The sequence below is a fragment of the Haemaphysalis longicornis genome, unplaced genomic scaffold (assembly GCF_048455015.1).
Source record: "Haemaphysalis longicornis isolate Haplotype H1 unplaced genomic scaffold, Haemaphysalis longicornis Haplotype H1 scaffold_11, whole genome shotgun sequence".
Taxonomy (NCBI): domain Eukaryota; kingdom Metazoa; phylum Arthropoda; class Arachnida; order Ixodida; family Ixodidae; genus Haemaphysalis; species Haemaphysalis longicornis.
The window spans coordinates 36,098,659-36,170,747 of record NW_027526214.1 but is presented as its reverse complement, the minus strand read 5'-3'; the positions used below and the strand labels follow the sequence as shown (position 1 = coordinate 36,170,747).

Genomic DNA, 72,089 nt, shown 5'->3' with positions numbered 1-72,089 from the left:
CCTCTGATGACGTTCTCGAATGAGTGAATAAGTTCAATGGCTACTTCGGTGGTTTCTAACTTCCCGATCTTGCAAAAACTAAGATGGTCGATTTGGGTGAGCTCAGTTGCGTGAGCGTCATCGTATACAGCAACGTGCGCGCTGTTATCGACGTCATCGGAGATAACGGCGGCCATTCAGGCAAGTTCTGCACTTGCCGCTGTTCAGCCAATTACAGTGGCTATGCCATGTCGTGGAATATTTCCGTTTTAAGTTTGGTTAATGGTCTAAAATAAAGAGAGTGGTGTGACCCCCTTATCCTGTCTGTGCGCGTAGGTCTCCGCTTATTGAAAAGGCGAGATCGATGCCAGCTTTCAGTCTCCTCGGTGGTGGCGTCCTCCTCGGCATCTCCCATACCATTCTCTTCGAGCTCTTCTGCTTCATAGGCGTTCATATGTGATGACTGTAACAAAAGTCTGGGGAAGCTAACTTCGTTGGAGATCGCCTTCACGTTCATGGTAGGAATAGGTCCATCTTAAGTGTGCATAGGAATGAGATGAAAGTGAGTGGGAGCCTTTCCATCCGCGGCTGCTGCAACAGCCGCACACGCAGGTGCTACGCCGACAGCAGCAGCCGGCGGTAGGCGAGCATGTCGTTGTAGCCGTTTGATTATGTGTAACCGACGGTTCGGTGAAACAGACATGGCTATGGGATGCGTGGTGGTTCCGAAGGGGCACATTGTGGATTCGGTGGGGTCACTATATGTCCATAAAAATGGGTAAACACAGAACCAAGGGCCAACATCGCTTCAAATGCCAAAACGTGCGAAAAAAATTAGCACGAAAAAAATTAGCCTCACCCCTGGGTTTTCTTTCCCCACTAAAGACCCTTCCCAGTACAAGAGAGGTTTTCGCCAACAACATTTATGTCCAATTGAACTATACCCCTATTGTGATATCGAAGTGGACGAACTCAAGGCGTCCCTCCTTACACAGGTGTCCCACTGTGGCAGCAAAGAGACAGCCAACTTGTTTCACCTCATTTGGTCGTATGAAGCCTTCACAGATGGCCGTGCGCAGTTGCTCGCAAGCGCCACGGTTTCGAAGTGGGAGTTCGAGGATATCGAGCATGTTAGGAACAACCCCGAACTTTTAGAAAATAGCATAGTCTTTGCCCTAAAAATGGTTTCTATGAGATGGCCTTATGGCTGACGGACTGCCTTTTTAATTTAACCAGTCGCAAATGAACACCGGTGAGCATCTATTTTGCCACACCAACAGTAATGTACCATCATGATCTATGCCGGACACCGCCTTCCCTCAGGGGAAGGCCAGTGTGTGTATGTTCCTCCAACGCAACTTCGGGAGAGAGCTACAGTGATAGCTACAGTGAAGCTTCAGCATTACTCACAAGTACTACAACTACTTAGTAGCACCTTTCCCAATCCTTTTTTCTATTCCCTACCCACTGAGCTTTATACCCTCCTCTGTGATATTCAGTCACTCATCTAATCCTTTGGATACAGCAGGCAGCACGAAAATTGGTCGGTAATTTTAGATCTCGTTTTTTTTTTCAGACTTTAAAAAACTAGTACTTTTTCGTGCTATATTTTTGCAGGAAAGACACCTGCGGAAAAACTAAGGTTAAAGATGTGGGCAAGAACCAGTAACAATCTATTTGTTACCGGTTGACCTTATTTGAATCCCACTTATATCGCGTGGCTCATTGTTCGTAACTACGAAAGCGCAGTAAAAACCCCTCCAGGATTGGTTGGCTGAAAAAAGGCTGTGTGCACGTTGGGTGTTTCCAAAAACGTAATTGTTGCCCAATTGTCATGGCTTGTTACTAAGGATGTAAGGTACATACTGAATATTTTTCTTTGTTTAGATAATTAACGAGCGATAACTCAAGCTTAACGTTATTGTAAGCGTTAGGTAATATTACCTTTTTAATTCACACACAAAATCACAGCGACCCGCACTTCAAAACAGAGGTTTGGACATCTGTGCGCGTCCGTTCGGGTGTTCCTGTTGTATGTGTGTGTGTGTCTGCGTGTGTGCGCATGTGCGTGCGTGCTTGTGCGTGTACGGGTGCACGTGCTTGCGTGCTTGGGCGTGCGTACGTTCGCGTGTGCGTGTGTGTATGTGGGCGTGCATGCGTGAGTGCCTGCACGCGTGTGTGTGTGTGTGTGCGCACGGGTGCGTGCGTGCGTGTGTGCGCGCGTGAGAGCCTGTGTGCCTGCGCTTGTGCGCGCGTGTGCGTGCCTGTGTGTGCGTGCATGCGTGCAGGCTTTTGTGTGTGTGTGTGTGTGCGTGCGCATGCATACGTGCGCGTGTGTGTGCGTGCATGCATACGTGCGCATGTGTGTGCGCAGGCGTGCGTGCGTGCGTGCGTGCGTGTGTGTGCTGCAGCACAAGATGTTCGAGCCGTTTGAAACATGTGGCATACTTGGTTTCCTATCAGTACGGCATGTGCTTGCCAAGTAGCCCATAGAGATCTTCGGGAATGGCGGCGCGAAGCTACAGGAACCGGTCATGAAAGAAAATCATGCCAAGAAACGACGGGCGCGTAGCCTTTTAAGTAGGTTCCCGAGACTTAGCGCACTAATGTCTCCTGCGTCGCTGAAATTTTCTCGGTATCAATATTCTGCCCGAGGTTGACAACCTCGGAGAGCCAGAAATGCACTTAAATATTTTGCCTCGTAGTCCCTGAGCCTGTAGCCTTGCAAGGGCTAAACCCCGACGATTGCTTTGCTCCTCTTGCATCAAACCCGAAACTATGAAGTCATTCAGGTATGCGCAGACTTCTTTAATTGCTGACAGGGTAGTCTCCATAAATCACCGGAAAATGGCAGGAGTGGCCGAGTGGCCAAACGGCAACCTCGACACTGTACAGGCCCTCTGCCGGAATAATGTTCAAGATGATGGCTGTTTCATCACTTACCTTGAGCTGGTGGTAGGTCTGCGTGATTTTCAATGTCGAGAACAACTTCCCGCCTTGCTTTGCCAGCCCCTCACTTACGGTGGGTAGCGAATACAAAGCTTTTGTCGGCGCCTCGTTGTAAGTGCTCTTATAGTAGCCACAACGATGAAGGCTCCCGTCCTTCTTCAGAATAATTACAAAGGGAGTAGCCAATTGGGAATGTTGTAAGGGTTTCATGATACCTTGCCTGGTTAATCCATCAATATCTTCCTCGACACGCTGCTTAAGTGCAACCGACAGAGGACGAGAACGGAGAAACTTCAGTGATACCGAGTTCTTGAGATTCATCCTAACCAATCGAATTTTGTACTTGTTAAAGTTGTCATCGAACAGAGAATCCAACCTCTCCAGAATAGTCTTCATGCTGCTGTCACAGGCTAAGAGGTGATAGGCATGGAAGCTGATGCCTAGTGGCTCGAACCAGTTGCGGCCTAACAGGTTGCATCCAGGTGTCTTCAAAAACCCCGACGGTAATCTCTGAGTTGTAACCTTGTACTGCACCTTGGTGATCTTAGTTCCCAATGCTTGGAGGCCTTCTCCAGACCACGTGCGAAGAGGCGCAGGCGTGTCCAGAAGGAAGGGTGGCGTCTTCGGGAAAGCACAACGGAATGTGTCTTCGCTGATAATGGCTTGCGATGCGCCAGATTCCACTTCGAAAACGAGGTTCATACCGCGAACGTTAAGTTCAACCAGATGATATTGTGTCAATTGCGCCGCCAAGAAATGATTGACGTCGTACCATTGGTCTTGGTGGACATGGCTCGGTATTGCTCGGAATGGGCGGAAGGACAGCGTGGAGCTTACCAATGTCGGATCTAGTCCAGTGGTGTCTTGCCTTTTTGTTCAAGCACGCTTTAAGAATATGACCTGCCGTCATGCAAAAATGTCAACGTGATGATCGGTGTGCGCAGTAATCGGCTGTGCTGCTCGTCACAGCGGTAGCAGGGCCTGTCCAATGTCAGGGGCACTGAAATCTTCCCAGCGCTTTCGCACCGCCTTTGCTCACCTCCACGACGCTGCATTTGATGCTTTGCTGTTCCAGTTTAGCACTTTTGGAGCGTACAGATATTGGTGACGCCTTATGGAACGACAAATCTTTTCCGGCCAAGAGGCGTTATTCCAGATAGGCATCTTGCAAATCGCAAACGAATATGCCACGTAACACGACATTGAAGGAAAGCATTGTGGCAGGTGGCCACGATTCATCTCGTTGCGATGCGGGCACCAACAGCGGTGTGCTGAAGCTGCACTGCGCCGCTAAAGTCTTAAGGGCAGTGACGTTAGCCATAACCGACTCACCTTGTAACTGGTCGCGTTGTTGGAAACGACAGCGACTGTAGAATTCCGAAGGCCTCGGGTCGAAGTGGTCTTGCAGGCGAGAGGCGATCTCTTGAAAAAGAACTTCACTCTGACTTTGAGGTGCACCACTCCTTTTACCGTCTCGGACGTAGTCGGGCCACAAAGCGTCAGCAAAAAGGCACGTTCCCTAGTGTCCTCCTAGACGCCATTGGCTTCCAAATAAAACTGAAGCCGCTCCAACAACGAAGCCCAGCCAGTACCAGAAAGCTGTTCGATGGAGCCCTGCGTCGTCATACTGCTGTAAGTCGATGCGTCAGTTCTTAAAACTGTTTATCCTCGTCACCAGAGCCAAGTCTTGATGCCGTTTATTGAGGAAGCGAGTCGGAGTCCAGCCGCTGGCTGCACCTGAAACATGGCATCGGAAGACGCAGCCCGCTCTCACGCCAGTAAAGTGAGCGCGTGAACCCCGGGCTACATGACTGCGTGAACGCCGAGCCCGGCACATACCAATATGTAGCAGGTGCCTTTTCGGTACTTATATGTTGTGACCAGGTTAGGCCTGAAATATGTGTGCCCCACGCGTGCATATCGCTGTGCATTGTGAGAGACCAGTTAACACGGGGAGACTGAACTGTGCGCCAAGCCATTAAACCCAGCACATGCGCAAGTGAACCTGATGTCGCAGAAACGTGGTTCTCCCGCGATTATACGAAGATAGCGCACGTGGTAACACTAGAGAGCTGGTGCAGACTCGGGCGGTCTAAGTGTGTCACGGTTGGGGGGTGAATCAAACTAGAATGCCGGGGACCGAGAAGTAACCTTCCACGTCGAATGCACATCACTCATTGTGTGCCCTCTTACATGTAGACACCGCCTTCAGTAAACAGCACAATGCCGTGTCTTGTTGCACAAGCAGTGCTTCGTTGGGTAAATGTTTACTGTAACGCCTAATACATTTTCCCGACTTGCCTTACCTGCGTCTGTCATGCTCCCTTTGACCTGAATAAATGGCGTTATGTTTTCATTCCATTCGCTTTACTTCGTCGGGTGGGAGCGGGCTTACGAACCATTCACGCTTGAAGGTGGGGCATTCAATGTGTAAGAGAAGCGCGCCGTGTTCCCGGATGAGCAAGTTAACATTGAGCAGAGGAAGGCCTAAGCATTGTTTCGAGAGCACTTAAGGGCTGGTGGGGCCATGGTGGGCACATACTTTAGGACCGGTGGTGGGGACATACTGCCAAAGGAGTGTGGCTCCTCCTGCTTGCGTAGGGCAAGCTATCGTTTGACTACTTCGAAAGAATGGGCGATTTTTGGCCCTCTTGCGGCAACCTCCTGCTGGTGTGCTTGTCGCCCCTCAACGCCCCTCAACGTAAATACTCTAAGCTCACCGGCGGAGGTCTGGTAATTAATCGGTGCAGACAAACAAGGGTGATAGTGTATCGCGTGCCCTGTGTGCAGGCTCAAATCGCGTACTGGGTGGTCTTTGAGGTGGTATCACCATTTTCCAGCCCAGCCAGATGCCTCCGCTTGGTGGAAGGGCATTAGGAACAGATATTTGTGGACCACCAAACCACTCCACTGATTTTACACTATTTCTAAAGGGAAAAAATTCATAAATATTGAGAATAATAAGAGCAGTACTCCTAACATTATAATTTCCAAACTTGTGGATAAAAGACACTCACAAAATACATAATTACTCACGTCCGTAGTAAATATCCTGGTATATTTCTGAAGCCTAAAAAGCCATCCACCCTACAATCAGTTGAAAAAAGGCACCTCGTGTTGATACATCATTCTGAGCGAATTGTCTATAAAACAATGAAGATATTGCTTACGGTTTGTAACTGAAGAGAAATAAAGATCCCGGATATCTTTAAACGTAAACATTACTGAATACAAATAATAAAGTACATTTTAAAATTTACAGAGGTAAGGGTTCCTAAATGTGTGACTGTCATTAGAACCAAAATAAAGGTAACGTTTGTATTGGTTTTTACTTATTTTGAATAGCTGCAGTTTAAACAAAGCTTCAAATGTAGCAGATATACTTTTGTCCAAAGCTTCACGTGGTATGCGGCTGTGGTTAGCACGTGTGAAGGGGTTGTGATTCCGCAAATGACTACTTCTTCCTATAGTATACGCAAACAATCCTTGTAGTGTCAACATATTGCTCCTAAAACAATTTTCCCTGCTAATCGGTGCAGAATTGTTTGCAAAGAAATGACTGTCAGTCGCAGAAGTTTCTAGCACAGAATGCTTAAAATAAACGTTTTGATACGCCCAATTTATGAGTGGAGATAAATTGGCTCGCGAGAGCAGAGCACTCTTTTAACAGCAAGCAACAAAACCGCATAGCCAAGAAACGCCACAAACGCAAGAAGTCCACGCAAACTAAGCATAACATCAATATACCACAACGAACAACAGAGCGCAATTATAAAGCTGAACTACAAGATATAAGAGTGCCCAATGGTCCTAAGAGAGCCCAAGAGAGTGCCCAAGACAGCAATGTTCAATAGAACATCTACACCCTCCCGGGTCAAGCATCGCCTCCTATGAGGCGGCCGCACCCAAATCTGACGGTTTAGTTGTAGACTTTCGCAAGTACTATGAGAATACAGAAGACAATGTACATTCTCACGCCATTTACCACATTCCTCTTTATTTACCACATCTTTAGTCACCCCTTAAGGCAGGCGTATTATTTTGCCGCCTCCGGAAGTACCCATAATATCGAATATCTATGCATGATAACTATTAAGGTAAAACCACAAAAGAAAGGCTGTTTGGTGCCTAAACAGCACTCTCTCACCAGGGAAGGATCCGGTTACCTTAGAGCGCTAGTTGTTGCTATTCATGACCGACCAAAACAACTCTTGCCCATCAGTCACTAAAATTTGGTAAGCACCCGCACTAGACAGTGATCAGGGCAGTGGTACAACCGTATTTCCTTAAAATATCGGCGTACGGAATGTCGCCTTTGCAAATTGACTTTACCCAACGTTCTATCTAACGGAACATATAAGAACAAGAGAGGGTTTCATGCAACGGACTAGCTGGCATATTACATGCCCCTGAGTACGTTAAGAGACAAAGGATGGCATTTGATTTTGTAGCGTAAGCTACACTGACGGAGAATGAGTAGTTTTCTCGTGGACGTTGAAGGGCCGTGCTGCGGCAGCCTGAGGCGCATCGAAGTGGATTGGATTGGATTGGATAGGATTGGCTTGGGTTCGATTGGATTGAATTGGATTAGACTTCGGTTGGATTATATTGAAATAAAATTGATTGTATTGGATTGTATTTTCATTTCCGCACGGGTGTGTAAAATTAGGTCTGCACATTGGCTGGCCTGTGCATTCGAAAGGAGTGGCGTCATAGCCTTTGCACACTCATTGGCTCCGGCGCCTGCCCAGCTGATCTCCTTCGTGGTGCAGTACCATGTCTGACGCTGCACCAGAGGAACTTGATGGCCATTTCGCGTGGCTGCTGGAGAGTCGTGTTGAGCATGCCCGAGGAGCAGTGACTGGACATAACTGGACCAGATTTGAATGGATTGGATTGAATTAGACTGGACTGGATAAGCTGAACTGGATTGGATTGGTTTTCTGAAACTTTGCTCAAGCTACGTATATCCTGGATGAGCCGAGCTAAGCCACTGCTAATTTTTAGATGCGTAGTTTTTTTGCTCAGGGGAATGTCACTTGTCCGTGCCCCGTCCGCAGCGCCTGTGATGATGATTGTCGCAGGATACCACTAGGGGTTGGCCAACCAAACAATTCATCACGAGATAGCTTCGCCTTCAACCACCGTCGTAATCTTCCCATAGGGGAACCGCTAAAGAAGAAGAAGGGGAAGAATACAAACCAGCGAAGAGGAGGGCGTGTACGTTGCTCTATGACGGTGCACACACACCAATAACCTTGCCTCACCAACGCATAGATGCCAAGCATCTCTTGCTGGGGTTGAGCCACTTGTCCAGGCACCATCTGTAGCGCCTCTAGTGATGACTGTGGCAGTATGTTCCTAGGGATTGGCCAACCAGACTCCATCACAATATAGCTTCGCGTTCAACCACCGTCGTCATCTTCCCGTAGGGGGAAGGAAAGCTGAAGAAGAAGGAGAACAAGGCAAAGATGCGAAGAGGAGGACGTGTACATTGCTATCAGCTGGTGCACCAACGCCAACAATCTTTACCTCACCTACGCTGATGGAGACTACCGATTCTACCACAGAGACGACAACATCGACAAGAGCATGATTCTTGGCGAGGCGGTGCTTCTCGGCGCATCGAGAACCACCGCCTACTTGCCGTCACGTGCGTGCCTTTGTCACTGGTGTGGACCCGGACGCGGAATTCCCTCTAGCGCTACTAAACACCACATCAGTAAACATAACGCCAACATAATGTAACCACAAGGAACCCCCATGATCCTTCCAATCTACGTCAGGATTCCCCATGGGAAGATGGTGTAAGTCATTTTTAGTGAACTGAGAAATTGCAGGGGAAGTAGAGGAATTCTTCATCCTTTAAGAGCAATTCGAACGACTGCAAGCAAAACAGGGTAAACAGATTCGATGTGTATATACCAACCGCTCATACGATGCTGAAGCCATAAATATTTTCTACAATTCATTCAGCAATGAGGAAAGAAACATCTCAATTCATAGTTTTGATGGCCGATTTTTACACAAATTTAGTTGAGTCGAAATTGAAGAATGGTCAGTGGCAAGCTTTAAATTGGCCATCACAACAGTCGATGACATATAGCGCTGGGATATGCAAAAAACCTAAGTGAGCGTAATGAACACATTTTACTGCAAATGCACGTAATTTACTGTACATTAAAATGACCAACTATGATACATATCAAATTAACTTCATTTGAACTCACAATCTATGTACTGTTGAGGATATCGACTAGCTTGGAGAAATTTCGAAAAGTAATAACAAAATGTAACGAACGAAATTATGAATACTTCACGGAAGAGAACAAACTTGTAAGGAATAATAAGCACAGCATGAACCCAGAGCGAGGACTCAGAAATTAGAATTACCGGACCGAAAAAATTGGCCTCAACAAAGGAGGAGAACAAAGGTTAGGTGTAACGAGTTGTATGGCAACCCATATTATCCCTCATTAAATGAGCAGCAGCTTTGGGAGGTGCCGCATCCGAATGTTATCTCAAATTATAACTAACAATACAGGAAAGTGTTTGCTAAATGCAAAAAATGGGAAGCACCGAGTTCCGTGGATCAAATAGTCAGCAGATCTGTCGACATTTAAAACCACAACTAAAACGAACGACATTCGTGCCCAGAACAAGGAAGTTGCAGATGTCACGATGGAAATAGGAGGAAGCTCGAAAGCAACATAGAAGACGATAGCTGTAGACTGATTGAGAATGCGTTCACTAAATACCAGAAGGGTAACATTGCGCACAATACGGACTAGTTGAAAAAGCGGCAAAATGATTTCACATCCGGCAATGAGCAAGCGATAGTAGATCACGACCATCTAGTGAGCGTAAAAGCTTAGCTTGTCCCGTTCTATTTGTAACAAAAGAAGAAGTAGGATTTCCTCTTATGAGCATGAGAAGGGGCACAGCTACAGGTGATGACGACAATACCCTAGATTTTACTCTGACCCAGTACTGTGCTGGAAAAACTTGCTGAACTATTCTCTGACTTCTCAAGGACAATAAAGGAACCAGGACAAGAAAAACTTTAATTAAGGTCTGATTCACCTGAAGGCACATTTCAAAGGCATTATAATTACCCACCTTGCAGACCGTCCACCCTAACTATGGTTGAAAACAAGCTGTACACCAAAGTAATTTCAACCGCGTATTTGACAGCTTAGATTCTGACTACCCGGAGAGCAACGTGAATATTGCCACGAAACCTGTACGGGTTTGTTTATTTACTGTTTGTTTTTAGTGCCCAGCCGCGCCCGGTTTTTATCTGTGTCCAATGCGGAGCGCGTGTTCCAATCAATATTTTATGCCTCATGGGCTATCTCATTCAGATAAGGAGACTGTTTCGCCCTACAGTAACTAGCGGAGAATATACTTCCTTGAACTGCAATGTTACGCCATTTACCGCGACGTTTTTGTGGACGACTGCGGCAGTGTACCACCCCCCATGGTGAGGGCCGGAGGCGCCGACGTAAAAGATTCCGTGCTTGTTCACATAGTGGCGGGCCAGTGCCTCCGCCCGCGCCAGGTGCCTGCCACTGTGGTCGTCACGTGTCACGTTGGCCGGAAGAGGGCGCACGTGCAGGGCGTCTCTCCAGACTTCGGGGATGCGTACGCGCTCTTCCGTTAGTGTTGTGTGGTGGATGTGTAGTCGGGCTAATAGGCGGCGTCCCGACGGCGTCTTTGAAAGTCTTGTATATTAATTAGTCAAGTGTGCCTCCCGGAGCTCCGCGAAAGTGTTTACCATCCCCAGGCTCATGAGGCGCTGGTTTGACGTGTTTATTGGGAGGTCGAGGGCACGCTTGTACATCTTTCTGAGAATCACTTCGAGGGCGTTCTCGTCAAACTTGCGCAGGTGAAGGTAAGTAGTCGAGTAGAGGACTCGACTGATCACGAATGCATGCGCCAGCCGAGGCATCTTTGCACCGTAATCCCCCTCGTTGGTTGGAAACCCGACGGACCATCCGGCCCACCTTGCCCCCCACCTTACGCAGTTTGGGTATTGTTGTATCTACCCGTCGATGTTTGTGGATAAAGATGCCGAGTACTCTAATCTCATCGTTTTCGGGTATCGGGCCGCTGGCCAGGGAGAGTTCCATTGTAGTGGTGCACTTAGGCGACGGGTGAATGTACACAAATGCGGATTTGGATGGGGAGCATTGAAGGCCGCAGCGGCGGGCGTAGGCGTCCACAATTTCCGCCACTTGCTGCAGGTTGGCCTCAATGTCTCCAACCAATCTGTGTTTGGCCCAGATGGTAATGTCGTCGGCGTACAGCGCATGCTGGACGCCTTCGACCTTCGCCAGCTGACCCGGAAGTTTCCTCATAGTCAGTTTGAAAGGTAACGGCGAGAGGACCGCACACTGTTAGGTTGCTCTCGTTCCCAGTTGATAGGGGCCGTGTTCTTCGTCTTGTATTCGGATGAAAGATTGACGATTCGAGAGAAATTGCTTGATATACCGAAAGGTGTTATGTCCAAAGTCGGTCTGGGAGAGATGTTGCAGGATATTTTCGTGTGTGACGTTGTTGAAAGCCCCCTTCAAGTCTAGGGCGAGTATTGCATTATCATTGAGAATTTCTCGGTCGAGTTAAAGCAGAACATCCTGCGTGGACCGGTGCGGGCGGAAACCGAACTTGGTGTCTGCGAATGCATTTCGGTTTTCCAGAAACAGAGACAGCCTGTCCCGCAGCATAGTCTCCATCAGCTTTCCCGCACAATACCTGAGGGAGATGGGGTGGAGGTTGTCTGTGTTTGTGGCTTTGCCGGCTTTCGGAATGAAAGTTACCAGGGCGGTCTTCCATTCGATTGGGAGAGGTGCCTCACCAAGCCAGATCGAGTTGACGAAAGCGAGGAGGGTCTTATAGGCGGGGTCGGGAAGATTGGCAAGTAGTTTCAAAGTTATCTTGTCCCGGCCAGGTACAGTTCATCATTTTGTTTTAGCTGGGGCCGCCTTCAGGTCATGCAGCTGGAACAGCTGATCCAGCTCCGCGTTCTCGGAACCTGCGTACGAGTACGCGGGTTTTAGGGGGACCTGCTGAGTGCAAAGATACTGATCGCGTAGCTTGCACGCTAATGTTGAGGTATCTCCATCGAAGCTATGAATAGCTCGTAGGAGATGTTTTTGTGTCTCGGCGCGGGTTTGACTCGGGTCAATTAGGGCGCGGAAGAGGCGCCACGTGCTCCGGCTAGGCATTTGTCTGCCCGCCGTGTTGCAGCGGTCCACCCAGTTCGAGTCGGCGAGTTGCACCGCGTACTCTGCCGCTCGCTAGTTGAGCTCTGCGATACGAATTTTAAGCTTTCTGTTATGTTGAGAGAGCTGAATTTTAGTTTCCACCAAACGAAGGTGTGCAACCAATCCTTGTGCCCATGCCTGGTATCCTTGTTCGTGAATAGAGGCCGAATTGATGTAACTTTGCCGGAACCAATTGAAGTCGGTGAGCCGCGCTTGTGCGTTGGGCCGTGCCAATGGTTTAGTCCTTACGGTGGTATTGATAAGGCAGTGGTAACTACCGAGGGTTTCCTCTGTGTTGGCCCCTTCAGCATGCGTAATATTTTTGGTAAAGGTAAGATCCCGAAACATATCACGGGTCACGGAGTTACCCACCCGCGTTGGATATGCAGGGTTGGTGTGGAGAGTCAGGCCCAGCGTGGACGCAAGTTCCGCTAGCTTGCGTCCCCGGTTCTCCTCACGCACGTACCCCCAGAGAGTGCTGTGGCCGTTGAAATCGCCCACAATCACCAGGGGCTTCCGCCCCGCAGTCTTTAAAGCGCGGCTAAAAAGTGCTGCGAACGTTACATTTTTTAGTCGGGGGGGACAGTACACGTCGAGTATGGGGAGTGGTACATATTGTTTCTTGAACGGAAGAAGTGTCACCATCACATACTAATATTCAGTTTGAAGTTCCAAGTCGACTAAATTAGCTGTATAATTTTTACGCACACATACGCAGGAATAGGGGTCCTGTTGAAAGGTGATGCAGTTTGTAAGGGTGGCGCCGCTCCCTGGCTCCTGGAGGGCAACCACCGCCGGAAGTGAGTCGAGAGTTGAAAGGAAAAGTCGTAGATTGCACAGGAGTGTAAGCCTCGACAGTTCCACTGGACAATTTGAACAGGGGTGGTCGAATTGGTTCTTCGGGAGTGCCTGATCTTAGGGGTGCTCGCCATGGTCAGTTAGGTTGAGGCAGGATTGTAGCGACGCTGCTCCGGAGACGGCACTCGCGGTGATGGGGTGTCCTCTATACCGGAGAGCAAGCAGGTGTCGTCATCATCTGCCTCTGTGAGGCGTCTAGAACCTTTGACGGGCGGCCGGATAAGTCCTTATAGGAACCGCCGGTCCTGCGCGAGGAGCGCAAGGAATGCGTAATTTGTTGGGCAATCATCGCGGCGATTGTCTCTTGCAATTTGGAGATGGTGTTGACCATCAGTGAGATTTGGTTTGCCATGGCGGCGAATCGAGCGTCTATGTCTCGGAATTGGGCGTCAAAACAGGTCTCGAATGCACCCTCCGCGCTTGTTGCTGCTTTGGCCCGGAGCTCACTTTCCATTGCCTCAGCCGTGGTAGGGGAGGTGGGAGAAGGGGACTGGTTTATTTTGGATTACAATTCGTTAATTTTCTTTAGCGGCATCTCGTTTTGGGCCCTGAGTGGTGCTATTTGATCTTGCTCGGAGCTCTGCGCCCTTGGGAGGGGATTGAGTTGGGAGGAGGAGGAAGCAGCCCCACCCGAAGCGCTCACCTGGCGTCCGTTTTTGACGGCGTTGACCCAGTGCCTGGTCTCGCCACGCGTCTCTGCCATTCGTTTCTCCAGTCTGCCGTGTGGTGGCGACGCCGTTGACAGTGGCTTTCCATCACCCCCAGTAGGTGGTTTTTCGATGTTTGAGGTTGGTCGTGGGGTGGCCCAAGATGGCGGCTTTTTTTCTTGGGCGTTATTTTCTTTTTCCCGCTCGTTTGGGCGACTATCTTTCGTTTGCGGAATTTTGCCACACAGTCGCGAGAGTTGGTGACATGGGCGCCACCGCACACAGAACACCGGGGAACACGGTTGTGAGGGGCCCGCACCCCCTCCACTACCGGAGCTTAAAGTCCGCACAGTCCACACGTGTAAGGCTGCAGGTTTGGACATGCATCCGCTCGATGCCCGACGACCCCACACTGAATGCAGGCCGGGATAGTTTTGTAATAGGTTTGCACAGAGACGACCATGTTGTCATACTGCACGTAACGGGGCTTCTCCTTACCAGCGCAGGTGATGCGTACCTTGTTTGATGTTCCGAATTTTCGGATTTTCACGATGATGCCGGCACGCCAGCACACTCCATGTTGAAGAGTTTCTGTAGTATCCGGGTTACGGACCACGATCACTCCGCAGCACGTGTTGCCGCCGTCTTGCCTAAGGTAACCATGGAGCGGGACCGATCCCTCCTCGGTATTTACAGCAAAGTCCCCGATGAGCCGTCGGCCGCCTCGATGTCCGGGGTATGCACGATTATGATGTTTTGGTCTCGTGATGGCAGAACGAAGATGGCGCGGGCTCGTTCCGGCCCGAGGTACGCCAAGATGGTGGTGCCGTAGCCGGTTTCCGTGAACGCCTCTTGAAGAGAAACACGCTGCCTGGGCTTGATGACTATACAGTAGTCTTCGGGAGCGGGTTTGGGCATTGGGCGCGGCTTCCACTTCGTGGACAGCTCTCTCTTGCTTCCCGTGGCGCGCGTCGCGGGAGCGTTCACTTTTCCGACCGACGAGCCGATGGCCGGGGTGACGTCGGACGCCGTCATCTTGCCTTTGCCTTGGGAGCGGCGTTCAGCCGCTTGCAGTAAAGCTTGACTCCGAATTTTCGGAAAACCCATCGAATTGTGGTCACCGGTGGTGGGGACCGAGGTCCACGCCATCGTATCAGGGTCGTAACCACGTCATTGGAGCGCGGAAGTTGCCTTTTTGTCCTAGGAAGGCCGATTTTGCCCGGCCGGGTGTCGGCATCGCCGCGGCGGCTCCCACGTGGTCGGTCGAAAAACGGCTGTAAATTCGTAGACAATGGGCCCACCTGGACGACTTTGGTATCCAGTTGTTCCGCTTGATGTTCCGGGTCATTCGATGCACGTTTTGCCTGGGTAGAATGATTTGGGCTGCGGCCCCAGCTGAAAATCGGCGGAGCTGTGACACCACACGTTTGCTCACGTCGCGCGCTCGCAGCGCCCCCTTTGTATAGCGATGTGAGTCAATTTAAGTGACGTCGGATGGGTAATCGTTGTGGGTGCCGTTTACAGCTTTGCTTTCCAACCAAATTGATGGGTGAATTGGCGCGATTTTTTGAGGCGCTGAAAGGAGACGTCACTCTTGGTGTTAGCCTGGAGATGTAGGCCCAGGATTTTGATGCTGCGGATGGGAATGATCGGTCGCCATGAAGGAGTATTTGAAGGTATTCCTTGATTTCAACAATGGAGGCCACAGGCTTTAGCACACTGGCGTACTAGAAGTGAGATGCCATGCGTTCGTGTGAGATTCCTTATTTTTGTAACTCCTAGCCCATGAGCGAGGTGCGCACAGCGACGCTATTTGGGCGTGAGTGGTCGCCTGACGCTTTCATGTGGCATTCAGCGGGAACACAGGGGGAAAACCCGTAGACGTGCTGGGTGAGTACACCACCTGTGTTCCCCCTCTTTGCGTGGGCCCCTAGCTAAAGCGAAAGACAACGGGCTCTCGCTTAGTTAGTCTATAAGGTCCAGGTTCGATTCCCGGTGGTGCCAGTAAATTCTTTGATTTGTTCGCTGGTGTTTTCTGGTGACACCAATGGCCGAAAACAACCCTTGGGGGGTAGAGGTAAAAAGCTTTGCTTAAAAAGCCACAGTGACTGGGAAGCGACTGGAAGGCAATGATGTGACCCGCTTGAGCAGCACGGTCATACAGTAGCCTTATCTCGGCCAGCAGCTGTTCATTTTGTCGACCGCATAAAGTTGACTGGCGCGATTGGAGCGCAGGCTTGGAGTCACAGAAGATCACCCATCTTCGGCCTAAGGCATGCTCAGTGGTGTGATGGGCGCAGCGGATGGCGGTAATTTCGTTATCCGTTGAAGTGGTTGGTTAAGCTATCCTGAATTGCGTGATCATCGACAATCGTGGTATGACCACGGCGCTGGCAGTACCAAACGTTGTTACGCAGCCATCGGTGTAAATCTGGTTGCGGTCATGGTTTCGCTCGCGTAGATAGATGTGAGTTACCTGATGTATTGCTAGCGTCGGACAATCTCGCTTCTTCGTTAACCATGGCTTAGTTAAGGCAAACTCGTGGCTGCAGCGTACATCAAAGTGGGAGCAGCGGCCTCGTTGCCGGCGTATAGTTGGATGTGAGGCGAGGAATTATGGCTGCTACAACATTGGCCAATTATAGACGGGGGCGTTCCGATGGCATATTCGCAAGGTGATCAATAGCAAGACTGTTTACCTGTCTCAAACGCGCCCTGATGGTATCATATTTTAGGTAGGTGGACAAAGGGTGGTCACCGGCCACCGCAATTGTTGCCGCTGTTGCCGCCCTAGAATAGTGCTAGAATTGTTGCCGCCCTAGAATAGTGCATTATATAGCTGTAACATTGATTTATTGGGCGTTCTCCAAGTCTTGCCGCGAATGAGCTGAAGAATATTGGTTACTGCTGACAGCCGCTTCATCATACAGCGTACGTGGGGGCTCTAAGAAAGGTCGATATCGTCAGTCATGCTAAGAAATGTGTCACATTTTACATAGGAGACATTTTCGCCAATAATTGACAAGGGGTGTGCATACGTGGCCTTCCGTGAAAACGCAAGCAGTGTGGGTTTGCTGGTAGACACTTCCAACCCCTTCGTGTGCAGATAGGAAGTGGTCAAGACTGCAGCCTTTTACAGGAGCGCGTGCACATGCTGTCGTTCACTCCATCTGCCCATATGCCAATGTCACCCGCGTAGATCGACAGATGAACCGTTCTTTGAAGCGAAGTTCCCAGGCCGATAAGTGTTAGGTTAAACAACTTGGGGCCCAAGATGCCTCCTTATGGTATACCTGGCTAGGTATAGTGTACTGACGTAGGGCCATTTTGAGTCATTACACAGAACAACCTCCCCGAAAGGTAACTCCCCATCCACTGGTAGACACGGCCACCAAGCCCCACGTCCTCTAGTGCTTTAAGAATGCCATCGCGCTTCATTGTCATATGCTTCTTTAACGTCTAGGAACAGCGCAGCGCTTATGCGCTTGGCGCGTCTCTGCTGCTGCAAAAAAGTTACCAGGGCGATGACGCAATTGATTGACGAACGGTGACGACCGATAGCAGCCTTGACTGCAGGGTAGACGTTGTAGTACTCGGGAACAACTCCAGACGAACCAGGATGACTTGTTCCATCAGCTTTCCAACGTAGCTGGCAAGTGCTATGGGTCCGTATGCCACTGGGTCCAGCAAAGATTTTTCCGGTTTCAGGATAGGAACACGGCGGCTAGACCTCCATTTTTCAGAATATATGCCATCGGCCACAGCTCATCGAAATATTTCAAAAGGGCCTGGCGAGCTTCATTTCCAAGTTGGCAGAGAGCGGTATCGGTGATTCCAAAGTGTCGAGATAATGGCGACCGCTTGCACACAGTCAATACCGCTTCAAGCACCTCTATCTAAACCGGGACGTCCATCCCATGATCCCACGATGCGGGAATTTCAGTGGCATGTGGTGAGCCGGAAGGGCCTGTATCCCTAATGATCCGATCATAGAAGTCCTCTCCTACTTCAAGCTCTCAGCGCTTGTGGTAAAGAACCAAAGATTTGAATTGAGAGCGTTGTTGCAGGGGGTCATTGACCCGCGCATAGTCCTTTATATTCCAGACAAGGCCTTTTGAGAGTCGAGTGATTCACAAACGGACTTCCAACGTGTGTTTGCCCTTCGATAAAGGGTCGTTGAAACTTCATTTGTGTCCTTCTGGCATCTCTCAACTCTTCAAGGGACTTCGTGCGTCTGTACCTTCATACGTCTGTACCTACGGATAGCTCTGAGAAGTTCCAGGTCAACGGACTACTCAGTGATTTTTAGAGACAAGGGTACAGAACGTTTGCAAGCAACCAGAATGCGTCCAAAGCAGACTCTACATTTCCAGACTCATTGCTTGCAAAGAAATCGTCCATTTGCGAATTAAATTGGGACCAATCTGTCACCCAAATGACATTAAAGTTGATGCGACTTTGTAGTTCAATATTATTTATATAGGTAGGAATGTGGTGACTTCAGCCAGTTAGTACGTCTGCAAACCATCATGTATGTCTGGACAGGCATCGCAAAACAAACGTTAGGTCCAAGCAACTGCCGTAGTTTGAGCCCCGTAGGAAATTCCGAGTTCCATCGTTGAATAAGCATACGCCATGGTCTGACGCAAACGAATCCAGGTTCCGGCCTTTGCTGTTAGCGCTTGAGCTTCAACGCAGCAATGGTGTGCATTAAAATCACCCGTAATAATACACAGACCAGCCATTTCACTTAAAATGCCATGCAGTCTCTTGCGATCAGAGCTAGATGCCGGGTGCACATATTCACCCACAAGTGTGATTGTGAGGTCGCCTTTCCTGATGCTCATGTAGGCGTACACATTACCTCTCAAGCTTTCGCGGGGTGGTGTATAGAGCTCACGTTTGATGAAAACGACGAACTTGCTTGGCTCCCCATATGTGGTGATTGAAACTTCATAGCCAGATAGTTTAATGGGTTGGCGAAGGATAGGCTCGCAAATGACATGGGTGGGAATCGACATCATGAACACAAATTGGCGAAGATCACCGATGCGTGGCAGCACACCTCTGGCGTTCCACTAAAAAATGAAAGCGTCCTTGACATCCGCACTCACCAAAGGGCGCACGTTGGCCATTGCACTTGCTCACTCGACGCTTGCGAGCACTGACTCCAGCGCCTCCGGTATTTTAGGGCACTGAAAGCGGATGGAATGGTAATGTTAGTGAGGAACGTGTGAATGACATTCATCGAGGACCTCAAGACAGCTACAACTTGCAGATCTGGGACTCCTGATGGACGGGAGGTAGCATGGCTTTCTTCAGCCACCAAATTTTCTAATAAGACGTTTGCGGCAGCGCAGAAATAATACAGCATTGGGCACAGGAAAAAAAAACATTCAGATTATACAAATAAACAACAACGAAAGAAATTGACGCCAGGCGTCTTGTTTAATGCTGGCGATGCCCATGTACAAGTTCACTGCCTGGTGCGTAGCATTTGAAGATAAAGTCTTCACAAAAACATTTAAAAACATGCAAGAAAATTTAATGGAATCTGACTATTTACGAGGGGCTCTGAGCACTGAACCTCGCGAATGAGCCTGTGAGCACGAGTTCCGCACGCTCATATGGCAGATGCTCTGAAGAACGTCGTCGCTATCCTCGTGTGTTGTAAACACGTGCAGGCTACAGCTCGAAATTATTCAGGGGTGACAGAGCCAGGCAAATCTCTGAATTACGGTTGATGCGCTATTTATTGCAGTAAAGCATCAAGCGGGCGAATTCTCGCATAGCAAATACTCCATCTCACACGCGGAGTGTAGCAGACGATGGCAGTGGGAGCTCCTCAGCCGACGTCAGCTGACAGGGGGGCCACTAGACCATCTCGCCACCAATATTACCCAGACTGAGGCAGGATTTCTTCCGTTGCGAGGATAAAAACTGTAGTCGGGAAACAAATTTCTTTGGCATAGCATTCTAGGCTAGAGAGCCGAAACGCGCCATTTCGCTGCGCGTTGGAAGTAGTTCAACAAAAATAATTTCCTGGCAGTAACCTAAGCACCTTGAAAATATATAGTCGTCATTTCTTAGCCTTGCATTGAGAATGCTCTTAAACTAGTACTCGGAGTTTATGAAACATAGAGTATTAGGTTTAGAATTTCGAATATAATTTGGTGAGCTGGTCGACACTGGTTTAGCATAAATTGTCGTCCGAAAAAAACAACTAATATCCTCGTTAACAACCTTCGCAGCTCGCCTCTTCATTCGCTGCGCAGGCTTTTCAAGAGGGAAAAGAAAAACAAGCTGTTCAAGCAAATGAAGCAAGTGTTTTGTAGAGTGTACGTCCAAGTGATGCTGATACAAACGGGGGTCCGTCGCTGCCGCTATTCGTTTGGAAGCCAGCTCGCTGGCATAAGCGATCGTGTGCATAGTCGTGTGCGTGTGCTACTCATCCAGTGTACTGATAAGAAAGGTATATGAGCACACTAAACATGTAGGTGCTGCTGTTCAGTTTCAACATCATAAACGTCTACAAATTTGCGCATTCTCTCTAAACTGCAGCCTCAACAAAATTCACTTGACTTCTGAATCATACAGAGGGAGACGCTATAGTCTATGTTTGGTATGGGGTTTCGAAAAAAAGCTTTGGCGTGTGTTTACGAACAAATAAAGCGTAGAGAGAAGGGAAAAGTATGCGTGCATGTTCCGCGCTTCTGGTTCAGCACAGTCAACCCCAAAGCTAATCCGAAGAAGTCAACTGTAGAAAATTCGTATCTGCATATGTGATATCCAAACCAGTTTATTAGGAACTAGTTGTGCCCAGTAACAAGAAAGAGTTAGCTCAGCTTCCGTTGCACCTACCCCATTGATTTTTTTTCTCTTTGGTCACTAAGTTTTATCCCAAGTATATATCTAGTCCATCGTTGGCGTAGAGGTGGTTTGAATCGCGTTCGAATCGCGTTCGAATTCGTGGTTCGAATCGTGGTGTCAGACAATTCCCATCGGATTAAAAAAAAACTCGCGTGTTGACGGAATTGCAGGATGAGGTTTGAGGTGCGCTCTGACCCCGGCGACCATTGCTGGTAACGCACTCCGTCATCAGATCAGGATGCCCACCCTGGTAATATAAAGGCCACAACCTCCAATGAATTCGACAGTTAACCCACGACCCTCAGTCTCCAGTGGCTGCAGAGCAACTCACTACACCAGTGGTCAGACCTGTGATGCAGCAACGGGTGCTGAGAAAACCTGGACCCGGGCAGGCCGCCACTGGAATCTTAACCTGGCAACATTGAACACGAGAATCTTATCTAGTGAAGCGCGTCTAGAGGCGCTGTTCTAGGAATCAAATCACAATAAGTTGGATGTCATACGGCTTACCGAGGTTAGGAGGACAGCTGGTGCCTTTACGGTGACGAAAATGGCCCCGCCCTATGTTACTGTGGTTTATTGGACAGAATAGAAGCGCGAGTGGGATTTTTAGTCAATATTACCATAGCTGGCAACATTGAGGAATACTAAAGCATTAAAGAAAGGCATCCAGCCTTCTAATTGGGCTTAATAGGAGTTACAAACTATAGGTGGTATATGCCTACGCGCCGACATCCAGCCACGACGACCACCTAGTTTAACGCTTCTGTGAAGATGTTGAATCCGTATGGCTAAAGTAAAACCACAGTATACCGTTGTTATGGGAGGCCTAAATGCTAAAAAGGCAAGAATCAGGCTGGTGACAAGGCAGTTGGGAACTATGATCTGGGGTTTAGAAATAGCAGGGGCGACCTACTAGTCGAGTTTGCAGAATGGAATAACCATTTATCATAAATACCTTCTTCTGCAAACAAGAGATCCTGAAGTGGACGCTCAGGACTCTTAGCGGGGTGCATAAAAATAAAATACAATTCATATCATTCGATAACCGTAGCGTCGTGCGGGATGTATAAGTGCAAAAGGGTAAGCTGTAGTGACCCCTGCATGGGGATATCTTTAATTAGGCTAGATTTGCGGAGGCATCATAACAAGCTCGTACGAAAGAAGCCGATCAGTGAGCTTACAGTAAGACGCGAAGTTGGAGAATTCAGGGTCTCGCTGCAGAACCGATATTGAGCTCTTGCTGAAAAAGCATATTTTATAATAAAGGAAGCCAGCGACAATCTCATTTGCATTATCATGGAGTGTGCACTAAAAGTCAGGGGCACGATGGCTATACAGGATATTGGTAAAGTTTCCCAGCAGTCAAAATATTTATTTAGGAAATGGCAAACCATGTGCATATCTACCCCAGCTGACCGAATAGAACTAGCGGAGCTTTCGAAATAATTATGCGTAAGACAGGTGACATGCGGAAGTAAAATAAGGAGAGGATCGAATACGCTGTAAAGAAGGGAGCCAACGTGAAAGCAGTGAAGAGGTGTCTAGGCGTTGGCAGAAATCAGATGTACACATAAAAACTAGCGAGGCAATGTCGTAAGAAAAAGGGATGGTATAGTAATATAAACCCGGGAGTTCTGTAGAGATCTTCACAGTAGCTTGGGCATCCACGATAAAGAAGAAAGAGAAACTAGGTCAGAAGAGGTGAGGGCAAATCCCTAGTTGGAAATTAGATAACTGCAGACTTCTTGAAGGATGGCGGGAAAATTGTACTAGTAAAACTGCAAACCTATATATGCAATGCCTAATGACAACGAGTGTACCAAAAACTTGGACCTGAAAAATTGGACGCCGGTCAGCTTACTCTTGTACTTACCAAGGTAATCGCTAACAGAATTTCTGCCACCTCAGGTTTCTGTCAACCTAAAGAACAAGAGGGGTACCGGAATGGCTATTCAACAATGAACCATATTTACACGATCAATCAGGTGATGGAGATTTGCTCGGAGTGTACGGAACCCATTAATACAGCACTCAAAGATTATGAGAAAGGATTTGACCCGGTTGAAACCTCAGCGGTCAAATCAGGCATTATGAAACAAGGGTGTAGATGAGCTTTGTGTAAGGATACTAGAAGATATTTACAGTGGTCAACAGCTACCATCACCCTCCATTAGGAGAGCAAAAAATTACCTATAAGAAAAGGCGTCAGACACAATCTCGCCGATGTTATTCACCACATGTTTAGAAGAAGTATTTAGAACATCCGATTGAGAACAGGTGGGAGTAAGGAATAATGGAGAACGTCTTAGTAACCTCAGGTTTTTCTGGTGACGTTGCCTTGTTATACAAGTCGAGGGACAAATCGCAAATCATAGTTACCGCACTAGACAAACAGAGTAGAACCCTGGGCTTGAAAAGAATATGGGGAAACTAAAGTAATCGTTAACCTCGGACAGCACAGCGGTTTGTGATAGGTGGCGAGTCAATGGAACTGGTAAGCGAATATACCTACTTAGCCAAGGTGCGACCCCGGATCCGAACCATAAACAGAGATATTTCGGAGGATATGAATGGGCGGAGTGCATTCGGCAGGCATTCGCAGATAATGATTGGCCGCGTACTATTGTCCATGCAGAAAAAGTGTAAGGGAGCTGCATTTTACCGGTAATAACCTACAGGGCAGAAACTTCAAGGCTCACTAAAAGGCTACAACTTGAATTGAGGACGGCACAGCGAGCAATGGAACGGAGGATGATAGCTGCGTATTAGGTACAAAAATAGAGCTTAGTGGATCAGGGAACAAATGCGTGTTAAGGACATATTAGCAGAATTTAAAAAAAGGAAAAGGACGCGGGCAGGAAATGTAATGGGAAGAAAACATAACCGTTGGTCATAAGGGTAACAGAGTGGATCCCTAGACCAGGCAAGCGTGGCAGGGGGCGGCAGAAAGATAGATGAGCAAATGTGATCAAGAAGTCTGTGGGGATGAATTTGTTGCAGTTTGCACAGGAGCAGGGTAATTATGCTATAAATGGGAAGACCTTTGCCTTGCAGTCGGCGTAGATTGGCTGGTGATGATGATGATGATATTTTATGCACAGAAAAGGTGTACTAATGCTGTCTTTTTAACACTTGTAAAGCTCATGTTTATTATGTTGTGTTGAGACCACGAAATAACGACAATCCAAAATATTAGGCCATTCGAGTTAACCTAATCTACTTTTTATGAACTCGGAACTCTTTTCTCACGTGCGTTCTACGCAGTGTTCTACGCAGTTATTTTTAAACGTGGAAGTGGAGAAGAATGTTTAATTTTATTCAAATGTCTTCGGTTACAAATGTGAATGAATGAGGACTGTGTGCAGCAGTTTGAATTGTGTTGTGAGGTCAATTTGCCTGAAAGAGTTCAGCGAGTTGACAGCGCTCCTATAGTGGTCACCTTTGTCCTCCCCTTTCCATCGTGAGTATTCTGCATCTGGACCACATTGCGATTGAAATATCAGGCTTAATTAGTTTTGCCCGTATATGTCTGAAAAGGCGTGTACGTTGTACTTTGTTGCTTGCGTATTGTGAAACGTGCCTTCGAAAGAAACCGGGACTTGAAGCTGCACCGATTAGATAAGCATTTTCGCTTTGTTTCTTTATTTTCGGCACCTTCCGCTCCGTTGGCTTCCACCGTTTTTCAATGTACTAACCCGCGCATGTTGAAGCCCTTGTGAAGCTTGCGTCAACGAAAACGGTTGTTGGCGTTGCGATATTCAAAGCAATAAAAGCTCACGTAGACGAGGAAATAACAGTAAGAGAAGATTAGACAAAGCGTTGAACTATACCTGAGTTTTAGTCAGAGAAAAAAGAGATAAACCGGGAAACATGGAATAGGAATGACAACAGCGCCGAACTTGAACACGCATCATCTCGAGCTCTGCCAGCTACCCCCGTTGCTTGTACTGGCGACATGATTCAGATTTGCTGTAATGGTCTAGCTGTGTGGACATTTTGTCTATATTATTTACCGCAGCCTCGTTGCTCGCTCGAGCGTAATGCCACGACGCCTTAGTGCGTAATGCCACGACGCCTCGGGGGATTGTTGCGTTCGCAGCATAAAATGCTAGTTTTGTATAGTCAGAAAAAAAGATTAGAAAGAGCGAGTGTTCGCCACAACACTGAAACCCTGATGCACGGCGGTGGTAAACAGAACGGTAGTTCCAAGCTTTTCCCTTTGAATGTCCTGTGTGTATATATTTCCGTGTTTTTGGTAACGAAATCATACAATGACAAAATGTGTGCGGTGGTGCTTACGTTCAGTACAGTAGAATTTTAGAATAAGCAGCTTGAAACCACACCAATCCAAGATTTAAATTTTAGCACACCATTCTGCCCTATAGAGCATCCTTGTTTTCACACAAGTTGGTGTCTCTTCTATGTGTGTCGCTAAAGTACATACGTAACGCAAACTGGTACCGCGACTGACCACCTACTTTTAACAGGGGATGACCTATCCCAAGTAGCAAGTAATCAAATGGTGTCAACCCACGTAGGCAAGAAGCAAAGTCAGGTGCATGCAGTGAAATTGAGCCCGTATAAAATTCGGAGTGCATGCAATTATTTTTGATATGCTAGCATCTTGTTTGCGTCCTCATTCTTCTGTCTTACGGTCATGTTCGTTGCTTATGTGCCACCCACGCACTGTCCTGGCCAGCCAAGCACTGTCTCCTTGTCCTTATATTTTGCATATGCTTTAATGCTAAAATAAAAATTAGTAAACCTGTTTGCACCATATACCACCAAGAGTAAAAGAAAGACCTCATTTCTTGTCGCTTACTACAAAACTGGTAGTCGAAGATCAAACTTCCTGCACCAGGACGAGGTGAGCGTGCATCCATTACGTCTTTTTTCCTTTGGCTGACCTCAACAATAAGGTTGGAGAAAAGCATTAAGTGGCTTGCCCCTATGAGGCCAGAGCATCACCCCTTCCTCCAAATACATATTGCAACAGCAGCCAATTTTATAAAAAATGCGGCTGCATTTGAACATGAATCTTGACTTTTGAATATATTAGCAGTTTACTTTATTTTTGGCCTAATGTTTATTCGCATTTATTAGCAACGCATTAAAAATGAGGTCGACGCTCGTATTCTGAGTATTGGCTGTTTGGCCGTTTGGGCTTTGTTTATACTTGCTAGCAAGTGGCACCGTCTCCTCACCGCCTTGACTGAACTGCACCTTCCTTCTTCTCCTCTTCTCCCTTGGTCTAGCCCCGCGTGACCAGGTGCTGCGCTATCCTTTCGAATGATTGGCCGTGCCTTTCACCTATACCTCATTACATGTACACTCTGTCGATTGCTGACACCTACGATTATATGGAAGTTGGTCAAAGTTGTGTAGGGGCTGTGTTCACCAAAAGGGGAAGGAACAGGACTGGGTAAACTAAGTCTTGCTGTCCAAACAGCTTCACCCCCCACAGCCCAGTGGTGCCAGCATGTAGGAGGCGGTAGCCATTGTTGGACAATTGTTTTATTGTCGGCTGTTTGTTATTTTTACATTCTTTACGCACATCACACAGGAACGGGACATATAAGAGACGTTGACCCAGCGCTGTGTCAGTGCTGTTTCTATGTCCCTTTTTTGTGTCTCGTTCGTGTGTTTTGTGCATGGAAATTTCCGCAAAAGAGCATGCGTGGATACAAGTGGAGTGCCGACAAGACGGGTGAGCAGTAAAAACCGACAGAATCCAGTTTATATTACTTAACGTCGACAGAACGAAGGGAGAAAATGAGCTGGCTAGAGTGACAAAGGCGACAGCAGAAAATTTTTAATGCTAAAATAGCCTCAAAGAGAAACCCCTCTGAGAGCCCCCACTTGTTACATGGAGGAGCCACTAAACTATCACAATCATATCTATCTGGTGTGCGCCCCCCTTGGTGGCTTCGATGCTTTGCTCGCTTTCGTTTACCTTGAAGCTCGAAGCCATTGCTGCATATTGACTGGTTTTTGCAGGTGAATTGGCGAAAAGTCCGAAACGAAAGCCAGTGCTACATTTTTTGTGAAGACCGACAATTAGGGAAATACGGCAAAATATAAGGTAGAAGGACTCTACAGCGTTAGGACTTGAGTATACAGACAGACAGACCGACAGGCAGACACAGAACTTTATTTCGGGTAATGCCATTCAGGGCGCGCTTGCAGGCGGTGGCATCCATTGAACAGCGAACTCCTCAGCCCTGTCGATTATCTGGACCTGAAGGTCCGATCGCAGCTGCGCAGCGCGGGCTCCCATTGATGCTCAGTGGTGATCAGTGGAAATGGATCCTGGGGGCATGCCCATATGCTAGATAGGGTGGCTTGTTCACCGCACAGGTGGAAGGCGGTGGCTGGATAGATACTTGGGTGCACGTGGGTAAGACGGGCTGAGTTGGAGAAAGTGTTCGTTTGTAGCACATACCAAATGTGAGCTTTGCTGTTATGTAATTGCTGGTCCACCGGTGCGTAGATCAGGTGGGAGACGCGGTAGTGTGTGTTGATATCATAAATGTGACCGGACGATCCCTCGCACACCTCGCACAGTGATAGGGTTAAATATTAGGCCCACACATTCCGGCCGTCTCGTTCCCCTCAAGGCAGGATCGGGTGGGTGCTCAGGGCAAATGAATTGTCTGGCCCGGGGATATGGGCGGACAACTTTCCCGAATGTTGTGTGCCACTCGCTATAATCAGCCAGTGGAGAAATTTTGAATTGCCGTCTTTTAATCAGCAATGATTGCCTGAGGGGTGGATTCTTTATTGTGGCTAAGGATGTGGTGGCCTCTTCCGCCGTTTCTGGGCGGGTGGCTCGTATAGCTTCCGAGTTTAGAAGTCTTTAGGGATGTACGTTGTAGCGACTGCGAATGCATCTGGTGCCTGTATTCCGCTGCGTCCACATAGATGTTTTTTGGGTTATTGCTCTGTATTTTGTAGAGCGCTTCAGCCCGTCTTTTTCTCCTGGCTATGTGATCTTCGGGGTGCATGTTGCGGGGTAGTGCTTGTATTATTAGCCTTGCGTGAAAGCGTGGTGGTATAGAATAGAGGTGTGTATAGTTTCTGTGGTGCCCAATGGAGATCTGTTGGAGTATGTGTCTCCCTGCCGCTGATCCTGATAGTCTTTTGTACTGGCTGGTTAATTAGGCCTCAATAAGTTCCCTGACTTTATTGTGGATACCGAAGCCTCAGAGGCAGGCAGTAGATGTGCCGGAGGTGAGGCCAAGTGCCAGTTTATATGTTAGTCTAATAAGTACATCGACCCGTTCTATATCTTGCCTAGTCAAGCGAAGGTTAGGAAGAGAGTACATCAGTCGACCTAAAGCTAACGCTTTCAGAATGCGGAACTTTTCATTTTCTTTCATGCCTTGATGACGATTTGTGACTATTCAAATTAATTTGGCTGTTTGGGTAGCGTTTTTTTTAGGGAGGAAGCGGTGCTATATCGGCAACTCCAGACCGTGACGCTACTCACCCCAGCCCTAATGAAGCACGTGTTCCCGGACGTGTACGAAGTAACCTATGCCGCATATGCCAGAAAAAGAAAGCCACTACGGCTCACATCCTATGGGACTCTAGCAAAACTACACACGAAGCGGCTACATGTAAGACAATTCCGTCGCTGCTAGAACCAGTGACGAGGAGCTACGACAGAGAGACCCAGACCCAGGACGTCCAGCAGGTCTACGCGGCACTCACAAGGCAGCGACCCAGCGAAACCGAGTGAAAACTGACACGCCAGACCTGGGGCAGGCGTGGTCGACCCGAAAAAGTAGCGGTTCCACGACTAAAGTAGAGGCAACACCAACCGAGACGACTTCAAGGCCGCGTCACGGGTAAGTATACCAACATGAAAAGGGCGACAAGCCGTCTTCAGGCCCTATCAATATAGTTGTTGTACCGTACCAATATATTTAGGAACTCTCCGTTTTTACGGTCATTTTAAATAAAGAAACCAAGTACCCGAATGCGCGAGCCCTCTGGGATAGGGTGCTCTACAATGTGAAGCATAATGTTTGGCTTCTTCGATTTACGAGTTTGTGGTGATATCAAAAGTAACTGTGACTAATAAGGTGAGCATGGAATTCCTCCTTTGGCAGCTTCTTCGACAACTACATATACGACTTGCTGGAGGATTTTCTCTATATGCGCATTGCGGCCTCGGTTTGTCAACAGCGTTGTGTCTTCAGCGTAAAGGCTATGGTAAAAATATGATATTTCGCTAAGTTTTGTGGATTTTTTCAGGATGGCCAGATTAAACAGAAGTGGTGATATGGCCGCTGCCTGGGGCGTGCCGCAACCCCCTATGTCAATGCCAGGGGTGTTAAGGCCACCTACATGAAGGACGTCCATTCTGTCTGTAAGAAAATCCTAAACCTAGTTATAGACTCGTTCCTCTGGGTTCACTGACTGTAGGCCTATAAGTACTACGTCACGGATGACATTATCAAAGGCTTTTTTCAGGTCCACACCTATACTATCAGCAGAGTCGTGACTGTTTGTACTAGGCTGTTTAATATGATGGTGAAGCCTGAGCATGACGTCTTGTGTATACATGCTTGGCCGGAAGCCCACCATGGTTGGAGGAAATTTATTAGTATCAGTCATATACTGCTTCAGTCGTGCGTGAATGACATGCTCCGTGACCTTACCCAGACATCATGTCAGGGAGATATGGGGGGGAATTTCCAATATGAGGGGTATTTGACTTCGGAATTAGGATTTCTTGGCGTGCATCCACGATTTAGGTATACTGCGTGTTCGCCAGCCTTCGTTAATATCCTGCGTGAGTGATTGGATTGACATATCGTACAGGTTGCGTAATGCGGTATTAGTTTTTTGGTCTGGACCAGGGGCTCAGTTGGATCAGAGTTTGGGTAATGCAGCTCGGAATTGAGCTTCTGTAATATCTCGGTCGGGGTCCAGATTGGCTATTCCCGAGTATGGTTGTAGTTGTGCTTTCGGGGTGGGGAAAGGTATATGTCGCGTAGTGCATCAAGGAGTTCAGAATCCGATCATTGGTTCTTCTGTGTTATCTCGGTTAGGTGACCACTTTGTTGTCTCTTACTGGTACTGGGGTGAATTAGGTGTCTAAGTAGTTGCCACGTCTTCTTAAGGTGTAGGTTGCCCTGCAGCTGATCACATATCTGGTCCCAATGGCTTTGAGCGAGTTCCGCTGCGTGTTTTCTTATTTCCGTACTGAAGGTCTGTTAGTCGTAGTTTGAGCTTACGATTGAATTTATTCTCTCTCCAGCGTCTTTGAATGCTTTGGAACCTTCCCAGAGATGGAAGAACCTGGGGTCCACTGTTAGAGAGGGAATAGGTTATCTATCTACTTCGTTACGGTTTTGATATCGGATAGAAGCTGCCAGGCCCAGTTATCAATGTCTGTTATGGGGGTCTCTTGTGAATGGTCTTCTCGCAGCGTGCAAAGTCATCCCTCTAAGTGAATGTTTGTGGTCGGGGACATACCTAATCCTGTCCGTGTGTGCTATAATGGTTTCTATAAAATATTTCATTGATTGATTGTAGGGTTTAACGCGCCGACGCAACGACGGCGATGAGGCGCGCCGTAGTGGAGGGCTCCGGATAATTTTGAACACTTGGGGATCTTAACGTGCGCCGAAATCTCTAACACACGGGCGTTTTTGCTTTTCGCCTCAATCAGAAAAGCGGCCGCCGCGGCCGGGAATCGAACCCGCGACCTCGTGCTCACCAGCGCAACGCCTTAGCCACTGAGCCACCGCGGCGGGTGTTTCTATAAAATAGTGGTTACTGGCTAACGTACGTCGTGTGTTCCATTTGTCTTGTTTCATGTGTAAAGTAAATGTAAAATCGGGGCTGGTGTCTGCCTGCGCACTATTGCCGACTCTGGTGGCAGTGCTTGGGTCGTTAAGGATATTAAGGTGGTGTTGTATCTTATCCTAGAGGTCTCTCCCTTTAGCACTGCTTTTCTGGTATCCCCATGCAGTGTGCAAGGCATTGAATACCACAGCATTCGGTCTGGCTTCTTTACGAGTCTGCAAGAAGAGGTGGTTGAATCTAGGCTCTCGGTGTTTTGGGGAGCTGTATGCGTTGAGAATAAAGACTTTGGTGTCGATCCGTTCTCTGGCATATACTGGTATTAGGTCGTGCAGAATATGGACACTGTCAAACTGCTACCGGGACTCTGTGAGGGTTACCAGTACCGATGTTTTCGTGTCATTCTGGTTTTGAAATGTCTTGTAGCCTGCTAACCTCATGTGCGTATCGGTCTCCTGCAACGCAACTGTAACGGGCTTAAGATTGAACCATTATTTGCAAAGCGTATCATTTACATTTGTATCCCCGGCAGTTCCACCGCCACACTTTAATTGTTTGGCTTGTTCTTTCCGCGTTTGATAAGCTGTGCTGGTGATTGTAGTCGGGTGTCTGTTGGTATGTGAAGAGGCTCTGGTGATTCAATGCCTTTTATAATGTTGTTTAGGAGCTCCATGGTGTTGTAGAGTTTCGTGTTCATGTCCAGAAATTTTGTTTTGAGGGTTTCTTCTAACCTGTTGAGCCTAATGTAGATGACATGGAGTTTTTCCTCGTGGTCAGTGAGTTTAGCAGCTACGTTTTAGTGACGGGAGTCTGTACAACGCGTTCTTTGACAGAAGGAGAGCTCACCTCTGCTACCGTAGTGGTTCTGCCCTGGGATTCAAAATTTTATCTAGTCAAATAAAACACTAAGCGCAATCTTCGGAACTTAGCCTGTTTGAATGAAACTGAGTGCTCTAAAGACAAGTAATTTTGTTTGTTCTGTAGAATAATATATTTGTGTGCGCACAGCCTTGTACTGTGATTTTTGTGAAAGGTCAATTAAACCCCTTTAAGTTGTTTAAACTGTACAAAACAGATTAGATATCTGCACGGACATGGAAGATTTAAAGGTATCCTTGCTTCTTTTGCTGATTTCAATAAATAAAAAAATATATTTCTTGCAACTAAATTATACAGGACGTACAGGGCCAGTCTTTCCGGCCGCCTTTTCCTGGTGCGTAGATGATTCTTTTGTTGAAATATTCCTCTCTGCTCCTAGCTGCTTCCTACATCTTACAGTCACCTCTCGCTGCATCAAGGGGGCTTGCTTCTTCGACTTCCCTAGTTCGAGAAATGGCCATTTTACCTTATGCCACGGCTGTTTACAGGTATTTATTACACATTATTCTCTAAGTTACGTAAGAGTTGCCTTGGGGTATTGCAAGATCACAGGGGAGATAATTTGTGCAGCAAAACCAGTCTATTTGGGCTGTGTAAACCCTTTCATTACTAAAAAAACATTCACTAACCTGATCCGCCATTTCGGTTCAGATATTTTCATTTTGACTGTTGCTGTTTGACATCTAGAAGTCAGTAATGATGTGCTTCCCGCAAACCCGGTGCCGTGAAATGAACTTTTTATTTTTTCATACGCTTTTGTCCAACCATAGGTTTATATAGATAAATAAATATGGTTACAAGCGACATGACATTGCGCGATGTGATATGCAAAGGCTGGAGAACACGGCTAGGGGTGACTACATGAGGAATTCAACCATAAAAATTCTCACACACAAAGAAAAAGTAAAAATGATCACAATCACCGACGAAAAACAGGAATACTTGTAGCATGCCGACATGTCTCGCAGTGCATGCGGAAAATAAATGACAGAGAGAAGTGGCGAATCCTGCGACAACAAAAGCCTAGAAAAATGTCTGGCGAAGAGAATCAATATTACCGGAAACAAAACAAGATATAGCAAAGGTAGAACAAACCGCGAGCTTTATTTTGCGTTGACACCTCTAACGCCTTCTGCTTTTCTATGCAAGGCTGCGTGATCATAAGGCCTCTTGGTCTAGAAGGTGATCGACCCCTGGTAACCCTGCTTCAATGACTTACGCAGTTCTTCGTCAGATTCGGCTCCTTCTTGCTCTCATTTGATCCGGTTAAGTTTATTAACCAGGGAACGCCAGGCAGATTTTGGGCTGACAGGGCACTCAACTGCGTCGGTCTCTGCCCTCCTCAAGAAGAGAAGGCCCAGGACGAGAATACAGTAGCAACAGATGGGACATTCCGCTTCCGCACGTCATAGGTATCTGAGGTTAGACTAGGGTATTTTCCATCATATGCAAAGTCTGTAATTTGTCTAAAAAATTGGGCTGTGTGGCTTGGCAGGAAAGCGTTTTCAGGCGTCTTTCTTTTAAAGAACATGATGCATCCCACGCTTTAGGGCACAAAGATGCCCCAAGGTTCCTGCCCGCCATAAATGTGCAACCACCGGCGTGAATAGGAAAGGACAATTGTTAGAACAGGGGGGAACAGGGTGGCATCGCACACGCCCCAAAAAATTTCTGCGTTGTGTGCTCTTGGAAGGTTGGTAATACAGAGGCGGTCGAGAGACTTTCTCCAACAGGTACCAGTAAGGCCTTCGTGGCTTAGCGCTGAAGAGGTACTCGAATAATTACTGCTCCTCCAAAGTGACCAGTGCAGTGGCATGGTCCCTGTAAAATCTCGTGTGACTTACATTGTGGTTAAGGCACCCTGATACAGTGAGCCACCTGCTTGGGTGCGCGGACTCAAGGCAGTATAATGCCGCGCGTTGAAAAGAGTTTGGCTGGTCGCGGAAGAACAAGAAGCACTGTACAGTCATCGTGACCTCTACATTCATCCGGCACACTTTTCCCCTCTAGAGACTCCATAACAGGTTGGAGCTATGCATGAGTACGTATTCGGAAGGCCAGAGAAAGACCGCCCATATATGACAATATTTGTTTATTGAGCTCGCGTGGGTTGTAGTGATGCATGCTCCATACAACATTGTAGGGTATATGAGGACGTTGCTGCCGTGAGCCCCTGAGCGAACGACAATGTGGCTCGTCCTCCATGGCTGGAGTTTCGTCTAAGCAGCCAGAAGTTTTCCACCATCTTACAATACACGCGTTTTCCAGGTCTAGTTTTATGCTGAGGTATTTTCCAGTACCTTCTTTTCAATAGATGCCGAAGAGGGATCAATATTTGCAAATCAACTAACCAAGCCAGGCTCCTTCTCACTTGTAAATGTTTATTTCTGGCCCGAAAATTGGCTAAAGCGGCCATTTATCTCTAAGACCTCCCTCGCATGTGCCGTAGATGCGGAAAAAAGATGCGATGTGCGCATCTACGGCATATGCCGTAGATGCGCACATCGTCCGCATTGGCCAGGACTCGCAATTTCTTCTCCCCGAGGACAAGGCATGTGATTGTGTCTGATGCAGCAATAACTCAGTAGAATGGATAAGAAACTAGGTGAAGAGGACTGGTGACATTGCGCGCCCCTGGCGCACTCATTTGTGCAGTGAAATGGGGATGCCAGGCCTACCGTTAAAGACAAGGCTGGTGGTCATGTCTTAACTGGTCTCCGTCTATTCGAGCATGACGTCTCCAATCTATAAGGGACGCAGAAGCGTAAGTATGCAGGAGCTGTACACTTTGTCGAACGCTCACTGCCAACGGAGTAACGTCCATCACTGCCGCTTCGCGCCCTTTTCTCATTCGGTATTAATTATTGATGATAGAGTGGCCTTTGAGCCATAGGTCTGATGGTTACCTACCACGCCTCGCAATACCGCTTCAAGTCACTTGGGCTCAATCTTTGCAACTATTTTGCAGCAAGCTGGTAGTAGCGTGATGGTGAGGAAGTCATTCAAATCTGGAGTTGATTCTGTTAACCATGTTTTGGTATAAGGATGATTGATTGATTGATTGATTGATTGATTGATTGATTGATTGATTGATTGATTGATTGATTGATTGATTGATTGATTGATTGATTGATTGATTGATTGATTGATTGATTGATTGATTGATTGAATAATTGCTGGGTTCAACGGGCCGAAGCAACATAGGCGATGTTGCGCCGTAGTGGAGGGCTCCACATTATTTTTACCACCTGGGAATCTTTAAATTGCGACGAAATCTCGTACACATGGCGTTTTTGCGTTTCGCCTCCCTCGAAAAAGCGACCGCCGCGGCCTTGAACACAACTGCTATAAGGATCAGAAGACGGTGCTGCAGTAATGGCGGCAAGAGTTTTTCTTTCCATACGCCTCCGAAGGCACTCACGAAGATGGGCCTAAGTTCTTTGCCGAAAGTCAAGTAGACCTCCGCCACCATCCCATCTGGATTAGAGGTGTTGTTTATCCACAGCCTTTTCTTCTTCTGCTGTACCTCAAAGGGTGTTATAGGCATATTTACTGTTTCCTAATAACGTTTGTCGTTTGGGGGTTTATGGTACTATTTTCTCTGGGAAGAATTTGGGCATCTTCTTGTGCTGATTTGTCGTGAAAAGTGGTTGGAAGAGGGAAAAGCCCTTCTCTTCTCTCTGAACCCATAACGGTATTGCATTGAACCAAAGTAATGTTTGTTTAGCACCACATCGCCTCTCGAAGGCTTGAAAAAGTTTTCGCGGTTGTGCCTCATAGCCAATCTGAATTTTCCAACTGTAGACAAATGTTCCCAAGTAGCGTCGGTCCCATTTTTTCTCCTAATTCGTGTTTTACGAATGGTGCGTACTTCTCCAATTCTCGTTGGTGTTCGTCCAAATTTATTTATTTTTTACAATACCGTCACTCTCATAAGAGAGCATAGCAGGTGGGCATACAAGATGTGTGTTGTATATTTGTCTCTTTGGTTTCGGTTCCGTGATTCACTGCCGCAGGTGGCGCCAGTGTTGCTTAGGTATATAAGCATGCGCAACTTGGAATAAAGGGTCTTTTGTTCCGATGGGCACTCAAGTTGTCTAGTCGTTCATTCATCGGCGGCACACGCCGCCACTAAATTGGCGACGAGGATGCTCGTTTAGGAGGGGGCGTGATTTTCGTGATTTTCGCCAACTGTTTTCTCCGCCATGAGTGTTTCCGGACTGGCACCACCGCCCCCGTTCCTGCCCACGCCTGGCCGTCCTGCTGTACCCTGGCCGCAATGGATCCGCATCTTCGAGAATTTTCTGCTCGCGTCGGGTGCTTCGGAGTGCGCGCCGGACCGTCGCAAGGCTCTTCTACTGCACAGCCTCGGTGTTGAAGGCCAGCGCATATTTCACACTCTGCCGCTTACATCCTTGGCCAACGCTAAGCCCGGTGAGCAATCAACTACTGATACAGAATCAGGAGTTATCAAGGACACTACTCAGACAAAGCATGAAGCGTCGTCGTATGATATCGCTGTCGCAGCGCTGCATGCGCACTTCACGACAACAATCAATGTTGTGGTCGAACGGCACCGTTTCGGAAGGCGCGTGCAGCAAGTCGGTGAAGCAGTCAATGAGTACGTTACCGCGTTACGTGAGCTTTCAGCTACGTGCTCTTTCACTTCTCAAGAAGATTCCTTGCGTGACCAGTTCGTTGCGGGTGTATCATCTCGCAATTTGCACGAGCGGTTGCTTCTTGAAGGGTCTTCCCTCTCGTTCACTCGAGCTGTACTTATAGCGACGCAGTTCGAACAGGCCACCAATGACCTCCAAGAATTTTCAACTGCAGATGTGCAGCGCATAAATGCTCGTGCAAACACTCCGCCTTCCGCACCTACTTCCGCCGCTCTTTTCGCAACCAGCAGGCACATTGTTACCGCTGCGGTTCCCCTCGGCACAAGGCAGCTTCATTCCGCTGGCCCGCCAAAAATAAGCGGTGTCATGGTGGCGGTATTATGGGTCATTTTCGCTCGGTCTGCAACAGAAACGCCGCTCCGGTTCGTGAACTAGATGGCGAAAATTCGATAACTGAAGAAGTATTAAGCATTCTGGCTGTGACGACATCCACTCGTCCCGCAATCTACATATCAGTAGCAGTTGGTGAAACGAAGTTAACTTTCCTCGTGGATTCAGGGTCGTCAGTTTCGATTTTGTCGCATGACCTATTTAGGCAGCATTTTGAAGGACAGACGCTTTCAGCTGCTCGAACTAGACTACTGAATTATTCGAAGAAACCAATTCCAGTGCATGGTTGCTTCTTTGCTGATGTCACGTACAATAACTGCACAACAGTTCTTCTTTTTTATGTCGTTGAACAAGGCACCTCGCTTTTGGGTATTGATGCAATCAGTGCGCTCGGTCTGCAGATTGATGGCGCGTCACTACAGTGCCTTGAAACGACAGCGGTGCGTACTAGCGCTCGAACGGAGCACACCGCAGTCCAGGCATGGGCGGAGGAGTCCATTCACCTTCCATCAGAATTAGTTGAAGAGTTTGGTGCTATTTTCGATCCAGGACTTGGCATCGCGAAGGGTTTTGTTCACCGCGTCAAGACACGGTCCACAGTTCAGCCAGTTGCTTCAAAACTCAGGCGCCTTCCGCTCTCACTCCGGCCACGAGTCTCGGAAGAACTCCGCCGCTTGGAAAAAATGGACGTGATAGAGCGAATAGAGGCATCCGAGTGGGTGTCCCCCATTGTCGTGGTGGAAAAGAAAGATGGAGGTACCCGCCTTTGTGTAGATCTTCGACAGGTAAACAAAGCCGTCGTAGCAGATAGCTTTCCCCTCCCTCATACAGAAGAGCTATTGCATAGTCAAGTGGGGGCAACCCACTTTTCCAAGCTTGACCTTGCATCAGCTTACCATCAGGTCATGCTTCACCGCGAGAGCCGCGATTTAACGGCTTTTATAACACACGACGGCCTCTTCCGTTTTAAGCGCGTGTGTTTTGGGCTCGCTTCAGCACCATCTGCTTTTCAAAGTATGATGTCGAAAATTCTGCAGGGTTGCAGCGGTGTCCTGTTCTATATCGATGACATCATTGTGTTTGGGAAGGGGAGAGAGGAGCACATGGCGAATCTTACCGCAGTTCTGAGGCGCAGAAAAGAGGCAGGACTCAAACTGAACACAAAATGCGTCATCGATACGCCGGAGCCGGCGTTCTTGGGCCACAGGATCACTGCAAACGGTATTGTGCCGTTGAAGGAAAAGGTTGCTTCCATCCGAGACACTCCAGCGCCCACTGATCCGGCCAGCCTTCGATCATTTCTGGGATTGGTCGAATATTATTCTAGGTTTATTCCCAACTTCGCTGACATGGTTGAACCAATGCGTGTCCTGCTAAGAAAGGGGCAGCGATTCGTTTGGTCTGACGAGATAGACGCTAGTTTCAGAAAGACCAAAGACGCGCTGGCATCTAGCGCTATACTGAGAATGTTCGATGCATCTCTTCCAGTCTTAGTGTCGACGGACGCATCAGAGTGCGGACTTGGAGCGGTCCTACAGCAGGTGGACGGACATAAACTGCACACTGTCGCTTTCGCGTCTCGAGTTCTTTCGCCAGCTGAGAGGAAATATTCAGTAGGAGAACGGGAAGCGTTGGACTGTGTTTGGGCGTGCGAGCGGTGGCACGTGTACTTGTGGGGACGCCCCTTCACGTTGCTCACTGATCATCAAGCCTTGGTGGCATTGCTTTCAACACAAGGAACAGGAAGGCGCCCCTTGCGGGTAGCGCGATGGACAGAACGCCTACTACGGTACAACTATACCGTCGAGTACCGCAAGGGGTCGCAAAACCAAGTGGCGGACGCACTCTCACGCTTGCCCGCGTCGTCTTTCCAGGAAGAAGAAACGCTGTTTGACGAGGTTGTATCAGTTCTCGAAATTCCTTCCTGCATTACCAGAGAACAGTTTGAGCAGTCCCAGTTGCAAGATAGCACAATGCAACAAAGCAAAATCTATGTGCAATCGTCGTGGCCGGCACACAAATCCTTATCGGCCGAGCTTCAGCCTTTCTTCGAAGTGCGTGAGGAACTTTCTGTGGTAGACAATCTAATCTTGCGTGGCGAACGGCTTGTGGTTCCCACGTCACTCACGCAGCAGGTAATCGCTGCAGCACATGAGTCGCATCCCGGAGTGGTGCGAACAAAAGCGCGGCTGCGAGAAAAGTATTGGTGGCCGGGCATGGACCGCCAAGTCGAGCTAGCTATTCAGAGGTGCAGCATATGCCAGGAAGCAGAAAAAAGTACAAAAGTCAGAGCTGCACCATTGCAACCGGTCCCATTTCCAGATCAGCCGTGGCAGAAGCTGGGCATGGACATTGTCGGTCCATTTGAGCGGGCGCCTTACGATTGCAGATATGCAATCACGCTGGTCGACTATCATTCCAAGTGGCCCGAAGTACACTTCTGTGGTGACACAACAACCAGCGCAGTAACGCGGTTTTTGGTGTCTGTGTTCGCGCGCGAAGGCTACCCAGATGAGATTATTTGCGATAACGGCCCACAGTTTGTATCCCGGGAATTCCAGGCGTTTCTGCAAGATCGCGGCATTCGCTTGAAGCATTCGTCCGTGTACCACCCACAAGCAAACGGCCAAGTGGAGAGATTTAATAGAGTACTAAAAAGCTTCATTCAAGTGGTGGTTCTTGAGCAGCGACCCTTGCGCCAGGCGGTAAGAGTACCTGGGTGTCTACCGATGCACACCGCATGCTACAACGGAAAAAGCTCCAGCGCTTCTGCTACACGGACGGCTGCCAAGAACTCGGTTGGATGTCGTCGGGCATCCGTCGGGCACCTTCTTTGACGATCCTGGGTTGGAAATCCGCCGTTTACGGGAGCGGGTGAAGCAAAAACAACAGGACAGCAAACGATACACGGATGTTCGGAGAGCTGCAAGAGAAACCAGAGTTGACGTTGGTGACTTCGTCAGAGTGAAGAAACCCACAATTAGATTTAAAGGCGACCTGGAATTCAGCCGCCCAAGAGAGGTGATCAGCAGAAAGGGACCAGCCTCTTTCCACCTGGATGACGGTAAAACCTGGAATGCGTCGAAGTTCTCAAAGGTTCTGCGAGCCTCTCCTGCTCTTTATACGTGGAGAAGAAACAGTACAGCTAGTGAAAGAGGGTCTCCGCCTACATGTGAGGGCCCTACCCCAGAATTAACGACGAGGACTTCTTCGGCTGCTCCTTCGGCTGCGCAGGTGCCCATGTCTCCTTCGGCTCCGCAGGTGCCCATGTCTCCTTCGGCTCCGCAGGTGCCCATGTCTCCTTCGGCTCCGCAGGGGCCCATGTCTCCTTCGGCTACGCTGGCGTCCAGGTCTTCTCCGGCTGCGCAGGCGTCCAGGTCGCCTGCTGTTACGCAGTCGGCCGAGTCTCCCGGAGCAGTCACCCAGCAACGAAGGGTGCAACCACCAAGAAAGAGACTACCACCACAGCGTTATGGCTACAACTAGTGCGCGAAGTTGTGCGAAAGCGAAAGGAACTGACATATTCATTGTGGTGAATTTCTTTAGTAAATGTGATCTTGTATTGGTATTTAGCTATGTTCATTGTAGTTTGTATTCTTGTATAGTATTTTTGCATATGTACAAACCTACTAACCTACTACATTACTAATCCATATAGCTGTTTTTAAGGAAGGGAATGTGTTGTATATTTGTCTCTTTGGTTTCGGTTCCGTGATTCACTGCCGCAGGTGGCGCCAGTGTTGCTTAGGTATATAAGCATGCGCAACTCGGAATAAAGGGTCTTGTGTTCCGATGGGCACTCAAGTTTTCTAGTCGTTCATTCATCGGCGGCACACGCCGCCGCCACTACAATGTGCTTGCAAGAAAAGTGTGAATCAGCAGGGTTACTTAAAGAGAAAATAACATATTCATGCAGACACGCAACAAATTACACATATTTGCACATACACACGCGTTTATCACAACCTGTTGTGACCAAAAAGAATATATATATATATATATATATATATATATATATATATATATATATATATAAATATAATAAGGGAATGTGCGAATTTGAAGATGGTCAATACTTTGAGGAAGTTAGCGGCATCAGACCTCGGCCAACGTTTCGACAAGAAGACTTCTCTTTTTCAATGCATCAGGGTTCATCTCTGGCACACTGTTTTGTAGATAGAGATTGAGTCTGAGAGAGGGGGGGCGGGCAGGTGGTTAAGAGCGCGGCTGAAGGGAGGACTGCAGAGTGGGTCAGTGGTCGTTTGCAAGGAGCAAAATAGTGAGAGAGAAACACCTCTGTAGTGAATGGGACAGAACCCCGCAAGAGAGACAGAGGGAAAACTACGAGAGGGTAGGGGGGAGCTGGGGGAATGTTTTAAGCTGGCCTGCCGCGGTGCCGGGTGGACTCAAAGAAGGCTTCCGGGAAATTTGGGTCCAAAGCGGGCGTCTGGGGGGTGCAATTACCTGGTTACTGGGCTGTGTGTGAGGGAGAAAACTCGTAAACCACAACAGCCCATCTAGTACGAAGAATTCCGGGCGTGGAGGTCAGTTTATGTAGAAGAATAGAAGGGGAATGCGCAGGTACCATCCACGGGGAGCTTTGCGGTTGATTCGAAGACTTCTGTGCTGTTTTTTTTTCTTTTTTCCTTTTTTTTTGCATGCGTGTGTGTGCCAAAGGTCGAGAGATGCGAGTGCGTGTGGTGTTTAAGTCGAATAGAAGCATAACAGGAAAAAAAAGAAAAAACGAAGGAGCGAAATTGTATTCAAGTTACAGCTTTGGGGATGGACAGGCAGGGTTGTTGCGAATGGAGAGACCCTTGTTTTGTGAGAGCATTATTTTTTTCTTCGATTGAAATACCGTTGGGTTTCTAAGCTCCCTTTCCAAGCATTTATTCCAGCTGGCTCAAGGCAATTGATTTTATGGATTAAGTGGAATTCTCTTTATTTCCGGTATCTTGAAGACTTAAAGTTTTACTGCAGAATATAGAGCTTGAGATCATCGAAACCGTGGTTCCGCTGGTTGAAGTGTAGCGTGACTGCTGTGGATCAACTGTTACGGGGGTCAGCCCGATGACCATTCAGGCGTAAGTTCATAGTTTGACACATTTCTCCAATTTACTGCTTCTGACAGAATGAGCATTCTAGCATATACACTATGTTAGAAGAATTGCACGTGAAGCTTGAAATATTTTATGAACGGATTGACTGGCAGTGCTATTGACAATGCAATCTGTCTGCAGATGTTGGCAGGTCTTGCATCTAGGATGGAGGCAAGGGCTGATGACTGATTCCTTGGAAGCGCCAATTTTGGCGTGCACGAAAATGTCTTTGAAATGCAGAGCATTTCTTAGCCTCGCCTGTTCCTGAGTCGGATGGTGTCAACAGTTCCGCGTCCGCAGCAGGTGCGCCTCTCCTTCCCTCCTCTCTCTCAACAGCAGCTGGCGCGCGCATGCGTCGTAGTCAGCCCATTCGCTCCGTCGCGGTCTCGGCGTAACAGTTGCGTGATAGCAGCGCGGTGGGGCGTGGAAGGGCATGCGCTGCTTGCGCATGCGCGCTCTCCCCCCCGTACTGCTCTCCCTCTACTTCGCGCGCTGCAAATATAGCGGCTAGCGGTCGCTCGTGTTTCACTCACTGCGTTGCTTTTTCCTTCCTTGGTTGACGCTCGTGCCCACGTTTACTCACTCGTGTCTGCTACTCCAGCATCACGGAAGAAGCGATGGAAGCAACACTGCCTTCAATCAGTACTGAGGCCCGAATGCTCTGCATTTACTCGTGTTCCCCTCTCGGGAAGGCGCGGGAATTTTTTAGGTTCCTATTTCTTCTGTGGGTGACTCTTGGGGCTTCCGAGAACGTCTTTTTACGTCGGTCTTAACTGGCTATAATGGGGTAGTATTTGCGCAGGATATTGCTTACGTTAGGGATCACGTTTGAGAATATGGTTATTAAGGCTGGTGTTCGGGCGCTTTCGTTTCGACGTTGTTGCTTGAGCACTTCGTCCCTTCTAGCTTGGATGCTCTTTCGTAAGCCATATCACGCGCGTTGACCGGGTGATTCCTGCTTGCCAGTGTGAACTTTAGTCCATTAAGGTGTTTTATATAGTCTGTGTTATCACTGCATAATCTTCTTAGTCTGGTAGCCTATCCTACAAAGACACCTTGTTTGCAGTGTCGTGGGTGATTGCGAGTTTACTCTAGGTACTGTTGCCTGTCCGTTGGTTTCCTATAAAGCATGGTTTTCAGTTTACCATTATTAAGAACTACAGTGGTGTCTAGGAAGTTCCCTTGTTTATCCGAGTACTGACATCAGAACTTAAAGGTCGGATGCGAAGAATTAGGATGCGAAATGAAACTTTCTAGGGCTGTGCAGCCGTCCTCTCAAAATATGAAGATGTAGTCTATGTATCAAAGGTAACCCTTCGGTTTGAGGGGGAAAGACTCCAAGAGGAAAGTTTCAAGTTGTCCCAATAAAATATTGGGGTAGGTGGGTGCGAAAGAAATGCCCGTGCTGGTTCCAAAAACTTGCAAGTAATAAGATGAGTCGCACTCGAAGCAGTTGAGAGTTTGAATGAATTTTATTAAAGTAATGTAGACTTCCAACGCAAGTTGGTGCCGGTTTTCGGCTAAGGTCTTTGATGTTGCTTTTATTCCTTGGGTGATGGAAATGTTCGTATAGAGGGCGGAGATGACGAGCGTGACCAGAAGGGTGTCATTGGATATTTACCCACCATCGTTATTTGCTTCTATTACGGCGAGCAAGTGTGGGGTGTCCTGAACAAATGAAGGAAGAGAAGTCGGAATGTCTGCCAAATGGTGATTCAGAAACACAGACAGTGCTTCCGTCGGGGTGTTGTTAGAAATTATGGGTCTGCTCGGAATGTCAACTGAGAATAATGCTTCTGTGAGGACTTTATGGATTTTGGGGAGACCTAGAAACGTCCTGCTTGCTTGTTCGTCAGTCTCATGAAGTTTAGTTCTGTTGTGGTGAATAATTCTCTAGCCAGCAGATCCGTGAGAGTAAGAAGAATGGAATGACTGGATTCGTTGCTGGGATCACGATCTAAACGTTAGTAGTGGCCATGGTTATTAGGCTGCCTCTAGGCCTCATCTTTATATTTTTCCGTCGTTGAGATGACAATGCTACCTCCTTTGTCTACATGTTTAATGATTATGTCCGTTCTGGTTACTAGGTTATTTAGAGTCACTTCTTCCGAGGGGGTCAAGTTTTTGCGTTTACCTGATTACTTTGTGGTCATTAATATTTCTTTTGATGGTAATGTTTTATACAAATCGAGTTCTGGAGATTCTTCGGCGTCTGGCGTCCAAGCGCTTGCTGCGCGGAGTGCGTGGTCATTGATTTCACTATTGTCTTGCTTGTCGGAAAAGAATTCCTTCAGTCTCATAGTGCGGAAAATTCCGTGAGTTTCTTGTGTAACTCAATACGAGTTACACAAGGATCTCACCGAATTTTCGCGCCGAATGAGACTGAAGAATTAGAGACTATGCATGAGCAATTTTCTTAGGGCAATGCGGTTTTATAGACAAAACAACACAGCCATGGGCATGTCAGAACTTTCAATAACAGGTCGTTCGAACGATGGCATTTCTGTGATATTGCCGCGGACCATGTATGCGTTTGCTTGTTTATTTATTGCTTGTTTTCGCTGCCCGGCCGCGCCCGGCCCTGTTATCTGTGTCAAGCGAAGCGCGTTTTGCATTCTTTAGTTTTATGCCGCATGGGCTATCTCATTCAGATAAGCAGACTGTTTCGTCCTAACTCCACTAGCGCAGAATAATATTCTCTGATTTACAATGTTCTGGATGTGAATCGACGGTTCGAGAAACACACGCGTCGAAAGATAAAAGCCTGCATAGCAGACGCTACGGCATTCCTATCGTCGACGCTCGCTCGCATACGTCACTTTGTTGACTGCTGCTTCGCCGCCTGTGTATTCTTGAGTTGTTAGGGGAGCACAAGTTCGATCCAATAATCGTGTTTTCCTTCAAGACAACTGCGTCGTCTCTGGCTTCGTGACATCTGGTGGAGGTGCTAGGTACGCACCTTTCATGCTCTCTACGAAATCTGGAAGCCGCCAACCTACTCCAACCAGGGAATGCCGCTGACTGCGAGGATTACTACCAGAGTTCGGTCTTCTGGCACAAGGGCCCATGAGAACCAACGATGCAACCAACACCCTGGTGAAAAAAGCAACATCTCCAATCGTCCTCCAGCAGCCACGGGAACCGCCATCGTTCCGAGGAGCCCCCGCAGAAGACCAAGAAAACTGTTTTGAGAAAGTGGAGCGCGTCCGGGAATTCAACAGGTGGGAAGACGCAGAAACGTTCGGCATGTTTTCTTTTACTTGGAAGATTTCGTTCGCACTTGGATCGAGAATCAGGAAAGCTTCTTGACCAACTGGGCTCCCTTCAAAAGCGAGTTCGTTCAGACCTTCACTAGCGTGGTCAGAAAAGAACACGCTGCGCTTTTGCTTGAAAATCGAACGCAGCACCCAAGCGAAGGGATCGTGATCTTTGTCGAAGAGATGAAGCGACTTTTTCGCCGTACGGACCAAGAAATGGCGGAGGAAAAGAAACTAAGGTTTCTGATGACAGGACTAAAGCAAGAACAATTTGCTTTCCTTATCCGCAACCCCCTTCCGACAACGGTGGGCGAATTTGCGTCTGAAGCTGCCGCACTGGAGAAGACGCTAGAAATTCGAACGAGGCAGTATGACCGCCCTGTCAACGCGCTGTCATCGGCGACCATTGGTACCACAATTGGAAGCTGCGACACATTGTGCGAGACCATCCGAGCAGTGGTCAGGGAGGACCTTCGGAAGATTTTCCAACGAATCCGTAACCTTAGGTGGCTTCCCTGACCGACGTAATTTGAGAATCCAAAACGCTCTGGGAACTCCTACGCCGTCGGAAGCACCCCGCGAACCACAAGCCACGACCTACTCCGCGGCTGTTCTTAAACCCCATCACGATTCAACCCGTCCTCAAGAAGCCCCGCCGTATCGTCGTCCACTGTCGCCAGCACGACCCCCTGCAGCCCAAAAACAGACACCAAGGAAAACAGACGTCTGGCGAACCCCCGTAATCGTCCGCTGTACTACCACTGCGGGGAGGACGACCACATCTGCCGTCGCTGCCCCTACAAGAGGCTCGGTTTGCGAGGATTCTCCATCGTCGCATCCCGCCCCCGACCCGGCCAACGCACATTGGAGATCGAAGAATACCTGTCCAACACCAGCTGTGGACAAGCCCGTTTCAACTGATTGCCGACACCCTACCCCTATCAGTCGCCCAACCGCCGTACAATGCTGATTTCGCACCTGGAAGGTCCCCCAGCCCACGTGGGGTAAAATAAAAGCAGCAACTTCTGGAGGTGAAGTTGCTCTTTGGCGAATAACCGGAAACCCTTCAACGACGCGGGGACGTGCCGGAGACAGTGATTCACGACAGACCCTCATGCCGACGACCCGACGTAACCCTGACGAGACTCCCAAACACGACCACAGCTACACCGCGTTCCGCGTTACCGACATGACCGAGTCTGCCGTTGAGAAGAAGACGACAAAGACGACGCACAGTGCGCGACCACGAACACGCACAATCTAAGATGCCACGCCCGAACGCACCCGAAACTCGAGGAAGGCGCCATCCGAAGTCAACGTGTCCATCGACGACTTTGGCGTAGTTGCCCTCGTAAACACGGGAGCCGACTACTCACTAATGAGCGGACCATTTGCGCCTAAACTGAAGAAAGTTGAGACCAGATGGTAGAGCCCGCACATACGCACAGCAGGAGGCCACCTCATGAAGCCGAGTGGAACGTGCGCATGCCGCGTCACCAGAGACGGCACGATGTACCCTGCCGCGTTCGTTATGTTGCCTAACTACTCCCGCGACGTGATTCTCGGAATTGACTTTTTGACAGACAACGGCGCAATATTTATTCTGCAGACCCAGTCGATAACTTCAACTTCCGATCACTCAGTGACGCCGGAACGGAACCGCGCGCACCGTGCAGCTGTAAGGATCGCCGATGATCATGTCACCCTGCCATCCCGCGCACGCTTGATGATCACCGCCTACTCTGAAGGTGCTGCTCCTGACGTCGACGCTATCGTGGAGAGTGACCAAAGGCAGCTTCTCGAACGCGGTGTGTCTGTCGCAAGAGGCATTGTGCGATTTAAGCAACGCAAATCCCACGTTTTGTCACAATTTTTCACGAGGAATACCAGTGTTTAAACAAGGAATCCGCAATTGCGTTCTTCGCACAAACGCAAGAAGTTAGTGACGTGATCGCAGTCGCCGAATTTTAATGCGCACCCGAAGATACCTTCAGGCTCCCGCATTCCTTTGACGTAAATCCGGCGCTACAAAAAGAACAAAGGAACAAGCTTTTGGCTTTGCTGCATCGCTAGAGCGAGTTTTTTTCGTCGAACTCAAAGTTACGTCAGACACACCTGGCAAAGCTCGAGATAATAACTGAGAATCGAGCCCGACCTACCTGACAGTCACCGTACCTTGTCTCTTCACACGAGTGCGAAGTCATCCGGACTCAAGTCGACAGATGCTCAGCGACGACATAATACAGCCATCGAAAAGTCCGTGGGCAGTGCCGGTCGTACTCGTAAAAAAGATGGCGCATTAAGGTTCTGCGTTGAGCTCCGCCGATTTAACAATATCACCAAAAAGTACGTGTACCCCATGCCACGAATCGACGACGCCCTCGACCACCTCTGCAACGCGAAGTGCATCTCATCGATGGATTTCAAGACAGGCTACTGGCAAATTGAAGTGGACGAGAAATATCAAGAGAAGACTGCATTCATAACCCCGGACGGCTTATGCGAGTTCAAGGTGACGCTTTTTGGGCTATGCATGGCGCCAGCGACGTTTTAAAGAGTCATGAACACTGTGCTAGCTCGCCTGAAGTGGCACACCTGCCTCGTATACCTCCACGACGTTGTGGTATTCTCCCTGACTTTAGACGAACACCTTTAAATGTTGCAGTCTGTACTTGAGGCTATTCGTACGTTGGGGTAACGCTGAAGCCCGAAAAGTGCCGTTTCTCGTACGAGGAACTCAAGTTTTTGGGCCATGTCGTCAATGCCGCGGGCGTCCTCCCTGACCCGGCGACAACATCAGCCATAGCGAACTTCCCAAGACCAAAAGACAAAAAGAGCGTGCGAAGATTTGTCGGACTGTGCGCATACTACCGGCGCTTCGTCATAAGCTTCGCCCTTATTTCAGAGCCACTCACACGCCTGACAAGAGATAGCACCCCTTTCGCCTGGGGAAACGCCCAAGAAAAAGCATTCTGCCAGCTAGAACGCCTGCAAAACGCGGGCGTGCTAACTCATTTGGACGAAAACGCCCAAACGGAAAGGCACATAGACGCCAGCGATGTAGATTTGGGTGCTGTCCTCGTCCAAAAGCAAAGCGGTTGCGAAAAAGAAATCGCTTATGTAAGCCATGTTCTGTCGAAGGAGGATGAAATTTACTCTGCTTCCGAAAAAGAGTGCCTGGCTATCATATGGGCCATTTCAAAATTTCGCCTATACTTGTATGGTAGACGATTCAAGGTTGGGACTGACCACCATGCGCTCTGTTGGCTCGCCAATTTGAGGGCCCCTCTGGCCGTCTTGGGCGATGGAGTTTGCGCCTACAAGAGTTCGACGTTACAATCGTCTACAAATCCGGCAGGAAACACTTCGATGCCGACTGCCTGTCCCGCGCCCCCGCCGACCCACTACCACAAGACTCCGATGAAGACAGCGCGTTCTTCGGAGTCGTTACGGAGAGCGACCTAGCCGCCCAGCAGCGTGCCCACCCCGTCTTGCGCGTCATGATCGACTACTTCGGAGGACGCTACCTAGTCATGCCTAGGCATTCAAGTGGAACTTACCAGCATTCAGCCTCGGAAACTCCGTCCTCGTGAAGAAGAATTTCCGCCCTGAAACGAGAACAAATTATCTACTTGCCATCCCCGCAGACCTTCGTGACGACATTTTGGAAGCGTGCCACGACGACCAATCTTCCGGACATCTCGGCACAGCTCGCACTAATGCAAAAATTTAGGCGAAGTACTTCTGGCCTCGCCTTACATCCGACGTCACCCGCTACGTTCGGAGTTGCCATGACTGTCAGCAACGAAAAACGCCTCCGACAAGACCCGCCGTACTTCTGCAATTGATCGCCGTCCCATCGAGGTCCTTTTAACAGATTGGAATGGACCTTCTAGGCCCGTTCCCTATGTCACAATCAGAGAACCATTTTATTCTCGTATCGACAGACTACAAGACGGGCTACGCAGAGACCGCCGCTCTTCCGAGAGCGACTGCACAAGAAGTCGCCAAGTTCCTTATAAACCAAGTTGTGCTGCGACATGGAGCCCCTGATGTCCTATTCACGGACAATGGAACTGCCTTAACTAGGGAACTTATGCAACGTATCTTACGCTACAGCAACACGAATCACCGAAGAACGGCGGCGTACCATCCCCAAACGACTGGACTAAGGGAACGTCTGAACAGGACGATTGCGGATATGCTGTTCATGTACGTCGACGTTGAGCATAAGACTGGGGACGAAGTCCTCCCGTATGTGACGTTTGCGCTTATTACAGCGACGCAGGAAACTACGCAGATGACACCCCTCCACCTAGCCTGTCTACGGAAGACGGCCGACTACGATGCTCGACTCCATGCTTCCGCACTTAAAAGACGACGACCTCAACGCCGAAGTCCAAGGATAGCTTCAACGTGCGGAGGAGGCCCACCAGCTCGCTCGAGTTCGTATAACGGACCAGCAGCTGGTGGATGCGGAATGCTATATTCTTCGATGCCGACACGCCGAGTACCACCCTGGGGACCGTGTTTGGGTTTGGACTCCCATCCGAAGCCGCAGACTCATTGAGAATCTTCTGCGACGGTATTTCAGAACCTACCAGATTCTACGACGTGTCGGCCAACTTACCTACGTGGTGATTCCCGATTGTGATTCCGGAACATCACGACGACGCGAGCTGCCCAATGTCGTCCACGTGGTTCGCTTCAAACTTTCCTACGCAAGATGATGACCTTTTTTTGTTTGTTCATACTGTATTTCGTTTCAGCATCGGGTCCATGCACTCTTAGGGGGGTGGTGCCGCGAACCATGTATGCGTTTGTTTGTGTCTTTATTTATTGCTTGTTTGCGCTGCCCGGCCACGCCCGGCCCTGTTATCTGTGTCAAGCGAAGCGCGTCTTGCAATCTTTGTTTTAATGATGCACGGGATATCTCATTCAGATAAGCAGACTGTTTCGGCTTAACATCACTAGAGCAGTAATCTTATCTGATCTACAATGTTCTGGATGTAAATCGACGGTTCCAGAAACACTCGCGCCGAAAGATAAAAGCCTGCAGAGCAGACGCCACGGCATTCCGATCGTCGACGCTCGCTAGCACACGTCACTTTGTTGACTGCTGCTTTGCCGCCTGTGTATTCTTTGAGTTGTTAAGAGAGCACAAGTTCGCTCCCATAAACGTGTTTCCCTTCAAGACAACTGCGTCGTCTCTGGCTTCGTGTCAATATGTTCTCACGTGCAGTCTGATGACAAACGACGTCGATGAGACCTCGAAAGGTTGTTAAGGCTGCTTTCCTTGGCTCAAAATTCAGCAGCGTTCATTATGCCTACGTACATTGCTTCGCGTATGACCTTTTTTTAAGCAGTTCGAAAACAGAGGTCAGCAGCACCTACTTTGAGACTACCTAATTCTTGGGATATTTGGTCTATAAAAAGTATTTTTTATCGCAGTGGAATTCATTATCCAGTATTTTATTGGCTGTTGAGCTGCCAAAGTGTGCCGAGTTGGGCGTTGTAAGTTACAACCCGGTTTTCGCGAAATGCGACCGGTGTGACTTCGTAGCTCAACACTTGTGATAAAAGTTCCCGGGGACGGAAACGCTGTCAAATTGAGCCTGCGAGTGGCCGCGCTAACACTAATAGCGTGACGTACTGCATTTTTTTTGATGGCAGCAACCACAAAAACACAGCTTTTTAGTACAGATTTGAAACTTTCCGGGATGTGTTCTTTTTGCCTTCCCTTCCTGACCTGCCTCCTGCATTTAGGACGCAATCTAAGTCACCCCAAGAAATACAGTTCCGGAGGATGGCAGGACAGGTACATCAAACAACTCATCCCACCCGGGGTATCGTGAGCGTAAGTGCACAGGAAACGGGTGAGCTCGCTCCCCGTGGTCGTATCGACCATAAAAACGCGGCCACTTCTCGTCTGTTCGGATTCGACAAATTTTACAAGTTCTCACTTTTTTACGAGGATGGCAGAACCCACCGTTCGGGCGCAGACCATGCTACTAAAACGTCAATTTTTGTTTCCAAATACCCTAAGAATTTATGATTTAGCTTTCCTGTTGGAATGCGACCCCGATATTATGGTCTTCAAGTACAGAGAGTTAACAACATCTGTGCTTCGCAGAGATAAGAGTCCAGACAATAAGTGTGGCAAGCCTAAGTGAATTCTGGAAAGTGGGTGTCGTGGTTAAAGAGGGTTTGAAACAGGGCTCTCCTGAATATTCCACTTCGCACACCTGGAATAGTTGAAGTACTTTTATTTCCCTTTGAAGGCTTTTGGCCAGCTGCCCATTGTTTTCTTGTGTAGCGGTGGCCTCGCTGTGGTTTCTTCTGCTGGCCAGTCGCGCCTAGCGTACCTTTTTTCCCTCTGTCTTGTCGGCGGATATTTCTACTGCGCAAGGGAGGTGTTGTGTCCCGCACTCACCTCGGTATCCACGTTTGGCTTGGAGGCATTTCAAGATAGGGTGCCGAGCTCCTCGTTGTGTTCCTTGTATTCATTTCTACCTTACCTTCCAGCTCGCCAAGCTGGTTGTTCTTGTCAATGGAGGCGATGGCACGTGCGTGGAGGCCTGAGGTAGCTGTGGTGAGAGGCCGCGGCTGCCTCGCCGCCCCTCATGGCCGCCATTTATTTGGCATCCACGTACTGCTGGGTCTTTTTCGTATGCGTTCGCTCGGCCGCTCTGGCAGGGAAAGATTTTCGGCAGTTTTTCTGGCTGGGCCCGTAGTCGTGGCATACATCAAACTAAGGCGTATTAAAGCTTTTTCGGTAGTGTCTCTTGTGGTAGCAGCAGAGGCACAGTGGTGGGCGACCAGTAACTTCGATTATCATGGGTTTGCCATTCATAGTAGCCTAGTGGGCGACAAATTGGAGGGATGTTGGCGGCGAAGGGATCACATGACAAAAATTTGTGGTTCGAGTCAGGTGAGTGAGTTCATGTTTTTGCCATCGTTCGCAAACCTCCATGTGAACAAGGTCCAAACGTTGGAACGGGCGGATGAGGAGCTGTTCAGGGTCAGGAACTGACTGTTCTGATCAGAAACTGGCGGTTCAGGATCAGTTTCTGTAACACCTAGTTAACCTTTACCACTATTTCTCGGTGGTTTTCGGTTGATGACTTGGCACCACCTCCCTTTCGCCGCAATTTCTGAGTGTTCCGCCGAGTGTTGCAAGTTTTCTTCCGATCTAAATGGCACCATTCACAGGCGGTTGAATTGTTATGGTGCACCGTGCTCGACCTTCTGGAGGTCTGTAATGACGGTGATCGCGGAGGCGAAGTCTTGCACAATCAATGACAGCATGGAGGGTCACCGTGGACAAAAAGTGAATTTTCAAACTATTTTCCGGTCAGCAGCTGGGAAGGAGAGTTCGGTAGGTAAACGGGGTGGGCAGTGCGGACCGGTCCTGGTGAGCCGGGGGGAACGGTCCGATGCGGCGGCGTCGTGTGCATGTGGGGAGCTCTCACTCGACATGGCTTGACCCGACAGGATCTAGGAGACTACTTGAGAAAAGCAAGCACCGCAGCTGAAACACCAAAACAAATATTGCCATGTTTTTTTTATTATATGACACGTAAAAACGTTGTTTCGACAAAGTGCAAAACACTACTGTAAATTTCATGTTTCCATAAGGTTTGACGAGAAGGTACTTTTTTGAAGAAAACTATTACAAAAATAAGAAAAAACTTGCTCTTCATCCCTAGCATTCGCTGTGCGAGCTTTGATTCTCCTGCTCGTTTTTTATGAGTAACGTATGCACCATAGATGCCTAATATCAGTTGTACGTTATCCGCTATTTTCGAGATAATCTCTAACTCAAGTCACTTAAAACTAAACAATTGGGCAACTATAGAGGTCATAGCGTAAATAGAAAGGGAGACAGTTTTCTAGGGTTATCTACCTAGGAATTGCGCTGTGCAGATTAGAACTAATAAACGTGCTTTACTTCAAAAACAACATTTTCTTCTTAACGGGAGGTACTAGAATAGAAAATGGGGCATCAACATAGCGAAATGTAATTTGGAGACTGATTGAATACCTTCCAAGAGGGTTTGAGAGTTGTGTCTAACGGAAAACCATTTTAGCTGTACACCTTTTAGGAATTGGTATTTTGGATGTATTGAAAAAAAAAAGCATTGTTTGGGGTCACATTTTTTAGGCCGCAGTAACTACACGCAGCAGGAGCCTTCATATCGCGGCGGTATAATATTAGGCCAACACACTTTCACCAGTTGCTGACATAAAAGAGAGTGAGGCTAAGCAACTTACACTGCTTCATGCTGCCGCACACTCACTTACGTTATAAAGCCTCCCAGATTTGTATTTCATTACGCCACCCGTTAACTTTCCCGCTCCTACTGCATGAGCGTACTGTGGGTGGAAGAGAGCTTCCGCAAGTTGATGAGACGCTCCATAGTTAACTGTTTATAGCTGCTGCGTTTACTCATATGGGTGAGCTATCCTGCAAAGTTTCGTCTGGGGTTGTGAATGCAACAGCAATTGTAAGACTCAACTTTAGTAGTTGTGCGGGTCTACCTGTGTCTTACTTAGTTTCCAGTTGCTTGGTAGTGTACTGGGGAATTACGATTTACTCTATTCGATATTACGTTTGACTTGCCTGGAAAGAGTCGGGGCTAGAAGAAGAAATTTTTAGATCCGTAATTAGTTCGTCGCACCAGGCCAGTCGATATTTATTGAATCCATACACTGAAACGTTTCGCTGAGCACAATAGGAAGACAAGCGGTAGAATACACGTTGAAAGTTGCCGAAAACCCATTGTTAAGGACAGTGCAGCAATCGTCAACTGCAACCGGGAGATCATCAGTGGAAGTGAGCCGAATGAAAATTGTTTTAGTACCACTTAGTATGTTCCAAAGTATACATAGGTTAGTCTGTACGAGCATAGGTAGTGTGTTGCGAAAGAACTTTTGCTTCGCACTGCGCACTACCTTTGTGTATTGTGCGCTAGTTCGCTGATAGTCCATCCTTCGAACTGAGTTATTCGCACGTTTTGCTTTACGAAACAAAACGCTTCTTTTTGTTGCGTAAACGGCCTAAACGTTTAAAAACCTTGAAGAACGTGTGTTTAAGCGAATGTTTTGTTATGTACGTGTTTATAGATCAATGATAATACTTTATATTTGTAAAGAAACCAATTCTCATTGACCGAGCGTTCTTCAAAGTTTTCCAAGAATGCCTCCGTGAATTTTTTTTATTTCGGTCGTGTATGATTCAATGTTCGCGCTAGGGTAATTCTGAAATATTTGAACTGTTTTCTTTGACGGTACCTGTGCCTTAGGCGTGAAGGGAAGTACTAACTGGTCGCCTATTTTAATAAGGTAAGTAATAGGAGAGATCAAGTGGGGAGTAATCGTCAGAAATTAACCGAAAATGTTAGAACTACTGGCATAAATACGAGTGGGTTTGTGAACGCTCTGTGCGAGATGAAAGTCGTGGTGTAGGTTTATTAATTTTGAACATTCATGAGAGGTATGTTTAAGCGTGATCTAGTCACGGTTCCACACAATATCTGGAAGTTGAAGCACCCAATAAAAACCAAGGAGCGTTGGATATCGAACGATTAGCTGGTTAAGGGCTTTGTGTAGATCACTGCAAAAAAAAAGGTGAGGTTGTAGGTGGTCTATAACGAAGCACAAATAATAAAGTGGTGGTTAGAAGTAGTCACTCGCACACAGAGAAGTTCTAATGCTGTGCCAATAAGGACGGTAGAAGAAACTAGTGTGTCACTGGCAGCAATCAGTACACCACCAACAGACCGAACATCACGTTGAAAACGATAAAATGTGCAAGCCGTTTAGCACTCCAGTATTTCATTATTCTTTATTTTTGCCGAAAACAAAGTTTCCGTTAGAACTACAATATTGACGTTACAGGAATCTACAACAGAGGAAAGTTCAATTCGTTTACCGATTACACTTCTTATGTTAGTGAAAAGTATCGACACGCTCTGCGACTTCCCGGTGGTGGGTTGCTACAATGCACCATGACTATCCGAGCTTGCTGAGGAGTCGCTAGCTTGCGCATGCGTGTCTCGGATGGAACCAATTTTACAGACTGTGTCGGTGGCCGAGCAGTAAAGATTGTTTTTTTATCTTTGGACACAACACGTTTGTAAAGCGCAACGAGAAAGCTTGACCGCTCGCGTGTCAAAATTGGATTAGTGTTTTAAGGGTAAGCCTAGTGGATCTAAAAAACTGTTCACTGAGCAATACACTGATTCCTTTTAAAATCGCTTTCCGTTAGAATATTTTGCCTTTTGTCTAAAAGCTTGAAAATTTGAGGCTAATGGAGCAGTTTTTTTGGAACAAAAGCCCCTAGTCTACGAGATCTAGTTATGGTGCCTTCCGAGATTAGTAACTTGAGCTGCTTCGAAAGAAGGTCCGGACTAGTCATTCTCATTGCTGCCACGTTTCAGACGCATCACCGCTGATTCTGTAAAATATCAGGTTATCTCGTCGTGAGCTGTCTTCTAGTTCATCTATCTCGGATTGGAGTACAGCGCGTTTGCTTTGTACTGCATTAGCAACTAAACGAGGGAGTTCAGCTGGGAGTGACATGCCTTCCAGGGATTCCATGACAGATTCAACTGCTGCCAAGCACGTGGACAAGTGTGATATTGTTCGCGTAAGAATTTATGCTTTTGTCTAAGCTCAGCGAAAGCGTTTATGAGTTCACTGTGGCGATCATCAAGCTTAGCAGACATTGCAGCAACTTAAGCAAGTACACCGACATCTGCACCACTCGAATCGAGGTCGGGATCAGGGCGGGGAGGCCCAGCGTTTAACTCGACTTCGCCGCATAGCAGCAGTTGCTTGCAAACATGACAAGAGGCAGCCATCGTTTCACAAAGTACACTTGGGCACGGGAACAGCAGCAAACAAAGGTTGCTCCAGCGCTTTGAATAAAGAGAAGTCGGTTCACCAACCTGCACGAGAATGAAGAGCATGTTCAGCGGCGTCCGCATGGTTGCTGCTCTCCCATGCCCACTAAACGGCAAAGGCAGAGCGTGTCGTTTATATCATGGCACGGTGCAGACGCAGCTTACAGGGTTGCCCCGCCCAGGGCAGCAGCTGAGGTGGCGCTGTAGCTGTGCTGATGGAAACCGTACGGGCCCATAGTTGGTGCTTATAACCGATGAGCAGAGGGAGACAGTCGCTTCAGTAGAAGAAACACGAAAGTAGGCTCAGCCGATAACTGCCTCTCGGGTTGAGGGTACCTCCGTCAAGACTGAGTCTAGGAGGGGGATAGTAGGAAAGAGGGTGGAGGGAAAAAAATACAGAAAGGGAGATTAAGTTAAGGGTTCACAAGCCGCGCAGCATAGACAGTACTGGCGGTATCATACCCGTTTCGAGAGTCCCGCGTCCTTTAAAAAGTCCAGTAGGGCACGGAACGCTTTTTCGCGATTTGATTTATGACAATCCGGGAACAACAGGTTTGATGAGGTGCATGAGGACAGTCAGAGTTTCCCATACGACGATCTCAGCGGTGATCGAGCATGCGAATGCTGTGGATACTCGCACAGTGCATGCGCGGGTGTCTCTATTGCAGGATAGTGCGGGCAGGCGGGTGAACTGGTGATGCGAAGCCTGTGACTTCTTTCCGAACAGCGGTGACAGCCGATTCACAGACGAAGAAGGAGAGCACGGTCAGCTCGGGTCAGTTCCCTTGAAGGAAGCGCGTTCGGTGGCTTGCCGGATGCAACTCGGGAGTCAGGGTGCATGGCATGGAGGTCCTTTCGGATAAGGTACCGCGCAACGTACAGGGGCCTGATGGCCTCGCTCATCGAAGTGGATGGATGATGCGCTTCTTTTGCCAGGCGATCAGCCTCCTCATTTCCCTTGATGCTTTCGTGAGCAGGTAGCCATTGTATATGAATATTAAGGCCTCTGGTGCTTAGGCTGTGCAGTTTGCTGTCAAGACTTTGTACAGTGAGACAGCTGAGGGGGCCCCGCTAGAGCCTCAGAAGAGCAGCCTTCGAATCTTAGAAAATGACCCCTTTCCGGTTGGTGAGGCTTTGCTCGCAGTCCTTAATGATGTCCGCACCCAATTGAAGGCCCGCGATTTCTGCCGTTATGAAGCTCCTGGCCACTGGCAGGCGGCATTGCCTGGCTGAACCGAAGCAAGGCACGATAGATGCTGCAACCGCCACCCCCTTGTCTGGAAGCGCGGCCAAATCGGTGAATATCAGCAATTGCCCCTCAAAGTTCTCCAAGCAGGCTGCTGCTTCGTGCCTTAATTCACAGCCTGCAGGTAAACGTTTTGAGGTCACATGCGGTAGAGCTGCACTAATGGGGATCTCAGTGGTCACGTGGGGTGCAGGAGGTATGATGTGATCCTTCGGGGGCTGGCCGATCACTGTGTTAAAGGTACCGACAATCATGCCAATTTCAGAGTGAGGTCGGTCGCGTAGCCGTGCGAGGAGGGCGCCTCCGTCTGGGGCCCAATGGAGCCGCTCGACATGATTGAGAGCTCGCTTGGGGGGGGGGGGGGGCAGAGTGCGAGGGGCAGGCACCGGGGTCAGCAAAAGTGTCTCCGCATTGCGACGATCGCAGCAAGCCCAGAGCGATCCGAAGTGCATTTCTGAGCTCGATCTCAAGTGTGCTCCACGCATTGGCTTGATGATGATAGCCGATGAGCAGATCCTGGAACTTAAAGCGCAGGCGCCAGGAAAGGCGAGGGCATTAACTTGCCAAGCATGCTGAACTGCACTTGAAGGAAGAGCGTCTTGAGCGGCATTTGCATGGTTTCCGCTCTCCTGTGCCCACTAAACTTTCCAGGCGAAGCGTTACGTTGATATCCTGGTACGGTGCTGACGCTGATGACAGGATTGCCTCGCTCAGGACAGCCGCTGAGGTGGCATTGTAGCTGTGCCGACAGAAACCGCACGGGTTGATAGTCGGTGCTCATAGCCGATGCGCAAATGCTGGAACTGGATGCGCACGTGCCAGAGGAGGCGAGGGCATCCACGTGACATGCATGCTGAACTGCACGAGAATGAAGAGCACGTTGAGCGCCGTCCGCATGGTTGCCGCTCTCCCGTGGCCATTCTTAGCATGTTGGACCTGTGAATTTCTGCATTTTTTGGCGGCGCGCCCTTCTGGCAAGGCCTACTGCATGAAGTGAAGTATTGCTTTTTAATCTACGAGGGTCAGGGAGGAATAGTGTTTAAAAGGTTTAGACAGTGTGGGTACGCCAGGTCAGCTTGTGATTCATTTTAAGGGACACAAAATTCGTAGTGCAAGCAACTTTGATATTAAATTTTTAGCATGTATAGAGAACATTGTAATACTTGTAACTTTGACAATTTATGCGGCCCGAACAACTAAGAGAAACAGCGAAATCTTTGGCATGGTTTACTATTTTACCATATCTCACTGTGGGCGAAATTTGTATAGTCGGTAAATAGGGCAGACAAAGGTTGTTATATCGCGAACGATTTGAAAACAAATACTGAAATAATAGTGAACTTTTCATTTTGGTGGAGTCCCCTACAAGCAAGAGGTATTGGGGAACTTACTATTTTATCGCTTTCAGATTTTTAAAGGTATGAAGTGACTAATAATGTTGATAGCAGGTAAACAAAGCGCGTTCTTTGTCAGCTCGCAAACCGTGGTGTGTGATATTTGTCCTCTATGCATGCGTCTCCTACTAGTAATAAATATGTCGAACGTAGTAGTCATGTCCCTTCAAATTTTCAAAAGCTTTCAGCCTGCGCCCCATTCGAATCGCGTAAACTTGCAATGCGCACGCAAGGTGAGGACGTAAACGGATAGAAGAAACACAAATATGCCCGTAAAAGTCGTTTCTCATAATAAATATTTATCATAAGGTATCTGTTCGTTCCACCTTCTGGCGATGTCCTTAACCAGGAAAGCACAACGCAAATATTGGGAGAGTTCGGTTTTTAATTCTACGAAATGTCAGAGTTACAGCACTGTTTATAGCGGTGATGTAAATGCGTACGCGTGTTGAAATGGTAAACAAACACAACAAACACGAACGGGTGAAACGACGAGCGCTTGTATGTTGAAGAATTATCATGAGATGCCTGCTACTTCCCCAATTCGACAACAAGGTTACTCGCAGAAGTTTTAGTTAAGGATCATGAGAGATTGATTTTAAGCTGTAAAGAAGCTCATTGTGCGTATAGCATTGATTATCGTAATGAGATGCGCCCGGGTGGTCAAGACGGGAACAATTTGCAGTAGCACAAGGCAAAAAGAGGCACGCTAAAGTTTTGTTTATTTTATATACTCAGCTTGTTTCTCCGGTTACTCCTTCCATCTGGTGACGTCTTCCACAACCCAGCTATTTATGAAACACTGTGGTATCGCTTTGAGATTTTAGGTAATCTCAAGCTTCGATAAATGTTGATAGTTTTAACAGGGCACCGACGTGAGGTCCAGTTACGAACAAGTTGAAGGGACTCAATCAAACGCGGCGTGAGTCGCTTTTATATCAACAACGTTGCAGCCAAGCTGTGAAGCGTTGCACCCTGGAGCGGCCCGAAATCAAACCCCAGGATTGTAGTACTGTGTTCCACACCTTCCCCAGAGGTGGAAAAATTCTTTAAAAATCAGAAAATGTTCTTGTGGTTTGTATTTCTATCTAAGGGTGCATGTACTGCCCATAAATATGTAGTTTTACGAATGCATTTCTATTGAAAGGTGAAGCTCACTTTCAGATTATTGGTGAAAGTTTGGTTTTTCTGTTCTGGTATTTTCACACTGTGTGTCGCACATTGAAATATTGGAATCTACCGTGGTGCACGGCCAAACAAATTAGGTCCACCTCTTGTGTATTCAAATACTTTGGAGAAAACATGATAATTAAACACTCAGACCATTCCACTGTTACGCTAAATTTTAATTTTTGTTATCGGTAATTGTACACACCTAAATTGCTAAAGGTTTAGCAATATTGGTTTCTCACATCGCCATACTAATTTAGTCAAGCAGCTTTGAAGCTTGCAGTAATTGGCAAACTTCAACAAGAATTCGCCTGTTGTTTTTTTTGCTTTTGCAAGAATTCTAGAGTGTGTTGAAGACGCTTTCTAGTTATTTATCCAAGAAGGCATATTTAATTAAAACGTGCAGCACTGCCAAGAATGCACGTGCGAAAAAGGGCGTGTTCAAATAAAGCAGTTTAGTTTACAAATATTCAAAGTTAGGATAAAGTCGCTTTAAATTATTGTAACCAACATTTTTTAGTTCAAACAATTTCAAAGCCTTCAGGTATTTTTATTATAACGTAAATTGTCAATTTATAGACCCCCAGAAGAATTGATTATCAGCAAACATGTCGTCTAAACAGAAAAAGTCATTTTTATTTGAACCCAGGAAAAAAAAACAAAGGACGCCCACGCTACCGCGTAAGACTTGAAATTAGTGAATCATTACACAACCTTTATGGCCATCATCATGGTTCAAGTGCACAATTGCAGCCACTTTTCTTATTCTTTTCATTCTTCATTGTTTTGGAAGGATAATCATTCGTTATCATCTTAGAAGGGCGTAACTAAGACGTGTATTTCTCGTTCCTAGCACTTGTTGCCACAATCCCCACAGACGATTTTTGGCCAATCTTGGTCAATTTATGAAGCTGGTATGCTCTGCTTCACAAACGCAAGCCGGGGAAGCTGGGCGGTCAGCGCGAAGCACGTACACAGAAAATCTCGGTGGTTGCCCCAATGTTGCCCACTCTGCCTACATGGGATGCTTGGCTAGACAAAACTCGTTTGGAACGCTCGACGGTCGCTGCGAGGCACGACCACTCGGCCAATTCCTGTGTTTTTATATCTTAAGGCGGCCACCGGGAATATGAGCGTGCGCGAGCTGCGGATATCTCCTTTTTTCTGGGCATTTTCTCCGCTTTTTAAATATACACATACACAAATAGGCCCTTTGATAATGAGATTGGCTCTTTAAATATTTGCGATATTTTTTTTTTCGGAGCAAAAAATATCTATGTAAACCCTCAGATACCTTAGGGGAAGGTATTTTTTGTGGAAGAGGACCACAAGTTTTAACAGTAGCGTTGGATGAAAACTTTGGTTTCCCACATAAAGAACCAAGCGGGAATAGATAAAGACTAAACATAGACATGGTCATGTCCCAGAGTAGCCATGGTTCAGACAACCAGCTTCTACTATGCCAAATCCACCTTGGTAGTCCCGGATGAACAACGACACTAGGCTTTATGGGTTGATCATTAGAGCAGTGTAAAATGAGCCACCCAGTAGTTCACTTTTATTTCTGTTTTTATTTGGCCCTTTCCGTACTAGCCTTGTCCAGAGTTTTTATATTGAGTGCGACAGATGATGCTTCACGACCCAGAAAACTTACCGTAATTACCCGATTCTAACGCGCCCCCGATTCTAACGCGCACCTGATTTTCCAGGCAAAAAAAAAAACGAAAAAACTTGCACGCCAGTTTGTAACGCGCAAGGAACTTTGTGAGCAAGAAAAACGAATGCGAGAGAAACCGACGATTTTTTTCCCGCAGTTATCTCACTCATCTCACTCCTCGTCGCTCTCCGCTGACCACAACATCTCGTCCTTGGTGCCGTCAAGCGCGTTCGCAATGCCACACTTCTGAACGAACGTTCAACCATGTTTCATGAAATCGTGGCCCATGCCTCGCACGCCCATCCCGCGAGCTGCCGCTCGTAAGCTGCGGAAGCGGCGCACCTTCGTAGCCGCTGCTGCCATTGCTGTTATCAAGCACGCAAGTGGAATCGGGTAAATACGGTACGTTCACTTCTAACATATATTTATATCTTCATCGGGTTAATCAAGACGTAAACATGTTTTAGGATCTGTTCACAACAGAGGTGTCAATAGACCACCTTTTTTATGTTTCTTTATCATACATAACAGCAAGCGCATAAACTTACTGCCTCCATTTTAATCACCTGCAAAACATCTTGTACTGATGTTGTTCCACACTCGCAGCTCCGCCATGTGGCATGCAACTTGTCGTTTGTAAACATTGAAGATAATCTACTGCCAAAAATGCAATTCTACAGCACTTGAAGGTTGAGCTTACGCGTTAAAACAGCCTTCAGCTTGACCTTTGAGGCGCACTGTAAGAATATTATGCAAGTTGAACTAGGTATGTAAACGAGGGAATTTCTCCGGCTAATGCGCGTGTATTTTGTGGTGGTTAGTCATATCTTTGAACCTCATCGCGTGTTCGTCGCTTCCACAGAGTATATAGTTAGGGTGTGTGCCGTGTGATTAAAATGTCAACGTACAACCACGTCAATGTGCTCGTTTTAAGACCAATGTATTCATATTCCTTGAAACGAGACATTGCGGTGGTTGGCTGCAACGCGACAGTGTGCTCACAAAATAAGAGCGGTAACTACACCAACCCCATACGACACATCAGACACCTTCGGGAAACACAGCAGGTATACTGCAGTTCACAAGCAGTCACCGAGGTACCCATAGTATTGCCACAATAGGGCTGATGCAAAACTGGATCGAACAACCAAAACAAAGAAACAACAGCGAGATTGCTGATTGGCCACACAAAAGGAACACACACACCAGCTCTCCCATTTTTCGCAACATCTGTGCGGCAGGCTTGCAGACTATGTATCCATTATCCACCCTCTCAGTCAACATGAGGCACTTGACGCAAAATTTCAGAAACACCTCGAAAACTGCAGAGGCTTTTTATCTGACCAGTTCCAACATCTTTCAGGTTTGATAATTCAATGATATCTTTCAGGCGGGTTTTCGGAGAAGAACGTTGAGAACAGATTTTATAATAAACATGGTCACTTACTGCCAATCTACACCAGCCATCTTCATTGCTTTAAATTGATTTTACACATTTACTGGCTCACCTCTTTTATAAGAACTTTCCTCTTGTTTATTGGTTAATAACTTGCTCTATGGACACTTACCCCTAACAGCATTGCGTTATATAACTACCAAAATCACAATTTAGGGTAACACTCTGCTTTCTATACATGTCAATTGAGCTATTAAGGTAATATTAAAAGGATTTGGCCTTAAGTTTTCCTGGAACTGTCTGGAAAGAAATTATATTAAAATTAGTCACTGGGACGATCCTACTATAACGCACCTACGCTTCCCTGTTCATCATTATCTACGGCGTGAAAGAGATGAGATTAAGAAAGACTTTGTGCACTAAGACTACGACGAATTGTTCTTTAGCCCTTTTACAAAATAGGAAGATTGAATTTTATTAACTAGTTTCACACTAGTGTTTTCTGTACATACGCCATTCCACGTGATTACATAACAAAAAACCTATGCACAGGTGTTGATGGCACAAAAAAAGAAACGTACAATTTTGCAATTATATTTTTGTCCTTCCAGATAAAACATAGTGATGATGACGGAATAATTTTGTCAAGCCAATCCCATATTACTCCTCCACTACTGGATAGCCATTTGTTCTGGCCGAGGCTCAATCTGTATGCCAAGGCGATAAAAACGTAGCTATGGTTTTATCATTTGTTTCCCTGTTGATTGCATTTGTAAACTTTGCCCAGTGTGTGTGACCCCCGCAAAAATGGCGAAGTATTTTGGAGCCACTTCACTTATTATGAAGTGTAAGTCAAAGATGTTTTTGAAATGTGTTCGCATGTTTTTATAATGTTTGAACAATTTTGGTGAGTGTTAAAAAATGTTTTTTTCGAAATTCATTATTATACTTACGGCGAAATTCTGCACAAAATTAACAGGAAACGTCGCTATTTCATTTATTTACCTGTAATAGGAAACTCGTAGCCAGAAAAATATATCTAAAATAATCAGATAAAAGAGAAGTATATAAATGCCCCTAATTGGCACGTGTATACACTATAAAACCGTAAATGTACATAAAGTTAAGAATATGTACACAAGGAGAACAACTATATCGGTGAAGAAAACGGGTGTAGGACATATTTACATTTGGGCTATAATAGACAAGCATTCTTGAATCTGATTCTGACTGTCACACACCGTTTCTCATATTCCGCGAATGAGGGCTGCAGGCATCAAAGGAACCACAATATTGTTGCCTACAACTACTACACAAAAAAATCTGAGTGGGCGGTCGAGTATTATTTCCCGAATTAGTAGAAGAAACCCGCTCTTAGCGACAATTTCGGAGGAGTAGTGCTTGGCGTAGAAATCCTACGAAAGAATTAAGGTTTATTTGCTTAAGAAGCATCAATGGCAGTGTATTGAGCGAAGCAAAAATTAGTGGAATAATCGGCTTTGAGTTGGTTTTATTCGGCGGCTTCGATCAACAAAGAAAGAACTCGGTCCTGAGGAAAACACTCTCTTATAAAAAACTATTTCCCTCATACGCGATTTGGGTTTACTTACCGTTCATCCCTTCGTGGAACATAAATACGTGACAAATTCCCCGCTGACAGTGCCAAAGCAGCACGAAGGTGAATGCAGGGAGTACCAAATATGGATTCATGCCTAGCACAGCTGCGTGAGTGTAAATACACAATAACAGATTGAAACAGATACAGACTGCCGTAGGCATTTCCAGTGACAGTGAGACCGCTCACTGATATTAGTCCTACCCTAAACGAGAGAAACACATCAGAGCAAAACGTATTTAGACGCTATTCTTTGGTCATTACTAGGAATAATAAATAGCGTGCGACATTTTGACCAGACCTGTTGAGAATGATCACGTTGTATTTGTCACACACTACACACTAGGATGGGGAAAACAAATCGTTTGAATAATTTCTGAACAAAATTTGTTTTTGGATGTTTTCTTCGGAGCCCCAACAGATTTTTATAGATTCACCTTCTGCGACCACGCTGCTGGACAATGGTAATGAGGAATACGTCACAGATACTCTGCTGGTACTACCGACAATTTTTGGGAATGCAGTATATGTTACGAAGCACGCACTAATAATTCATACAGGTAAAGCACCCAATAAAAATATTTGCAATAAATAAAACCAGACAATGACAACCACCAGCGCCTATTTAGTGTGTCAGCATCCTGATAAATGGCTTCCGTACACTTTTTCTGCCTATTGAAAAGTCACAACAATACATATTGTACTACGTTTCTTAAGGCCAAGACCATATCTCCTCTATTTGGCGCACAATTTTGCTTGGCTTAGTTTTCTTAAACAAAAACATTTCCATTATTCCGTTTGCGTTTAGAGGTAAAGCAGTAGAGGGGAAGCTGAGGTGAAGCAGAGAGAGAGAGAGAGAGAACAAACTATTATTTTCCGCAGGACAAAAGTCTAGGTCCTAATTAAAGATCAATTCACATGATCCACGTAGTACTCCAGAATGTCCGTTCGGATCCGGTGCATATGTTCACATAAAGCTTCCTGGGCAGCCTGGATGTTCACTATCGGCGGGGGAGACAGCGAGAATTCCCAAGAGGTGCTGGAAGTGAGGGGTGGGGCAAGAAATGGCAGGGTGCAGTCCCAATAAGAATGAGACATGGATGGGTAGGCAGCCTCGCGAGTTATAAAGGAACGGGGAGGCGGCTACAGGGTGCGTGATAGGCGTTAAACGTGTACACGGCGGCACGCGCGGTGTTGAGTACGAACCGACGGCGGGGGGTAAAAGTTTGGCAAGGACATGAGCGAACCCGGGAAATGTACTCAGGTGAGCGCGTTTGCTAAAACGTTTCCGCACATTCCAGCGCAGCCAGGAACAGCACCCATCGTGGCCTGGCCGAGGTTTCGTTACGAGTATCGGAGTGACGAAGTCAGTGGTTTAGCGAAATTACGAAATTACGAAGCGCTCATTGACTGTCGGAGGTGATATATACTAGCGTAGTTGTAGGAACAGTAAGAGAAGAGTGCTCTATTGTAAGTGCAATGCCGTATTCTTCGAGGGAGGGCGAATACGTTGGAGAAAGAAAGGAACGCGTGGGAGTGTCTAAAGAAAGGAGAGTTGAAAGTGTGAAAGAGGAGAGAGTGTCTACCATGGGAGAGTTGAAAATTATTGGTTTGGAGAGGGCCTGAACGAACAGTGCACGACGAGCAGAATGTCGATCACGGCTAATGTGGCGGGGCAAAACCTCCACCCGTAAATCAGTGAAAGTGGCCCAAGGAGGGAGCTTCTGTGGTATAGGGGGTAGTTGCGCTGTGGGTAGTTTATTGTATGGAGAATAGCACAACCATGGGTTGAAGTCTGCTGGTGTTCGAGTTGGTCCGGGCGATGGCACGCGATGTGTTATTCAGGAGTATTGTTTTAGATGCGGAGCAACTCTTGTCCGGGGGGATGTCACTTGCCCGTGCCCCGTCCGCAGCGCTTCTGGTGATGACTGTGGTAGGATGCTCCAAGTGATCGCCCAACCAAAACTTCCATTACGAGATAGCTTCGCGTTCAACCACCGTCGTCATCGTCTCGTAGGGGAACCGCTGAAGAAGAAGGAGGACAAGACAAAGCTGCGAAGAGGATGGCATGTATGTTGCTCTCAGCCGGTGTGCCAACGTCAACAACCTTACCTCACCAACGCTTAGATGCGAAGCATCTTTTGCGAGGGGGCATGTCACTTGTCCGTGCCCCGTCCGCAGCGCCGGGGATGATGATTGTGGCAGGATGCCCCTAGGGATTGGCAAAAAAAAAATCCTGGCTCCGCTCTCATATCCGGTTGCCAAGGGCACAGGCACAATTATTGCCCTTGTATTGCCTCTCCTTTGCGCAATGGCGGTATGAGCTGTGACACCAAAAACTCTGGAGATACGGAACAACGCCACTGTGTTTCAGTTGAACGCCTGCGGTCTTCGGAGCCGCCGCCGAAGGACTTCCGACGGTTCATACAGCAGCACCGCTTCTCAATACTCGCAATAACAGAAGTCGCCAAATGATATTCGTCTCCATCCACTGTGCATCCACTCGATCTTCCGTACCTACCACTGTTGTGGCACCTACCATCTTGTCCTAACCGGTATTCGAGAACGTCACCGCTGTGCAAGAGCGTGTGTAAAATTATCATCGCCTTGCTTCTTCGCTGCATCACGACGACGAAGACACCTACATGCGACGAATATGCTGAGAGATAGCTCGCGCTTAAATCTGGGTTCTTGCGGAAACACGCTCGCCCCTCGCGGAATCGAACAAAGAACGTCCGCCGTGAGTGCTACGAAAGTAAACCCTCTTTTTCTGTTTGTGCCAAAGAGGGCTTCATTTTTCGGTTACCGCAACGCCTTGGCTCAACAAGCGCATGCCAAACCTGATAGAGCTTGTCGCGTGTACTGGCTACCGCTTGTGGCAAGAGTGCAGCACTCGTTGGTTTTGTCGTTCTTCCCGTCCCTCTTCCCCAGACGTTTACCGTCAGGAATATAGAACGCGCAAGCTGCCTCACCAGACTGATTTCTTGTTCTGGTACCGTTGCCGCTACGGCGAAGCAACCCAACCTTACACCTGTCCTTGTGGCTGGTCGGTAAACGTGACTACGAATCGTCAGCGGCGGCGACCCATTTCCCAGCCAGCGACAGCCACCTCTTCTACATCACAGATTCAACGAATGGTCGACGTTTCAAGTTGAGACTGGTGCTGGAGTGAGTGTCCTCCCCGCTAATTTCTCTGACCCCACTCTACCGCTAACGTGCAGCTCAGAGCTATTACCAAGTCCAGCAACGCCCGTGCACAGAAAAAAATCTTTGATGATAAACAGCGGCTTACGCTGTTGCTCTGCTGAATTTGTCTCGTGGCCATTGTCAGTCATGCTATTTTAGGAGCGGAATTCCTCTTGAACTACGGCCTTCTTGTGTGAATGGCCCGAGAAAGAATCCTGGATGTCAAAACTGGCCTTTCTGTCACCGGGCAATAGTCTACCGTCTACGGGTTCGCATTTACAAATCTTTGCAACCTACCTTCTGCGTACTGGGAATTGCTGAACGAGTTTCTTTCCTTGACTGCATCTCCTGATTGGACAACGCCAGTAAAGCATGATGTCGTTCATCGGAATAGTAAACCTGTACACCTACGCATGCTGTGGCGCGTCGCCTGACTCCGGAGAAACAGAAAAACGCGGAGTAGGAATTTCATCACGTGGTTGAGATCGGCAATGCTCGCCTGTCCACGAGCAACTGGTACTCGTCCTTGCATAAGGTCCCGAAGAAATCAGGTGACTGTGAACCCTGCGGTAATTACCTCTCCTTGTACTAGGCCTCTGTACCGGACAGGTACGCCCTACCTAATATACAGGACTTCGCCAATAGCCTCCGTGAATGTACTATATTTTGAAAGTTTGACGTCTAAGCAGCTCGCTTTGGCGTGCCTTCGGAAATTGTTACCGACCGTAGTCGTTAGTTTGAGTACACGCTCTTTCACCGTTTGACATGCCTATTCGGTGTAACTCATCTAAAAACAAAGACCTACCATCCTCAAGTCAATGGAATCGTCTAGATGTTTCATCGTCAGCTAAAGGCCTCACTGATGAGTCACGAATCACTTTAACTGTGGACAGCTCATTTTCCTCTTGTTCTGCTATAATTACGGAATGTCATAAAAGAAGATCTTGGTTGCGTCGCCTGTCAAGTGTACTATGGCACATCTTTACGCTTACCGGTGGACTTTCTAGTTTAGTCGCAGCAGCAAGACAATCGTTATCCTCCAGGCCTGTCCTACGTAAACTATTTTACCCTGTTTTGAAGCTATATCCGTCCGAACCTGCACGGTCGTGTTCCAATAAGCACACTTTCAATCATCTAAACCTTTCGGACAGCTAATACGTTTTAATTCGTGTCGACAGTGCCCGCCGGCCACTTCAACCTCCCTAGAACGAGCCAACACATCGACATTTCGTTCTCTGTCAAGACGTTCACAGCTTGCGTCAACGGCCGCGACACCGTCCTTTCCATCGATAGCCTCAATCTCGTGTTCACCAAAGCTACCCTTCTTTTGATCCACTCCTAAATCCCCTATGCCACCCTGAACACCACCACTCTACCTTCTGTTCGCACCACCTACCATGAACACCGCAAGGAAAAGACTGCGCGCTTTGCTGTGCCGTTTTCCACAAGGCCTCTTCCTCAGGACTCCGTAATCAGGGGAGGGGGCTACGTGGCGGCGCCTCAGATGGGCGCTGCAAGAGCGATGGCGCTGGAGCTGCGCTACAAGCGATGAGTTCGGGCTACGCGCCCCGAATGCGCAAGGAGCCACGAACACCACAAGCGTGGAATTAAACAGGGATGATGTTTCTTGGGTGCGAGGCTTAGCCTTCAGACGTGCTTCGGCTCGTCTCTCTGTCGCGTTTCCGACAATACTACAATTTTTGTGTTTTTGTGTTCGTTTTTTTTTGGTTTTATTAACATTTTCATTCGCAAACATCGGATGAAAAATATCCTAGGTAGTTCTACAGTATGGTTAGTTCGCGACCTCTGCACCAAACAGATTACAACTCCTGCAATTATTTTTTATTTATGAATGTTCCCGTAACGGCCAAGTTAAGGGTATTTCTTTTCCAAGCTAATGCGTCAAAATATTATTCTCTAAGTTTTTATTTTGACTTTCACATAAAATGGTCCCTTATAGAGTCATGTGAAATAAACACTCACAGGTCGAAACTGTAAAAAATTTCACGAAGGTGGTGACGTCACTTAAAAATACACTGAAGACAAAACCGATGTATTGTCTAAATGGATAGATTTGCATACCCTGAAAACAAATTTAGTACTCTGTGGTGCAGTAACTTTGAAATGTGCATGTAAGTAATAAAAGGAAGCTCTGAGTCGCTGAACCGAGAAGACGTAAGCGGGACTGAGTGGATGTGCCATGAGTCACGTGACGAACGAGAGGACAAGAGCCGCGCACACAAACTCCTAAAGAAGCACGGAAAATATTTTTTTGGACGTTGCTTCGATCCGAAATAACAATTTAAATAAACACGTATGACTCGGCCATGCTGAATTCTCAAGCTGCCAGTCGGCGATGCAGGTGGCGGTACCAGTGGTTACTGCAGGATAAGCTTAGTCACATGCCTGCTGCCGCCAAATATACGTATAGCTAGGCTGCTCTGCTTGGGACCACCTCTCCCGCTTAAATTTGAATACTGAATTTGAGCCCACACAGATGTATGCAAAGACGTAGGGTACGTTATGTTTGTGTGGTTTTCGTTATGTTTGTACGAGGCTTTCGTATTTTTTTTTTGTTTACACCGAGGCTGCAATTAGCGCGTCAGCCCGTCCTGGATTCGGTTTTATTGGAACAGTAATTTCAGCATGATAGAATAAGTTTTTTTTTTTTTTGCTCTTCTGATTTTTATTTCGCTCTACTGTTCAGCATTGCCTTTGTCTGCGATAAATTACTGTCATTCCGGCCTGCCCGAGCAAAACTGTGCAGCCCGGCCAAAGCTGTGTCTGTGTTGTGGGCGAGTCATCGGGTTTTCTTCGCGATAAAATTCGAGGGTGTGCTCCTGCAGGTCGACTGTGTTTACTACGTTGGATTCATCAATAGCGAAGAATTACCCGTCCCCGTGTATGTATTGTACGTGCGAGTGAAGTGACTTGTTTGCCCCCGTAAATCAGAACTGCAAACGCTTGAATGGGCAAGAGGAAATTGATCGCCTGCTAATTTCACACATCGGCCTGCAGTCCATGCCCTTACATTTTGTTTGTTTGAAACCCATTTTTTTTATTTTTTGAAGTTTAATTAAAAGGATCCGTCTATGCTTCCACTTCAGTGCCTACTATCTTAGGTGTTACGCCCTTGCAGTCGTCTTTCACAATAGGATAAATGCTTACACCAATGATTTGTTTGTGTGGTCCTATGCTCTCTCTACGGAGCCTAGTTAGATAAAATCTTATTTTGCGACATGTTATTAACAATTTTTGTAACTTATGGCGCCAAAGCCTTTCTTATTGTGTTTTGGGCGATAGTAAAAGCTCTATGCAGGCTTCTCCCAAATGAGCTACATGGCGACTTGCTGCGCAAGACATTCAAGAGAAGGTGAAGTAAGCATTACATTATTAACTTTAGCTAACCAAATGTTCCACACAAACTACATGTGCTGATTTAGCTGCCCGCAAATATTTACACATGCACTATGCCAACGCCGGAAACGCAGCCATAAAACTGGCTAATGTATTTTTTCGATAATTTGGAGGAAAGTTGACAAGCACGCCAACAAGAAATGGTGCACAAATTAAGTCGTACTGCCATTCATGTGCTCAAACACCATGGTACCTAGTCCTGTTTTCTTATTACGCGTTTTAAAGAATTACTAAAAATTGATATATGGCGCCACGTAGAAACCGAGGCCGCACAGGATTGTTCGGCCTAACTCAAGGTGGTATACTTTGGCCGCTGATTTTCTGTCTGGCCTTTTTCCGGCAGCCATGTATGGCCCGTGTCTAAATGTGGGCATTTTGGCCGTATACGGCCGTACTCGCAAGGCTGTCTAACGGCCAGTCTCTGTCGGCCAGTCGACCGGCTTGCATTTTTACGACCAGATTGCAGCCGTAGGGCTCCGGCCAGTCCAAAGCCACCCGTGTTCGGCCGACGTATGGCCACCGGAGGACAGCCGAGATGCGGTCTTCGGACTCCAACCGGACAAAAACTTCCGGAAATTCGGCCGTGCTACGAGCACTGAAGTTCAGCCACAGTACGTTAACTGTACTGAGGCCGGTGGAGGACCACTGCATGCCTCGCAAGCAGATGACTCAGTCGCGCTATGCTGTAGCACAAACCAGAATTATGGGTTAACTGCACCCACATCACAGTGAGCCCGCACGCAACCCTCAACCGTCCAGCCTTCAGCGCAGCCTTGCTTAATTATCAGCGTCAGTTGAAAACAACATTCATTTATTAAACAGTGCTCACAAATGATCGTTCGTTTAATTGTTTGGCCTCTTTTACTGTCGAATACAGCAAATATTCAATTCTTTTCAGAGCTGGAATGGGTGTATTTTCCAGGTCCTGATATCTTCTGTGGGGTGGCTTACCTGTAATAAACGGGGAAAGGAGGTGGAAGGGGCCGGAGAAGGCGCAAACTTAAGTGGGTTTAATGTCAGAAAGATGGAAGTGCCGCCTGTAGCCAGTTTCGTTTAGGACAGTCTTCCTGAACACTTTTCTTCTCTGAATAACTCAACAATTTTTATAATAGTAGCTTTACCAGTTTGGTTCTATATAAAATCGGTTTGAATGCCTTTACGAAGCGTTTTGGTACTACACAAAACACTCAGGCACATTAAATATAATTTCCTTCTCACAAAAAGTATGTCCTGTATTTGCCCATTTTTCTTGCAAACAAATATTCTACCAGAATAAATTTTCTGTGGATCTTCCACAGGGCTGGTCCGAGGAGATATCAATTAAGTACTTTGAATTTCCGTTTAATTTTCAAATTGTTTTCTAGAGTTATGTGCACACCCCTTAATAGTCGAAAAGAACTTCATTGTCCTCTAATGTCGTACTATGTTGAAAAAATGTAGACGCGCTGCTTCAGGCGGCTGCAATTGTA

The 72,089-nt window shown here is 47.5% G+C and overlaps 1 pseudogene; it reads right to left on the bottom strand.

The window, feature by feature from the left end:
• Window positions 1-11,888: 11,888 nt before the first annotated feature.
• Window positions 11,889-57,682, bottom strand: LOC144160618 (uncharacterized; annotated as a pseudogene).
• Window positions 57,683-72,089: the final 14,407 nt, after the last annotated feature.